The sequence below is a fragment of the Hypomesus transpacificus genome, unplaced genomic scaffold (assembly GCF_021917145.1).
Source record: "Hypomesus transpacificus isolate Combined female unplaced genomic scaffold, fHypTra1 scaffold_204, whole genome shotgun sequence".
NCBI classification, from domain to species: Eukaryota; Metazoa; Chordata; class Actinopteri; order Osmeriformes; family Osmeridae; genus Hypomesus; species Hypomesus transpacificus.
The window spans coordinates 205,817-276,135 of NW_025813745.1; the positions used below are offsets into that span (position 1 = coordinate 205,817).

Here is a 70,319-nt window from a genome sequence, read left to right on the forward strand (position 1 = left end):
CATCTTCTGGTGTAGCCCTTGTACTTTTGTTCATGAAGTCTTCTGCGAACAGTAGATAGTGATACCTTCACTCCTGCCATCTGGAGGTTGTTGCTGATCTCACTAACAGTTGTTTTAGGGTCTTTCTTTACAGCTCTCACAATGTTTCTGTCATCAACTGCTGATGTTTTCCTTGGTCTACCTGTTCGACGTCTGTTACTTAGTACACCAGTAGTTTCTTCTTCTTCAGGACATTCCAAATGGTTGTACTGGCTATGGCCAATGTTTCTGCAATGGCTCTGATTGATTTTCCATCTTCTCTAAGACTCACAATTGCTTGTTTTTCACCCAAAGACAGCGCTCCGGTTTTCATGTTGTTTTCACCTCTGAATACAGTCTGCATAGACAAAACCTATCTTACCCAATCTGAACCTGAGTGTAGACATTCAGTGGTATTTATTGATTGAATAATGTATGTAATAGGACACACCTGGGCAACAAAACACACCTGTCAGTCATATGTTCCAATACTTTTGCTCACGTGACAAATGGGTGGGTTCGAACAAAAAGGTGATATTTTCTAATTTGTGCATCAGATCCTGATGTAAATACCTGGAAATAAAAGCTGAAACGTTGATCTCTGGTTTCACATTCATCGTTTGATGTCAAGCCCAAATGTTTTCAGTCTACAGCAAAAATAAAGGAATTGGCCTCACTGTTCCAATACTTTTGGAGGGCACTGTATTTACAACAGCACATCAACCTAGATAAATATTCTTCTCAGACAAATGGAGGTCATGTCTCACGGCATTTCAATCCTGAGACAGAGATAAAAGAGAAAAAATAGAAAAAAGTTGTTTATTTAAACAAGTTCACACTATACTAACACCCAAAACGGTGTGCCGGTCCACAGCACCATGTTGAAGTGTGGAAGATATATGTTGTCGGTTTTCTCTGTACTACCCTCAGCAAGGTGTTTATCTCATTCCAATTTGCGTGCGTGAATATCCGCTGTTGTGTCTGGTGCTTGTGCATTTGCGTGTGTGCGTGCGCATGAGTGCGTGTGTGTGTACTCCCTCGGCTGTTAGATATTTCCCTTCTCTGGTTTTGCAAGCCCTTTAAACCCGGCGTAGATGCGGTGAATAGTCTTGGTAATAACCATTGTGCTGCCTAATGTCAGAACGGGAGGGGCTCCTGCCTCCGAGTACGAGCGGTAAGAAGAGAGGAGGACGCTGGAGCGCTGGTCAACTCCGGCTTCTGTGCAGACGACCCTTTCCCATGGTGGAAGGACAAAGCCGGGCTGATCTGACCGAGAGAGGGGCTGTGTTTGGGTAAAGCCCTGCCACGGGAGCCAGATAAACATTCACAAAGACCCTCAACTTAATTAGTGAGGGAACCATGAGCCACAGGACTCTCTCCAAAACACCTGCCCCTAGCCTCGGACGCTAGCTAACCAGGCAGACACACACACACACACACACCCATACAACCATACACACCTACACCCATACACACATACACACCTACACCCATACACACAAACACGACTGATCAAGTAGAGCAGTGGGAACAGGACACACTTGTGCCTTCTCACAGGTATCACATCCAAGACACACTGCGCATGTACAGTATACAATGGGAAACAGGTGAGCTGTGTGTGTATGTGTGTGTGTGTGTGTGTGGATGAGAGAGAGCTCGGTTGCAAGTATGTGGTTTTACGTGGAAGATTGGTTCACATTTTCAAGACTTAAACACACGATTCACTGCACAGCATCGTGCTATCGAACCACTGTTCAAGTGTTCTTGTCATCCAGTTATGTAACTCATGGATCTGGAGTGGGTCCTAAGAACAGCTTGTATTTGAAACAAGCACATTTTGGAAGCAAGTGTGTCTTGACCATTTGGAACAAAACAAGTGTAAATGCATACCAAACACAGCCCTAGTCAGAGTACCCAACAATGGCTCCAATGTCACCTGAACCTGTAATCATACTGAGACAGACAGTCGGATTATGTTGTCTCCATTATTCAGAGCTGATGCATTGGCCTGGCTCGGTCTGGTCATGAATAACCTCCAGCAGTAGCCTGGTAGACTGATGAATATCAACAGAACCTTACCTTCCAGCCCTAAACCATCTGTTTACAACACGGCCTGACGCATGGCTAGCTGCACAAACTCATTCAATGTTAGCAATGAGGGTAATTTCATCAACATATTCAACAATGAGCCTCTCCTTCCAAAGGTTAGTTTGGATACCCAGAGAAGCTCCGTGCTCTCCCAGCACCAAGAGATTCTATTGCTTTCTATTGAGGTAAATGTCAAAGCCATGGGTTACACCAGCAAAACTCAGATAGCATCTTTGTTTGGCTGATTCATTTTGGTGGTCTCTACAGCAGTTAAGATGACATTTACTTGTGTCTCATCTGGTTTGGCTGAGTCTCTTTCTCTTATTGTCCGGCATAGGTGAGTAGTGTGGTGAACTTGGAAAGAGCTTTATGACAGAACCTGACCATTGGACTGCTAACCACAGAGCCTCATTCTACATGACTCACAGCAAGACTCCCCCTATAGATGTCTGTAGTCTCTGCAACCAAGGCTGAAGGTAAATATCACATGTTCTGCTCACCCTGAACACAGTGTCAAAGGAACTCTATTCTACCTCTCACTGAGTCTGCAGACAAGAGAAATCCTGTATGTCAGTGGACAATGGTTAACAGACCAAGAGCACCAGTTGAATGTAACATTATAATGTCCATCATGTGACCTGGTCAATTATCCTTTCAAGTTAAACTCCCATCTGGTGAATAACACGTGATGGCGGCTATAGAATCATGTCGCACACCTCATCCCTACTTGAGCATCCAGACACAAGAATCTCGACTACTGTGTGCAAGATAGTAGATACCAGAGCAGTAGCACTCAAATGTAAAAAACGATCAAAGTATGACCTACCACTGCAGAGACGTAAATCCTTTCCTGGTCGCTTTTCTTGTGTGACCATGGTATAAAACCATCCATCACTCGGCGAGAATCGAACGTTTGAGCAGGCTCTACATACTGTCAGGCTGTCCCCTCAGAAACATACATACATACATTATTTCACTCGCTTAATATATTTATTTCACTCTGTGCCGAATGTTTAAATAATTTTATTTCCCAATCCATATACAACTGGTGAAGAGCTATTGAGTCCATTCTCTCTTTCCATAGTAATCACAGACAGAAGACTTATCTGTGTATACCAATGGGATCCTTTCAACTGATATATATATAGATATATGTTGATATATCATTTTCAATTTTTATTGTTTGAAACAAAATTACATGTTTGATTGATTTTTTTTTCTTACAGCAATATTGAGGATGAAAGCAAAAAGGAATGTAAGAAGGAGAGTTTTCGATTAGATTTACGTTGTGCTGGTATGGTGGTTCTTCCAATATACTTTCACTTCATTCAGTCTTGTCATCTGTGTCAAAACAGTTTCCACATCAGCAGCGAAAAGTGTGCTGTTACTAGGCAACAGGCACAACAGGAGCAGCTGTATATTTACCCTTGTGACCTCAGCCTTTATGAGTTGCACTTATTTTATACTATACAGTCAGTAGAATTACACCCAACAGAACCTGAGAAAACACAATGAAAAATTATTCATGGTGCATATTGTTTGGGATACCCTAATATTGATACAAGTAGCTGGATCGTATCTCTGACAGAATGCTAAGTAAGCAGGTACATTCAGTAGACGTTTTCTATAAAACATTGGGATATTCTCACACACCGAGGGCAACATTTTTGGGTAAAGGTTTTTAAAAAAAAGGTTACCTTCGAGACCTAGTCAAGCTTTGTGGCAGGGGTGATTCTAGAATCTGTCCACTAGGAGGCTATAAAGGCAGGTTCCATTACGGTTCATGACACGGCTGTAAAATCTCAGAAAACATCATATCATCAGAGATTATCCAGCTCTTCACATTGTCTGTTCCAATAATGTTTTACCACAGCAACTTTCTAATTAACTCTGGCTTTTTTGGTGGCAACCATAACTTTTGTGCCTGTACGTGTCAAGGGTGTTTGAAGGTGCCCAACCGAGGGCCACAAAAAACAGCAAGGAGCACTATGAATGACAGCACAGGGCCCAGAGAGGGACCAGGGTTGAAAATCACCAGGGATGCCAGGCCATATCTGTCTTTGTACAGGCAGGGATGGGTATGGAGATGACAGAGCGAGGGTCTGGCTAGCTGCTGGATGGATGACAGGCCAGTGGTGGCTGAATAGTGCTAACGGCTGGGTGGGTGTGTGTGTGAGGGGGTGGGTGGGTGGGGACGGGGATGGGGACGGGGGGTAGACCGGGGGGGCTGAGAGCCTTTGTGGGCTGAGGCGGCTCTCTCTCAGGACCCAGAGGTCTGGCAGATCAAACAGGCAGCCACACTGATGAAAGACCCAGTCGCTAAGCTACGGGGCCCAGGACATATGGGGGTGATGTGATGTGGGGCACGGAAGGATACAAGGAGCGGCACAAGATGATTGGGTGGGGTTGGGGGGGGGTTAAAGATAGACTTCTGCACACAGAGCAACCAGGTGTCTCAGTCAGAACAACTACACTGGTAAATCAGAGAGAGAGAAAGGGAGAGAGAGTATCCAAGAAATAGAGAGATAAAGAGAAAAAGAGCCAGAGAGAGAGAGAGAGAGAGAGAGAGAGAGAGAGAGAGAGAGAGAGAGAGAGAGAGAGAGATAGAGAGAGAAAGGGGGGGGGGGAGAAATGGTAACACACTGGGAGACAGAGACAGAGCCCAAACAATGCATTTGAAAGTAGGGAGAGGAGAGATTTAAAAGTGAGGCAGGGTGCAGAAGGAAAGGTCGTGGGAGGAGGGGGGCAGAAGCACCGTACTCGCATTCATGAAGGAGAGGAGTAACAGGAAAGAGGGACATGCGGAGGAGGCTGGGAGAGAGGAAGAGGCAGTGGGTGGGAAGCCTCTGTCGACAGCAGGAGGGTGGAGGAGGATTGGAGGCCGACAGAAAGGTTCCCTGAGGTGTCGGAGGTGCGTAATCTGCTGTCCGTCAAGATGAGATGACAGACGACACATCACTGTCTCGGCCTCCGTCTCTGAGGTGGGTGACGACATCCGTGTAACCTGGGGGAGTCTTACTGACAGTGACAAGAACCATGGCGCCCTGCCACAGTCAATCCCCCATCCCTCATTCACGTTATCCCACTTTCCTTTACTCAAGCTGGGTTTGTCCTGTGTTTAGCCCCACCATAGATCTACAGCTGGTTTTGGCACAGGTTTGTGAACTTGGAGCCATACATGGATGGCACACACATCACATACTCAAAGGGCTCAGGCACAGATTGCAGGAGCATGTAGAAAGCCAATGAGATGTGTAGAGAGAGAGATAAACGGTGAAACAAATCCTGGAAGCACCACAGGAAACCCACGGCTTTAGAAAGAAAAAGTCCATCCATTCCCCATTGTCCTTATCCCCGTCGCTTCTCTCCAACCCTAAAGCAATCTCACACCATCTGCTCTGAACCATTTGCAGTGCTCTGGAGAGACACGGGAGATTGTTTAGGGGTGTGATCCCAGGGTGGAAAACTCCTCTGCTTCTCTGCTCGTCGAGGCTTTTCCTTGGGTGTGCTTGCAGGTGGCAGCCACCGTGAGGTACTGTACACTGGCTGTCATGGAACTCCTTGGACGCTTACAGGTACCCGTGTCAGAACAGGTCCACACAAATGCAATTAATCGGCTTCTATTCTTGCTACTATGATAGCAGTTTTTGACACCTTCTTTCAAGAGGTTTGTTACTGGTGGTCTCTGCCCAGTCACCCATACTTTACCTTACCTCCATGATGAGGGGAGGAGCCCAAGGCAGAAGACCCCAGTACACCCATGAAGCCCATGCTTTCCCCTCCAACATGCAGCGTATTTAACCAGTCCAATTTAGTTTTAACCCTGTCTGAAGCTACAGCTGTTGGATGTCATAGTTTTGCTAGCCTAAAGCTAACACACGCCATGAGACACTGAGCAAAAAAAGAGAGGGGTTTCTTGGTTACTTACTCTATTAAATTGCCATGATTCTTCACACTTAGAGTGAGTGTGTGTCCATGTGTATGTTAGACCATATCTGCATGACCTTGGGGACTCTTGATGTATTGCTGATCTTTCTATATACACAATTTGTAGGTCGCTTTGGATAAAAACGTTTGCCACATGAATACAATTTTACAAATGTCTCCGGTGGAGCCATAATTGCTGCCTGCAACTGCAACCCTGGTCCTGTAAACACAAACAATGTGCTCCTTTTGTATGTATGTCTGTGTGTCTGTGTTTATATGTAGACAACCCTGTATTTCTACAATAGAAACACGTTTTGTTCACCAACAGTATACACAGCAGTGCTGTAACATGAGTTATAACCCAGAAGCACATCCTCTGTAAACTACACTGCATATTTCAAATTTGGTGATGCATGAAAGGATAAACATCAACTATTGAAGAAAGCTGTGGAAGGAAGACTGTCCCTTATGACATGAAACAGGGTTTTGTACAAGCTACAGAATACAGACTTTCAGTTGAGGTCGTGTATTATCCATTAGGGGACCTCTGTGATTATTGTTTTGTCCATCAAGCCTTTGAAAGAATGACGCCGAATTTTCCAGGTAAGTGAGTATGAATCGCTGATGACTACCGGATGAAGCCACATTGAAGAAAATGAGAATTTGTTCAGAATGTGAACAAAGCTGCCGTCACACACGGGCTAATGAGGAAGCTAAAGAGGTGTCTGTGCAGTTAAAATCATCGTTCGAGATGGTGTGAGGGTAGAGAGAGGAGGAGAGGACTGAAGACAGGGGGAGAGGGTGGATGAAGCTCAGTGTAATGGGGGGTGGATGAGACTAAACGTTATGGGTCAGAGGAAGCCAGATCAATTGGACAAAGGAGAACAAACAGGATGTGGGGTGAGTGGAGAGCCCGGAAGATGGCGGAGGGAGAGGAGGGGAAGGATGGGGAGGGTGATGGGGGAGAGGGCAGGGAGTGGAAACGGCTTCTGTCGTGGGTCATGTCGGAGTATGTGCTTCTACCTGTGAGTCTGCGTCATGTGACCATCTCACACTGTGAGAGGAGACCATGCAGAGACAGTTAATGAGAGAAGGGGAGGAAGAAAAAAAAATATATATTGATTTATTGTCATGTGCACAGCACAACTCAGGGTCATTCTTGACCATTACATTCTTGTGACATGGGGAGTAACAGCTATGTAGTGGCATGAAAAGGAAATAAATAATATAATATAAATTATATACAAAACACAAGTAGCAAAAGGTATCACAAAATAATTATACAGCATCACAAACAGTATAATGGCAGCAGTGTTACAGAAAAAGTGCCGGCGAGTCTGTACATTGAGTTACTAAGAATGTGGAGAGGTCTCTTTACCATGGACCGTTTGATCAGTCTGATGTCTTTTAGAGGGTGCACTGACTGTATAAATCAAGTCAGTCTGATAGCACATGGAGCCATGACGTGGTCTTTCCAAAGTAGGAATCATGCATGGCTGCTTTTAGATGAGATATTATGAGGGGGGGGGGGGGTGTCAGTGTGTTTGTAAGTCCTGCCCTGACTGCCTGTTGATTACACATGATTCAGATATTGACCCGGCAGCCCCCTAAAACACACACACACACAATTTCACGTCCACTTTAACACTCACAGTGGCATGCCAAAGTCAATTGCATTGATCAAACTGTGTTTTCAAGCCCCTTCTTTAGTTGAATAGTTTTCTGAAAATGAAATGTTTTACTTTAAAACGTTAAGCGTGGCCATACATCCCGTGGAGCCCTCCAATGCGTGTGCAATTAGATGAACAATAAAATCGGTGTGTGTGTGTGTGCGTGCATTTCTGTTTGTGTGAGTATGCGTGTGTGTACGAGTCTGTGTTTATCTGTAGGTGTATATCAGAGACCTAAGCCAGCAGTGTGTGTTTTTTGTGTAACACGTCGTGAGCCAACAGCGGATCTCGGGGATTTGACAAGAAATCAATGGTGCTTCTTGCTTTCACACCATTATATGACCCCATCTCTGTCACATTACTAAGAGTCCAGAACAAAGGTCCACCATCTTCTTTTCATTTCTTTAGCTCTGTATCAGTCATCATTTCTCTAAATCCCTCTCCCTCACTCCCTTTTTCTGCCAATGCAAGCTGTACAATAGAGGAGAGATGTAGCCATCTTGCCAGTGGGGGACAGGGATGGGTGGAGAGTGGAGAGTGGAGAAGAGAAGGTGGGGGGGGGGGGGGGTAGAGAGTGGAGAAGGTAAGAGTGGAAGGTATTACAATAGGTTGGGGGCAGAGCTGGCCAGAGGTGGTACACAAAGTGTTTACGATGTTGTCTAAATATGGGCTACCTGCCAGCGTAGTTGAGGGATCAGGGCTGGACAAGGAAGGCAGATGGACTCAACCATAAAAAGGAGTTCTTCCTGGTCTACACTGGGGAGGTTGACTGTGCAGCACTAACTGTGTTTTACCGGTCTCTTATATGGGCATGGCAAAGGATTATGACGATGGTGAGATACCTGTCCTCACTGGTGTGGCATGAGCCCCTCTTTTCACCAGCCGATATTGAGGATGAGGCTACTTCAGTCCATGAGTCTGTGTGCGGTCAGGTATTACATCAGGGATCACTGTTAGTGTGTAAGCCCTCTTGTTGGTCAGAGGATTGGGCATCTAACTCTTACCCGACCAAATGCTGGCTCCCCCTGTATGACCTGTCCACAGAGAAGCTTACAGCTGATCTATAGAGGAGTATTATTCATGGGGCCATTGCTGCGAAAGGACATGTGGCACACCTTGTTCTTACTGTGGTGAGAGAATGTCTGCTCTGTAATCAAGATGAGACTCTCAGGCTTCTTTATAGCCAGTGTCCTATAGCTTACAAAGCCTTTTTAGGTGCTGCAGGCTTGGTGCATGAGGCTTCGGTAGGATATTTCATTGCTGCTCTTCATTGGATGTAAATCTTTTTTAATTTTGTTTTTTTTTGCCTGAGATCCTGCATCACTATGAAGACGTTTTATTTTTTATTTTTTTATGTCCAGGGTGCAACTTGTGGGTACATGTCAGTTTTGACTGTCCAATTAAGACTTTTAACCCTTGTTTTAAAAATGAACCGCCACTGTGTTTAAAAGCATCTTTGCTGATGCCATGGGTGCACGTTTCATGTTGAAATAAAAACAAGTGGTGTCCACTGATGAAATGCTGTCTTCCTGCACAGTGAACAGGGAAAGCCCAGACATTCACAACGTTTCTGATGAATGGCAGCTTGTTTCTTTGTTCAAAATAGAGTTGGGGTAAAATAAAACAGATCTTATTTATTCATTTATTTAATTATTTGTTTTAGGGGTTTAGTGAAAGCGGGTCATTTGTGACCCTTATGACAAGGGGAGCATATAGAATGTTAAGACTACACAAGGCTTACAATTATTTAACTATTTCTCTACCCCCCTACCCACCAACTCTCTGTGTCTGTCTATGTATGCTGTGCAATGAAGGAGAGAAGAGAGAGAGAAACAAGCGTTTTGTTCCTGATATGAATTTCAAGAGGGGGTTTTAAGAATACATTCCCAGCCATTTCTGAGAACACCAATCCAAAATGCATGCCTGGTGAATTGTCGCCCTCATGATCCAGCTGGCTGAGACAGTTGGACAGCTGTGTGGGCTGGGTTTTCAGAACCACACGGTCTGCTTCCAACCACCCCAAGAGTTGAACAAAACCCACAGGCTATTATTTCACAAAACTATCAGAATCACTCACTCATTATGTCTGTTGAAAACCTCCACAGCTGCTGCTGCTGATTGGGCCGTTCAGGGTAATAGTGGAAATAATGGTGCCAGACCGTGGTTGCAGAGTGAGATGTGCTCCCATTTGAATTGGTACCTCCTCTCCCAGTCTCATATTTAGGAACCTATCAGAAGTGAACGCATCCATCATGGATCATACAGAACATGGTGATTACAGAGCCAAGAGTGCTCTATTTGAAGATGTCCTTGCCCTACAGCACTATCATGGTGGCTTTTAAATGGAGGGGCTGATCAAACCATAACTGTCAGCTTTCAGTCCATAGTAGCCAAATAAGTTCAGAGGTTATTATTACTATTTCATTTTCGACTGTGAGTTGAAAGTCTTCTGCATCTGAGGTGAACACAACGTCAAGGACACACCTCACCGGTCTTAGCACGATAGCATTCATTCACATGGCGACTGACTCGTACCTAACATTAATTACTGGCAGTGTGCTCAGCAAAGAAAATAAAATAAATCCACAGCCTATTGTCAGACCTTTAACTAGAGGACACTCCGGTCATCCAAAATGAGGCTTAGTGGTGGGATCTGTGTCAAAGGTCACACAGACACTTCCTCATTACAACCAATGACTGGTAAACACACAGTCACTGGCCCGTTTTAATTGCAATTATTTTCATTTTTAACACAAGAGAATGTTCATCTGAGACTCTCGGCTCGTTTCAGTGTCCGCCATCATTGCTGGTTGCAAATTGCTGGTTTGAGACAACTGTTTAATAAATTTTCCAGCTCAGTCTTCAGCTCAGTTCAGCTCTGTATATTGATCCACGGCTGATGCAATAGTTATTAAATTAGATTGCCTGGAGATACCTCTTCCTCAGGAAACAGTATTGACTGTAAGATAAATAACAGGATCAGACATGTCACGACAGACACACATCAGACTTACCCAACATGTACACACTAACCTTGACCATTGCCATCAAGTACCATTGTGTGTGGAGTGGGAGGGTAACATTGTGTACCTGAGTGTGTGTTCAGAGCCAGAGGTGTATCCTTTGCAGGCTACAGTGTAAGTGCATGTCTGTGTGTTATTGCGGTTATTCCCCAAAGCATGTGTGACTCTGATGTACTACATCTTTGAAATATGTCTTTTGATGGAAAAGATAGTTCGCTTTTGTTTCCCCTTTTGGATGGAAGATATCATAAGCTTCTTGCCACTACTAGCCTGTCTAGTCTGTTACTGTAATGGGAAGTAGGGTGGCCTGTAGCAATGTGGTTTAGTCCTCTGTAGCATTAAATAGCTATCCTGTTTCCTGGGTTCAAATAATGTAACCAGTGCAGTACCTCAAAATACATGAGTGTATGTCCAAATCAGTTAGCACTTACACAGAAGCAAAAAGTATGAAAGTGATTGGTGAAAGGTGTGTGTGTGTGTTTGTGTGTGGATGATAAAAGGACTGTGACTTCAGAGACAGGAAAACCTACAGGTTTGTGTTGTCAACATGCAGATTCCAGTGATTAGCTACACATGCACGTACACTCACCAACACTCAGCTCGGAGTAGCAGTGATAGGAAATATGAACCACTCTCTATTGGTGGCCAGGCCAGAAGCAGTCTGGATCTAAACTTTGAGTACTCAAAAAAAACAGTGAATCAAATGTGGCAGGTATCATAAATATTTCACAGACTGAATTTTAGACCAAAAAACACACTTACTGCTTGGAAAGCAATGTACCGGTAGATATGTGTGCTTTTTCATACTGTCTGTATGAACACGAACAAGGGGACGTGACTGGCAGGGTTGCCAAACCTCCAGAGGCTTTCAGATAGGAAACAGAACACCCACACACTCCAATGAACAAGCGGAACCCAGCGGCTCCGAGTTAGACATTCATCTCATTGTAGATTCAAGACAAACTTTCGCATCGTTTGTTAACTGCATGCTAACCATCCTATCTTCCCGAATGTTGGAGTCAAAGGAGAGACGAGGTTTTTTTCAAGCACTTTCACAATTCTCATCAGATGCTGTGTATGACCTACTTAGCTTTTTCCACACACCCTTTTCTTTAACTGAACTATTAGTCGGGAGATAAAGAACTTAGGTTTGCAAGGACAAAAAAGTACTTAAATTTACTTTGATTCATCTCCAATTGTCACTTATTGAGTGCTGAGAATGGATCCATATTGCTTATTTTTTACTCATGCACGTTGATGTAATAATGACTATAATCCCTCCATTTCTAGGGTCACCTGCTCATCCTGGTGCTCCTATCGTCACTATTTTTCCCATTTCAGGACACCTTACTTCATCACTTCTCGGTACATTAGGCCCACTACCTAGGACGTGGTATTTTGGTTTGTTGTACTTGAGATCGTCATGTAGCACTGTCTTGTAACACAGACTGCACCTGTGGAGTTTCACAATGCTGCAGCTAAGATCTGATGTTGTCGCTGTCTTCTCAGCAGTTTTATGGAATACGGTAGTTGAGATGATGTTCTTGTTGCACTGTCTTGTCAAATACAGACTGCTTCTTGACACTAACCACAACTGGAACTGTGCACCAGTCCTTGATTATCCGAGGCACTTGATGTATGCATTATTTGTACATTGCTTTGGACGGTGTCTTCTAAATAAATATGCAAATGGTGTCTCATGACACCCACTGTGAGGTCACTGTTCCAGGACAGAGGAATTAGGACAGAGTTCTGCTCGCTCTCTCCTCTGTCTCTTCTAAAACTACAATGTCTTCCTATCTGAACAATGCCCTACAAAACCAGTGAAGTGGGCCAATTTAAACACGTCCCTCTAAAGCCGCATGCACTCTGCTCCTTTTAATCCACTCTAGCACTGACCATCCCAGAGAACAACAAGTGATTCCTTCTACTGATATTCCAGTCCATACTCATGTGAGTCCACTCATCAGCTTATATGTCCCAGCAGATGGGGACATGGCAAATATGGATTGATGGTAAAGCATTAGCGTTTAGCTTATGTGGGTATAGCTAAAACATTTTGGTTCGAACAAAACTGACATGTAATATTGATATATTGTCGATTTATAACGGGGGTGCATTGCACAGTTAACAGACATGGGCTCCCATGAGAGATGACAGACAAATAAGCAAAATATACGGGCGCGCATGTGTGTGAACTGTGCAACGCGCACCCGGTTGCGCGTTGAATCTTTACAGATTAAACGTGCTGGCGACCGTCAGAGGAGAGAGCATCCGTGTAGGGATAGGTTTTATCTGCCACCTGCGCGTTGGTGAATTGAAGGAAGGACATAGGCGCGAGGATGTGAGAATCCAAAAGAGCAACTGGGCTGACCATCTTATTGCTACTTCAGATAGGTAGGTCTGCGTTTTTTGAACCTTCTGAATAGATCACTCTTCGAATAAGTACTTAAGGAAAATCTACTTCAATTGTACCAAATGATACCACGCAATTTTCAAATGTTTTAAAAGCCAAAATCAAATAAATAAAAAAAATCAATTGGGAAGCCATAATTACACTACTTTCTTCCTGCCCCATTCCTTTCGTTTTCATTTCCATCTCTTTTCCATGTGCATGAGCCTCACCTCCAGCTGATTAATTCACATACGCATACATACTGTACCTATAGGTTTATGTGCAACAGGATATCAAAATAGAAAGGAATGCACAGCTGATTCAGACTTGATTTGTACAGATGATGCTAGTTTTTAGAGCTACCGGTTGCTTTGTAAGTATAAGTATCTGCATGAAGTGAGTCAGAAGAGGTTTCTCACAGCACTTCCATCCAAGGCTGCCCATGGCATAGATGCAAGTAGTAATGATGATTCACCACATGGTTGAATATGGCGGCATGACAGAATCACTCTAGAGAAAGAACTAAATTCATATTTGCATTTCTAATTCCTGTATTAATTTTGTTTGTACAGTACTTCTCCGATCCCATAACCCTCGGACAACGTTCATTTCATGAAATGTAAATTTCATCGGTGGGCAAACCAGAGGATATTCTGGGTGTTGACATTGCAAATGTTGCACAGGCGTTCTGTGAACTGTAATGAAGTGGTAGGAATGAAGATACATTTGAAAGAATGTTGATGAACAAATAAGATGGAGGGATTGTGGATGAGCGGTTAGAGAGGAATAGAGGTAGTGTAGGTGAATCTTAAACAAATACCAGCACTATTGGGCAGATACTAACTTATGCACATTCATGCTGTACAGATCATGACCTCTTACCCATGGGTTGAGTGTGTTGTGTTGACTAGTCTCCATGGCATGCTATCATGATGGAGGAGATGGAAATGCTAGTGGAAAACAGACTTGCTCGCTATGAAAAGCAGTGAAGATACCAGGCATACACTTATGTTGGCCTGTCTACAGGATTATTAGCATCCAGTCTGCATTTCTCACCTGCCTACATTATCTCGACCTGTGAGAAATATATCAATGCTGAAGTCTTGAGGGATGACAACGAGAGTTTTCCAATGTACTAGGGGTCAACCTGGAGCGGTTTCCTTGAAGTATTTGTAGTTTCTCTTTCTGTTCTCTGCTGCTTGTGACATGCTTTAGATGTCTGTTTTCTGTTTTGTTGCCTGTGAGATGCCCAGATATCAGCCATCGGAAACTGTCTGTTGTGAAAAAATAAGCTACATTTCACATCAGACAAAAATAGATATCATTTTCAAATATCATCTGCTACCAACAATTAAATCATGATAATGCTAACGATAAAGAACCGTTTGCTGCTTTGATCCCCCCACTTCCACCCTTTGTCTTGGGCTTGAAATGATAGTTCATGGAAACGTTCCTAATAACAAATAGCTCATTCTTGCCAGCATGACTTGTTTTGGATCATTTGTTCTTCTCTGCTTGGAAGCCATTTGAGTTTTCGTTTTTTACCAGTGGGTATTACAGATTTGTCTGCATCCGAGCACAGTTGTATTAAGGTCACGGTGCTGTAATCACCACTTCTTTTTAACCATGTGTGGGTATGTGACAGATGCAGACGCACGCACACACTCACACACACACACCAACACACACAATTAGCCCTCTACGTCACATCCCCCAGGTCCCATCCAGTACCCAAAGCTCTTTTAGCTCAGTACGTTCGAAGCTTTAGAGTTTAAACCTGTCAGCCCAGACCTTGGGAGAGCCATTAATCATCCAGTTCTAATAGAGAACACACATGAACCATCCTCTCATATCCTAAAGGCAAACTGAGATGGGATCTGTTAAAGGGCCATGTTGCCAGAATTCGATGGTTGCAAACTTAAGTGTACATTTTCAAGTATGGTATAGGAATGCATGAAACCAGAGGCAAAATAAGCTTTGCAAGTTACTTATTTGCCCTCTCTATTTTTTCATCTTTAAAATAAATAAATGAACCCATCTCTGTCTTTCCCTCTTTCCCTATCTCGATTTGACTCTTTATTTCTCATTGTCCCCCCTCTCTCTATCTTCCCTCCTCGCAATCAAAGATCAAACACAAGACACTTGTTTGGGTGTCTTTGATCATCAGTACCAATGCTCCATGACTTCTGTCACCACACAGCGTATTTGTATCCAGTACTGCTGGGCCAAAGCTGCCTATCATCTTCAAGAGTGCAAGTGTCAACTTTAATGGTTTTGTAGGACTGCCTCCTACACATCCATTCAAGTTTTTTATTTGGCTGATCACGCTGTACGAAGAGGTCTGATGACCGATCCTACTCCCAAAGGAGCTGAAACGCTCTCCAGTATCACCCAGTATCAGCCCTCCATGTACCGCTGTGAATGTTATTATCTCTTTCATCCACTCCATGTCTCTCCTGCTCTCCCTCCTGGACTAGGAATATCTAGCACATTGAATTGACATTTGAAAAAATGTCACACAAGCAACTCCTTCTCAGATTTGAACTCATCAGAAATGTTATGCCGAGCCTTTTCACCATCTGCCAGTGTCCTCTAGTTTGGGGAGTGAAAGAGCTCTTTCTACTGCGACAGCAGCTGCTCCTGGAGCCATCCGAGGGTCCTCTGGCTGAGTGGTTGTGACGCATGCAGGTTTCCCCTATATGCGTTTGTGGTGTTTTCTCCCTCCTGTAGTTTCCCCAGGTGTCCCTTATGTTCCTGATGGCGCTCGTTGGTGTTTCCGCGCCTTGCCTGACTGCGGAGGGATCAATCAGCGGACACCCATCCTAATTGTGTCACAAATCCCTGGTTTAAGAACCCAGTCAGTTCGTTCTCTAGGAGAGGACTCTTTGGTTTCCCCCCACGCACAACCACATAGACACACTTGACATTTGTTTTTGCAGACAGACACTTCATTCATGCATACCTCACTTAGTTCAGCATACCTCTCATTTTGTCATACCTGTTTCATGTGAGTATGTATTGCTGTGGGGTTTTGTTTGGTGTTGTCTAGTCGGTTGTTTTCTGTTAACTGTTCGTCCCTGTTAAACCTGTGTGTTTTGTTTATCCCTGTGTCCCTGGATTTTTTTTTTTTAGCAAGTTGCCCTTGGGCATACACAACCCGTAGGTAAAACTAAAAAAACTTTAGAACTGAGCGGACCACACACTGTCAGCCTAGTGGAACTTGAGGCAGGCGAGTTCAGTTTCGGGGAGTTTGGATTATATTGTTTAATTTTCTTGCGTCCAGCTGTCCAGCCCAGCCCCTCTTCCCTAACCCTTTTAATGTGTGTTCATATTAAACGTTCATGTTTGACGGTAGCTTCGGCTGTCTGTGTCGATTGTTCTCACTGTGCCTTACACTGCACTCATTTGCATGAGATTTATGTTACGGGTCTCTGTACCATCTACCCTAGACTGCTAGAGCCACAGGGTTGGTAACAGTGGTACAGGTTCTAGGGGCAGTGGGGTTCTCTCTCCTGTCCTTGAAACATTGACGCCACCCCCACAATGACAGACCCACACACAGTACATGTGGCCCTTAAGAAACGGTGGCATCTCACTCGTGTTCTTTGGCTTTCCGATGAAAGCATTTCTCACCCTAGGCTTATCTGAATCTGCATCCTGGACACAATGTTGTTTCTGCTCACAGTTTGAGTGTGGACCAGGACAAATCATATTGAAGTGGCTATTGACTAATGAACGGGAACATAACTCTAAAGGGCTCACTTCAGCAACCTGCTGGGCAAAGGAAGTGGGCATCAGGTGTGTACTCAATCCTTAATGAATGTATCGGTCTGTTTATACTCACATCAATACTAAGCCGTGTGTATGTGTGGGACAGAGATAAAAAAACTAAAACAACGTCATCTCTTCACACATCTGTTCTCCAGTCCAGCGTGAAATAGAGCTCTATAGTTAGTCTGGGGAAGGACAGTATTGACATTTTAGGTGAGTTATGGAGATGACAAAAGATCCCTGCCTTAAGTGAGATGGGTGCTTTTCAGTGTGTGTGTGTGTGTGTGTACCAGACTGTAATGGTTCTTTTGATGTCTGGAGGGTTGTGTGTGATGCGTGGCGAATTTCGAAAGTGCCAACGAAAGTCTTATTGTAAACTGAACTCAAATTTGTATCCGGTAAGGTAAAAAAAAAAAAACCCCATAGAGTTTTTTTTGTTCCAGTGGTACCTCTCTGGTCTCTGGCAGGCTTACCTCAGGTGGTCCCCAGATGTGGAGTCGGTTTAGCCGAGAGGCAGTTTATCTAAGGGGATTATGTCTTCTGTAGAAAGGCAGGTATTCTCATGGGATGATAGATGGGAAGCGAGAGAGATTGATTGTCCAAAGGCTGATGCAGTTTTATAAAACGTACAAAAAGTGAAGAAATAACCCTGTTGGCTCTTACTGTGTGTGTGTTTGAATAAACCGGTATTTTCTTACAGTTTGTGCCTGTGGAAAAATGGTTTCTGGTGAGAACTTGAGTGATTGTGTTGTGTTTCATGGGGACATTGGTGACGTTTGATCGGTGGCGTCTCCTTATCTGATCCACCAAGAGGTGGAACTCAATGTGCTCTGTCATTAGCCTGTCCTCCTCATCACCCTCATTCTCATTTCAGAGGTGGTGGACTCTGTCTTATTGGATCATGCCTCTCTTCGGAGTGCTGACGCACTAAAGCCTGCCAATCAAGCAGCACTTCAACTGAATCCAGTCTTACAGTACACTTTAAATTATACTCTCTGGGTGAAGTGCTGCATTACATAAACGTGGCTTATTAAATTACGCATTTACATTCCCACACACTACTATCTATTATTCTATTATTATTTCAGGTGCTTAAGGTGGTCTATTATTTCAGGTGCTTAAGGAGGTTTGACATAGATTGATGCCAGAGGGATATCTTGGAGTGCCCTGATTAAGAGGTGGGCAGTCCCCCCGAGGATGTCCAAGTAGATCGATTATTGGCCTTTGGCCCTCAGCAGTTAACTGTGGTTGGAAAACAAAGTCTCAGACAAAGACGTGGGAATATGAGTCAGTAGAGGGGCAGAGGACAGGAGATACTTCCTGGATTCAGCGTGAGTCTGAATGCAACAGCAACAAAACAGTCAGTTGAGGCTAATTTCTCAGTGTGTTTAATGTTGCTTGATTATGGAGAATAGTGCATTTGCTTAATTTTATTATTCATTCTGCATGAATAAAAACCTTTCATTACCTTTGTCTTAAGTATAGGCATGCAATCCTGATCCAAGGTATGGAACAAGCATATGATATATTTGCAGTCATTAGATACAGTATATTCAAGGATCGATGATTTGCACAGTATACCGTATTGTTCTTTGTCAATATGTGTGTTTTTGGCATATCCGTCTTTAGAAAGGACAGCAATGGTTGCAGCCAGGAGAGGAAACCCAACTCAAAGTTGTGATCTATAACGCTTTATTTAAAAAAAAAAAATTGACCAGTTTAAGAAAACACAGCGTTATAGATCCCTAACTTTGAGATGGGGTTTGCTTTGATATCTGTGATTTTTACTTTTCATTTAATTTAAAAAACTAAGTTTAGCTGTTTGTCTGCCTCATCCCACTCAACAACATAGTTTCTATGACAACCACTGCTGCTTGAGAATGCAGAGGAAGGCTGGCAATGTGTGAATATGTGAGAGACAGTCAAACCTTGACATCTATCTTTTTATCAAATTAGATTTAATGAAGTCAAGTCAACATGATTCAGCCCGCTTTCTTCAAGCTCAAGTTCAAATTTTTTACAAATGCTCTCGAAAGTACAACAACTTGTGAGAATATGATAGTTTTCTGAGTAAGGGGTAAAAGTCCGTAAAGAAAGAAAGAGAAGAGGAAATAGACCAGTACAAGACATGGACAATATCCATCGCTCATCTACCCTTTTAAACACAGGGATGCTTCTGCTTACAGTAGTCATTCTTTCAGATGAACGTGATATGTATGTTTTCAATTTATTTCGATCCTTCCTCTCCCATCTGTACTGGCCCCTTTCTCACATTCTTACCTGCACAAAATCTAATTTTCTCACGTCATGTCTCCCATATTCTCTGTCTCAATCTCTACCTCTACCTCTCTCTCTCTCGCTTCCAGCCCCCTCTCTCTTTTTTTCTCCAGGTGTGACATAATGCTAGACCCCGGGAGCAACAGAGAGTGGGCAACCAGGAGGACTCTTTGACACAGTGATAACATTACTGGAGAACAGAAAAGCAACAGAGAGTATACAGGTAATGGATGAGACTTTGTCACATTGGGAGGAATTCATTTCGGTTGTATTTCAAGTACTAAAATGTTTCAGCTTTTCAAAGGGTCTGCCTTCAGATATTTATTTTGTAAAAAAAATCTGCTTTCTTTGTGGTACCTTACAGACAACGATCCATAGCAATAATCTGTATCATTGATTGGGGTGAGGTGTTTGGCTAGAGCATAATTGTGATAATGACAGTTGATGAAGATAATAATGTGGGTGATTGTTTCCAGGGCCGATGCAATGTAATTATGCCTCTGTTTAAAGCATGTGTGAACGGTTTTGAAATGACCATGGTCGAGGCATTGTCACATTCGGGGCAATGATAATAGGATAAGGATTTCCATTTCTCCTTCGCTATTGCAACACATTTCCTCCCATCTTCCCTAGCCCTTCACTGAACAGGATGGACCTTTCCAACTGCACCGGAGGGGTCTTCATACCGGGGGAGTCAGGTGGGGAGGGTGTGGAGGACACTAAACTACACCCCAGCAAAATCCTTCTCACCCTCACCCTATCGGTTGTGGCTGTCTTGACGACAGCCATCAACTGTCTAGTGATCACAGCCATCATTGTAACCAGGAAGCTACACCACCCTGCCAACTACCTGATCTGCTCACTGGCTGTGACCGACCTGCTGGTGGCCGTCCTGGTCATGCCATTCGGCATCGTCTACCTTCAGATGGAGAGCTGGGTGATGGGCCAGCTGGTGTGCAACCTCTGGCTGAGCGTGGACATCACCTGCTGCACCTGCTCCATTCTCCACCTGGCCGCCATCGCCCTCGACCGCTACCAAGCCATCACCGACGCCGTGGCGTACGCCCACAAGCGCACGGGCCTCCGAGCCGGCCTGACGGTGGCCGTGGTGTGGTTCCTGTCCGTCCTGATCTCCCTCCCCGCTCTCCTGTGGCGGCACCACATGGAGGACAAGGACAAGGACCAGTGCCTGATCACTCACCACCACATTGCCTTCACCCTCTACTCCACCTTCGGCGCCTTCTACATCCCCCTGCTGCTCATCCTGATCCTCTACTATAAGATCTACCGCGCCGCTCAGACGCTGTACCTGCGCAGGGAGGCCAGCCGCGCCAGCCGCCACTCCTGCCCGGCCAACGGGAGCACGATCCCCTCCTGCCCCCCCGAGGAGGACCCCCAGAGCCCTGACACCCTCTGCCTCGCCGAGAAGTCCTTCTCCGACCCGTCCGTGGAGGGCGACCGCACGCGCGTCGCCGTGAAGAGTCCCCGGAGCGAGTTGCGCCGGGAGCGCTCGCTCGGGCGCCAGCGGATCTCTGGCTCGCGGGAGCGGAGGGCGGCGTCCACGCTCGGGTTGATCCTCGGGGCGTTTGTCATCTGCTGGCTGCCGTTCTTTCTCAAGGAGGTCATTGTCAACACGTGTGACAGCTGCGGCACGTCTGTTGAGATGGCAGACTTCCTGACTTGGCTGGGCTATCTCAACTCTCTCATTAACCCGCTCATCTACACCATCTTTAACGAGGACTTCAAAAAGGCCTTTCAGAGACTGGTCAGGTGCAGACATTGCCTCTGACAGGGACAGATTATAACTCATCCACATACTGTGCACGCATACATAAACACACACAGGCACAGGTTTGACCTAAGGACAGAGCAAATCACTTGAATGTAATGAAAGAGACAGTCTATGAGAAGGGTATTGACACTGACGAGACATGTCCCACTAAAGAATCCTTTAAATCTTGTAAACAGCATTCTGTAATGGCTTCGGAGTAAAGCTAAATCCGAAGATCTATACTCAGCTATATATAGACTATTCAGAGATCTCCGGGATGGCTGGAACTGTATCGACAGGGGAGAGGGCATAGGGACGATGATACTAGAATAGGCTGGTGACATGGTTTGGGGTGAAGTGCCGAGAGAGAGGGTAGGGTGATGGTGAAGGGACTCTGGACTTCAGCCATCAGCCTCCTCTCAAGGTCTCAAAATAGCTGATCATGATGTTGTCTGTCCTAGCAATCTCTCTGGTCTAGTTTATGCTGTAGGTTATGCGTATTTACGTGTAAAAATACCACATCCAAATTATTTTACAAACTGTGATAGAATTATGACGCCCAGCTTTGTAAATCAGCAAACAGATAAAGAACCTATAAAGCAATCACTATTGTTTCTTGATGTGGTACATTCATAGATTTTGTGGTAAAATACTGAATTTGTATACCCTGTCAATAAATGTAGAATGTAATTATTTTAGTAACAAATGGGTTTGTGTCATTACCATGTGGTCTGCATACTTTGTATAATGATCACCATCTTTTATTTATTTTATGAATAAAATATATATATTATATATACATAATATATAATTTTCTAGAATCTTCTGTTGTTTCAGAAATTACATTATAGTCACATTTGATTCCTCTGGGTCAATACAGTCCTCTAGAATGTATCCCCACCCACAGCACAAGCTGCATATGGTTAATAAATGTTACACCAGAAACCTTGTTGGAGAAATACTCATTTTAGGACTCCCACTCACACACTTAGCATAGCATTTGGCACTTACGTAAGGTTATATGATTCTGGGCAGTCCTTATTTCCTTTAGCGAGGTGAAGTTAGTTTCATATTCGACATTCGACATTCGTCTCACATTCGGAAGACGCTACTTTGCAGCGCCGAGTTAGGGACAGGGTGAAAATTACCCATACAATTTTGAAAAATGATGACATTTATAATATTTGTATGACTATAAAATAAAACCTCAAACAAACAGCAGAGCATTCCAACAATGTCTGGCCTACTTCCAAACCCTTTACTTTTTCAATAAAACATTTTAAAAAATGATAGAAAATCGCTAATCTCTGAAAATAGCATGAAATAATTGATAATCTCAATAACTTTTTCAAACTTGGGTCACAAAAACTCGAATATACACCATATTATTCTAATAGTGTCTGGCCTACTTCCACACCCTTTACTTTTTCAATAATGTTTTTAAAAAAATGATAGAAAATCGCTAATCTCTGAAAATAGCATGAAATCCTTACTAATCTCAATATATTTTCCAAACTTGGGTCAAAAAATCTCAAATACACACCAGATTATTCTAATAGTGTCTGGCATACTTCCACACCCTTTACTTTTTCAATTATGTGTTTTAAAAATGATAGAAAATCGCTAAACTCTGAAAATAGCATGAAATCCCTCTGAAATTTTATAGAAGACGAGTAATCATGTCATACAGGAAGACAGGATCACAATCCACCACAACGGATCAATTGACAGTCTCAGCTGTCAAGTCTTAGGTAAAACACTTTATATATAAGGAATATTTTGAATCCAGTCGATACTGACCTGACTGAGAGAGAGAGAGAGAGAGAGAGAGAGAGAGAGAGAGAGAGAGAGAGAGAGAGAGAGAGAGAGAGAGAAGAGAGACAGACAGACAGACAGACAGACAGAGAGCGCGAATTAGAGAGAGAGGTATGTGTAAGATTACTCTGATGTAACCCCTTGACACACCCCATCACTTTGAGTGTCTGCCTGTCAGAAAAATTGAAGATGTATCTTTTTTTATTCTGTATAAAATGATACTGTGTTCAGCATTCCTTGTGTGGAAAGAGAGGCCTACTCCCAAACCTGGAATAGATGGAGACGCAAACTCTGGTGACCATTTGCTTGACACCTATATGGTCAACTAGGGTTGATGACGCAAACACTCACACACACGCGCGCAAGGTCTATGCAAGGGAGCCAATGAAAGAAGAGTTATGAAGAAATTGGGATTTCCTATGTGCTTACATTATTCACTTATCAATAGAACTAGTCATTGGATACTAGTTAGTAAGTTCTCATGTAAACTTGCTATTAATAAGAGTAGATTGTGTCTATGTGTCAGGATTAATAGATGTTCGGGGTCAGGAGAAAGTACTGGCTAAACGTTCCTTGTCATGACTACAATTAGAGCTCCATATGAACTCTCTAGTCTGAGAGTTGTCATGGTGTTGGGAGCAGTGAATCTCTTTCTCTGAGACTGTCGTAACGTCAATACTGTCTGACTGTCACAATCTATGTTTACATTCTTGTGCCCTATAAAAGATGGTCCTCCGGCTTTCAGAGCTGAGAGAGACATGATTGAGACCTAAGCCTGGTGTTGTGTTGTCATTTATTGTCAGAGATCTGGTTCTTTGTTTGGCAAAACTCATTGCCACAACTTGTGCCACTGTGTTTAAATGCACGCTTCAGATAAAAAAGAAACAGGCAATGAAAATAAGCAAAGGCTGTAATCATAATATATATGGGGTTCCATAAAAGTTATTGATTGAGATTAGTGAAGATTTCATGCTATTTTCAGAGATTAGCGATTTATTTTCTATCATTTTTTTAAATGTTTTATTGAAAAAGTAAAGGGTGTGGAAGTAGGCCAGACACTATTAGAATAATCTGGTGTGTATTTGAGATTTTTTGACCCAAATTTGGAAAATATATTGAGATTAGCAAGGATTTCATGCTATTTTCAGAGATTAGCGATTTTCTATCATTTTTTTAAAAACATTATTGAAAAAGTAAAGGGTGTGGAAGTAGGCCAGACACTATTCGAATAATATGGTGTATATTCGAGATTTTTTGACCCAAGTTTGAAAAAGTTATTGAGATTATCAATGATTTCATGCTATTTTCAGAGATTAGCGATTTTCTATCATTTTTTTAAATGTTTTATTGAAAAAGTAAAGGGTGTGGAAGTAGGCCAGACACTATTAGAATAATCTGGTGTATATTCGAGATTTTTTGACCCAAGTTTGAAAAAGTTATTGAGATTATCAATGATTTCATGCTATTTTCAGAGATTAGCGATTTTCTATCATTTTTTTTAATGTTTTATTGAAAAAGTAAAGGGTGTGGAAGTAGGCCAGACACTATTAGAATAATCTGGTGTGTATTTGAGATTTTTTGACCCAAGTTTGGAAAAGATATTGAGATTAGCAAGGATTTCATGCTATTTTCAGAGATTAGCGATTTTCTATCATTTTTTTTTAAACATTATTGAAAAAGTAAAGGGTGTGGAAGTAGGCCAGACACTATTAGAATAATATGGTGTATATTCGAGATTTTTTGACCCAAGTTTGAAAAAGTTATTGAGATTATCAATGATTTCATGCTATTTTCAGAGATTTGCGATTTTCTATCATTTTTTTAAATGTTTTATTGAAAAAGTAAAGGGTGTGGAAGTAGGCCAGACATTATTAGAATAATCTGGTGTGTATTTGAGATTTTTTGACCCAAGTTTGGAAAAGATATTGAGATTAGCAAGGATTTCATGCTATTTTCAGAGATTAGCGATTTTCTATCATTTTTTTAAAAACATTATTGAAAAAGTAAAGGGTGTGGAAGTAGGCCAGACACTATTAGAATAATATGGTGTATATTCGAGATTTTTTGAAACAAGTCTGAAAAAGTTATTGAGATTATCAATGATTTCATGCTATTTTCAGAGATTAGCGATTTTCTATCATTTTTTAAAATGTTTTATTGAAAAAGTAAAGGGTTTGGAAGTAGGCCAGACATTGTTGGAATGCTCTGCTGTTTGTTTGAGGTTTTATAGTCATACAAATATTATAAATGTCATCATTTTTCAAAATTGTATGGGTAATTTTCACCCGGTCCCTAACTCGGCGCTGCAAAGTAGCGTCTTCCGAATGTGAGACGAATGTCGAATGTCGAATATGAAACTAACTTCACCTCGGTATTTCCTTTCACTATAGGAAAGCAATCACTGATTTAATTGGTCATTACATATTCGGAACCATATGCATAAGTTCCTGCATTATTTTACATGATAGAACGGTTGGTATCTTGGATACAGGCTACACAGCCTGCAAACTCCTCCTGACTAACGTACATTTTTCATCTTTTTTTTTACTCAGGTAAAATTTTCATAATTGTAATAGCTACAGAGACGAGAGGCCTTTTTATTCATGCACACGTTATACACTAACCTATATACCTACTCTAAATACATAATTTATCGCATATGTGTATTAATGTGAATTTCCAAACAAATATTTAACTAACCTTCCTACAATCAGTATGAAAAGTGCTTGACAGTTAGCTATCAATGCCCATGATTCACACCCCCCTGCACAAAAGTGGGTGTAGCGCAGTTACAGTGTCTCTGTTTGGCATCATAAAGTGTGATGGCGCCACCCTGCGGGTGATGACAGGTTTACATAAGTTACTTCCAAAGCGTCTGATAAACTTATTACAGGGCACGAAAGATGGGGTGAGGGGGGGTCAGGGTACCACACCGAATCCGAGGTGAAAATGTGTAACTCGTGACACCTAGAAGCTACACTTATATTGTCACTCTTTGCATGGAACTAAGCAGAACATGTACATTTGTACGACTTCCAAATTACCAGTTGTCTGCAAACAACCCGCCCGCCGGCAGCAATCTTTCAGAGAATCTCGAGGTGTCGGGCCTGCGCCATGCTAGCCTACATTTCTCCAGGAGAAAACTGACAAGAAGCCAGATGATCTGATATTGTGTCCTCCGACTCGTAATCTACTCACCTAGCTGGTGCGAGTGGACTGGATCTGGAAACACATTTAACCCACTTTACAAAAATGTTGCATGCATAACACTGTTCTTGACAACCTTCTTTTGATGTTGCTGCATTGACATTGAATTACAAAACAATGTAGGTTTTTCATTTTCAATTGAGCGGCTATAAAAAAAAGTTTGCACACCAAGACCTAGCACTGCGATGAAGTCACTTGATGGCTGGCCAAAAGTCCTCTTCTCAGAGCGAGTGCCACATTCTATTGGGCAATGTTTCTGCCTTTGTTGATGTGTTTACTTGTGTAACGACCTTCTTACTGTATGTTTGTTGTCAACGAGTAGTGTGTGGGTGGGGGGAAGACACAATTGTTCTTCAACAAGTATTTTTCAATGGCTCTGATTTCTCAATTATCGAGTAACAAATGGCACCGAGTGGAACCGACGTAACTGCTATAGCCAATCGAAAAACAGGAAACTAGCGTTCGGTTTGTTCCTTAGAATGCGTCAGGTGAACTATCCAGTATGGCGGACAGAGAAAGTGACTTGGGAATAGAGGCGCTAGAAATCGATCTGGATGCTTTATTTGACCGTTATTGTAAAAATGAACCTACACTGCTAAGCAATGAATATTGCTCCGATTTTTGTAAGGTAGGTTACATATCAGGCAACCACCGTATACGCTTCACATAGACAACCGTTAGCACTGTTTATGCTCGCTAGCTACTATAGTAACGTGACGCTAGCTAGTTCGCCAGTCAGAATACACAACATTGACATTAGGCTAACTAATTGCTAGCTTTCATAGTGTGAACTTTGCCAGCCTTCTGTCAACACATCTACCACTAAAAGTCCTTAACTCCACTAGATGCTAAAATATTATCATTATTTAATTTTTTACTAGTAGCCACGGTGCCCATTAGCTTACTATTTACTAACGCCTACACGCACGGATATAAAGGAGCTAGTGTTGCGAGCTAACTAGCTAAACATTATTGCATGCTATCTTGATAGACCAATGCATCTAGCTAGAAAAAGTTATTTAATGAATTTTCGGATTTGGGAACTCAAATGTAAACCAACCACGAGTGAACAACAACTCTTTGCCAATGTTTAATACAGTATGTACGTATTTCCTTGAAGTTGGCTTACCATAATGTTTTTAATGACTCTTCTTTCTAAGTTTATAACTCTGTACCGGTCTCTAAACAGTTAGTGGAGGAGCACACACGGCAATGGCAGGTACCTCTGCCTCAGCTGAAGCTGCTTCGAATAGCCCTCTGCCATTTTACCAAAGCCACCTCTGCCTTTCCCGAGGACTGTCAGCACATTCGCTATGCTCTCAGCAGTTTGGCATTGTAAGTACATCACCCTGAGACATGTCCTATGTGCCTGAACTTATTCTTAGCAACGGTGAGAGTACACATGATGCTGTAAGGATGGACCTAATGAGAGTTATTGTGGATGAGCATTTATGCCTAGCTTGGACTCAGTGTGTCTCATGTGGCTGAACGTATGCAGGAGCTTTTTTGAGCTGATGCTGTTCTTCAGTAAGGAGGAGTTTCAAGAACATCCCTTAAAGGACATACTGGATTCTCTGCAGGTAAGAAATAACAGACACTGCACTTCTTCTCCATCTTATAGGTGTCTAATACCAAACATTCTGATAATTAATTGAGGAACGAGTTGTTCATGGGATGTATTTCACATCTTTTACTCCAGGACTGTCATTCGAAACTGCTGAGACACAAGAATGTGTACCTACAGCAAGTCAGGCAGATCATTAACAATGGCGGCCCTTGGGAAGGCCCTGTGCTGCAGGCCATCCTAAGGGAGACTGCATGGCCACAGACAGAAGGTATATACATCTATCTATCATATATATATATATGTACGTGCATATAGTACATGTCTGAGTAGTATTAGCATTTCTGTGGAACTTCCTTTTCTGGAGAAAAAAAATGATTGACTCATGTCTATATTGGTTTCCTTTCTCTGCAGTGGAGAAGTATTTGAGCTCTGAGGTGCCAGTGTTTTTTGAGCTGCGCGTGCGGTACCTGCAGGCTTGTGAGCATGTACAGGAGGCCCTGGCCCTGGCTAAGAGCTGCCTGGAACACCCTGCCACAGGCAGACACCTGTACTTCCACCAGGCCTACCTCACCTGCCTTTACAAGGCATCCTTACACGAACACCTGCAGAAACGGGTACGAGCACGGGAGACGCGTCAGGGAAAGACGGGAGCGAGAGAGGCAGAGGGAGAGGAGGAGAGAGAGAGGCTTGTGCACGCTGGGAAGCGACAGTGTGGAGAAGAGCAATGTGAAAGCGAAAAGCCTGTATCTCCACTGTCTCTCTGCTTCTCTTCAGGTGGCTGAGATGGATGGGCGGGATGCTGTCGAGATGATCTGCAATACGGAGAGCGTCGAGAAAGATGAGCTGCTCCTGTATCTGTGCAAAGCGTTCCTCACCCAGCAGCTGCAGAACGGAGACATGTATTACATCTGGTCAGTTAGACTTTGCAGTCACACAGTAACTGTAGCTCAAAGTACATTGAGTTGGTCCATTGAAAACGGCCTACATAATTGTATAGTGTTGTGTTGAGAGCCCTAGTTGTGTCAGTTTGCCCTGTGTGTTATTGTCCTGCCTAGGTTACTGGCTATATACTGCTTTCAGGCCTGTCACTACCTAGCTCTTTTGATCCATGCTGTATTGGCACTGGCTAGTTAGGTTTTTCTTGGGGTGCTAAATGTAGTTCTGTGTTTTGGTAGTTGTGCTTTGTGCTGTCGTTCCCGAGGGGTGACGGGTCATTCTCCTCCCTCACAGGGACCTGGTGTTTATTTGGAGTAGGCTGCACCTCAGGGCACATCCTTCCAAACAGGGCTTCCTGGCTGAATGCAGGCAACTTATGGCCTCTGTCAGCAATGTACGCGCCATCTTCCTCTTTATCAAAGTGGTCACGGAAGAGGTCTGTACACAGTAGCCTTTTGGTATTAAAATGTAAAAAAAATAAAATAATAATTGCGGGGCAAGCCTTTGTTTTATATAAGACCTTGCTGCCAGGCATACCGTTTCATATTAACGCCGTTTGTGCTCTGTCAGATGGGGACTGAGGGCGTTCAGTTCTGCGTGGAACTGTGTGCCCGAGCCATGCAGCGCGACCCCCAGTCGGACCCCCAGACACGCTCCCTCGTGTGCAAGACCATCGCCTTCCTGCTGCGCGGGGACCTGGAGGTGTGTCGGGCCTGCGCCCTGCTGGTCCTTCACCTGGAGCACAGCTTGGAGGCCTACAGGACCGTGTGGCTGCTCTACACCCACCCGGACCAGGAGCAGCACCCACACCAGAGCCCCATCAAGACCAACATCCGCTTCCTCGTACTGCAGGTCAGAAACTCTGAGTGGAAGAAAGCAGGGTCCCACAGTCCCAGGTTAAGCGTAGACCGCATCGACTGAACAGGTAGTAGTATAGGCAGCCCAGTACGCTGGCTCCAAGTATATTAGGGTATGTGTAAAATAACCTAAAATCTCTCCGACCAGTATACCTTTTTGTGTTTTGTAGAAAGACTATTGACCTTTCTCCCATTCCCTCCCCAGTTGCTAAAAGAAGGCTTATGCTTTGACCCTGAGTTCTGGAACCTTCTTACCCTGAGGACCCACTGTTTGGAGCTGATGAGCGACAAAGCAGGGAAGGCCGCTCTCAGCGAGATGCCGGAGGAAGAGCAGGTGGAGGAGGAGTGGTGGACACCCAGTGACCTGAGCGCACCCCAGGCCTGCGGGCCACAACCAGGTGCTGCCCGTCCGCATCCTGAAGCAGGCCCAGCGTCCGATGCCTCTGCTGGGAGGGAGGAGGAGGTGGAGGAGGGCGAGGCCTCTCCTGAGCCCACCCCCGACAGCCCAGTCAAGAGGAGGTGGTGGAGCAGGCGGAGGAGGAGGAGAGGGAGGAGGCGACACGGCTCCGATGACGCCGACTCAGGAGACGACCCGGAATTCAAATACGCGATCCAACCCACCTACACAGACGGCAGGTCCAAATACTCCCTCAGGCGTCATCCCGCCTCGGCTCAGGAAGGCGGCCTCAAACAGCCCGCCAACCGGCAGAGGGAGTACTTGGCGAGGCGGGTCAAGAACACCATTCTGAAGAGGCGGGGTAGGAAGCCCAGGTGGCTCCTGGAGATGATCAGGCTCCAGGCAGAGAACATTGCCCCAGAGGGCATTAGGGAGAAGGGGCGGGGAAGGGGGCGGTGGGGTAAGAGGAATGCCTTCAGGACTTCCACATTGGAGCTCTCCTACCCTGAGAATGAAATGACGGTGGAGGAGAGGATTGGTACAGGCCACAGCATCAGGCCAGAGGGAGGACTTGACCCGTCGGAGAAAGAAAACGAGATGATGGGTACTGAGAACAGTATTGAACTGTGTAGGATGGAGGGCCATGGTGAGATGGTAGATGTTAACTGTCTACAGGGTAATGCTCCTGGAGCACTGAAAACAGACACAGACTCGAGGTCAGTGGAGGCGGGGCATTGTTCTCCTGGTGGTTCTTCAGACCCGGAGCTTGATGGTCCATTGTTGACGCTTGAGGAGGATCCACTGCAACTCTTCCACAGCTACTCTAAACTTCACAAAGAGGACGAGGAGAATGAACTACAGCCCCCAGAATCCCCCCAGTTGGAAGCAGATGACGACAGCACTGAGCAGAAGCTGCCATTGGAAGAAGACCCTCAGGTTAGTCCGATAGAAAGGTCACGCGTCCGGATGCAACCGCTCGTCATCTGTGACGGTGCATTGGTGTCCATGGAAACCTTTGGGGGGAATGTTCACTGTCACTATCATTTGCCCCCATTAAATCTTCCCTCCTCTCCTTCCTCCTCCAGGGCGAAGGCATGAAGCCCTGGAAGGCCCGTGCCCTCCGTGCCCGACGCTATGCCCACCTGCAGCACCACTGTGTCTACTGCCACAAGGACTTCAAAGGTGGGAACGTGGTGCGCCACAGTATCGCCCACCTGAAGAGGAGAAGGGTGTGCTGCATCTTCTGCGGCTCCTGCTTCAAGAAGTACAACCTGGCCAAGGAGCATGTCCTCCGACACATCGACGAACTGCTCAACAACCCCCCCAGCGGGCAAAAAACGGACGGCACCGAACCCCAAACCGCGACGTCCCCCGCGGTCAATGGGTCCACGGCACCGCCAGAGGGTGAGCACCAGGTCCGGAAATCCAAGCCAAAGTCTGAGGTCGGTAAGCAGGCCCGGATTATCCAGAACCTCAGAGTTCTGCTCAAGAAGGCCAGGAACCTGAACAGGACGCCAGAGGAGACCAACCACACCGGGCAGGAGCTGATGGGCTTCAAGGACGAGCAGGTGTTCGTCAAAGACAACCTGGTGATTCTGAAGGTCGAGACGGGACAGGAAGGAGGAGAGGTGAAGGAAGGAGAGGCGGGAGAGAACGGCCTCGGGACCGAGTACCCGCTGTGTCCGGCCGAGGACTGTGACAAGATCTTCATGAGGATTGGTCCGTCTCTGCTCAGACACGCCCTCAGGTTCCACACGGGAGACGTGGCCGTGCTGGAGCGGACATTCCTGTGGTCCAAGGGCAGGTGTATCTTCTGCCAAAGGTAGGAACGCTTCTCTGTATGTTACTACACTTATATTTATGTATCAGTACAGACTTTCACCTCTGCATGTTATCAGAGTCTATTATACTCTTGGGCTACGTAGATGCTTTTTGGGCCTCGGTTTTCTCAGGCTCCCCAACAATACTTCTTGACTTCACCATTGGGTTGTGTAGATATTCACACTTGCCCCAGCACGTAGTTTCCCTTTGTCAACCACATATTTCCCAATGATTTCACTTCCTTGTCTCCACTCCAGGCACATGCTGAATGTCCAACACTACATTGACCACATGAAGCTCCACGACGCCCCCCTGAGGCAGATGTGTGTCCACCTGAAATGCAGCCGGCGCTTTAAGACCCCCCAGGAGCTGAAGGAGCACCTGGAGACCCACAGGCCCCTGCAGCCTCAGTGTCTCTTCCCCGGCTGTGAGCTGATCTTCACCACCATCCCCGGCCTCCAGGACCACGAGTGGAGGCACTATACCCAGCCCCAAGGCAAGGAAGGCCCAGGGCAAGTCAACCCCAGCCAGGTCAATCCCGAGGCCCCGTGGAAACACAGGGTGAAGATCCTGGAGCTGTGGCAGCAGGAAGGGAAGGGCCAGAGAGAGAAGGCCCAGGTCCCGGGCTCTGTGGCCAGGCATGGGACTGGGACTACCGAGAGGGTGCCAGGCCAGACACCCGAGTCGAACCCTAATGGTGAAGCGTCAAACACAGCCACTGGTCTTCCCAGAGACCCCGGCCTGAGGCCCGTCAACGGACACGAGGCGGGGCACACCCACCAGGCTCCGGAAGGAGAGCGTCCTGCCTCTTACGCCACCCCGACAGCACCCGCCTCGAAGCCCAAGAACTCGACAGAACCATCCCATCCTGGTGCTCCGGACGACGTGGACATAAAGGATGTGGAGGAGCCGGTCACTCTCCCCGAGGTCCTGAGGACACTGGAAGACCCGGTCATCCAGGCCCACAAGCCTGCCAAACCCGAGGACCCCGTCTATGCACCTTTCGTCAAAGCCCCGTTCATCCGCCCGCCACCCTCCACGTACCTGGACGAGTCGGCGCTCAGCATGCGCAAGCGCAGCAAGGCCTCCGAGGTCCCTTCCAGTCCTCAGTCCAGCAGTAAGAGCCAGCCGGTGGTCGTGGCGGTCCCGCAGAGGCAGCGCTGCTCCAAGTGTCTGTCGTCCTTCAGTGGGCCAGTGGAGCTGGAGAAACACCAGGCTCTCAACACCTGCTCCTCCCTCTTCAACTTTGACTCTGACGACGACAGTGAGTGTCACTCATTCCAGGGTCAGCGTCAGAGAGAGGCGTCGGTTTAGTGTGCTTGTTATGCCATAACAGATCCAAACTCCACTTGTCTCCGCAGGTTGAAGGTGACGGGTGAACTCAGGGACCTCTGTCGAGGCTGCGTAACGATTGTGAACTTCGAGATTGTTAACCTCTTCTTCCTTCCGACACCTGGCCTGTGAGACTGAACGAGCTGTTATGGACCCTAAGATCATCCCCTCTTGAGAGGTGAAAAGGCCCACTGTGTGGTACAGATGACAGTCTGACCTTTATCTCAGAGAGACGTCAACTTGTTGTCCATTTTGACCCCCTTTGTCTTCAAGGACTTGACAGATGTAATCAGTCCATCACGGAAGCTCTGCAGAGCATGCAAATTCACATCTAAATTGGAAATGGGCAGGAAGTGGAAGTGGTAGAGCTAGAATGGGGTGAGTGTGAATTACCTAGCAATAAATATTTATGATATAACAAAAAAGGCATGTTTCCCAAACACACACTATTGACACATGGACATTGGTCTCTTGTAACGTCCTCATTAGATAGGTTATTTTGGTAGTTTAACCAGAACGCCACCTACTGGTGCTCAGCCTTACTACAATCCTTTCCTTAAATGAAACGCTCTCTTTGCCTCATTCTGCCGTTACACCATTGTGCTCTTCCGGAACACATTCTACAAACCACATACTCTAGATATGCTACACTAGTCATATCCTTCCTAAGTCTGCGATATACACTGTATATACATTTGGACTCTTTGATTCTATGATAACCATCATCGATTCACTACGTCGTATGTTTCATTTCCTCAATGAGAGATGAAGTAAAATGCACTGTATAAAAAATAAAATAAAAACAGTATTTCTAGACTGCTTGAAATAATGATTTACTCAGTTTGCTGTAAAAAAAAATATATCATGTAACTAACCTGTTACAATTTTCGGTTGTGACTGCTTTCTATTTTTTACTGACTTTTTGTAAGGAGTAGGAGTTACCTACTTGTGAATGTGTCTATGCATTTGATTACAAATGTTTTATACAAATGATTTTTGACACTACATAACAGGTGTACTTGTAAAGTATGTGCAAGGTTCTGTATGATTTGGATGTATATGTTGGATATTTGGTACAAGGATTAATACATGAGGACATTTAAAATAATGTGTATATGTGTATTTACTTGATTTGTACTGAAAGGTGTCATTTATTTTTCTTAAAGAAAAGACCTGGCTTGTTTAAATAAACACTTGTTTTTGAATCAATGAAATTGTCTGTTTAATTTTGTCCAGAATCAATTAATCAATTGTTTCACAGCAAATGGCTCAAGATGGCAGCTATGGTCAGGTGCACTGCTATGAACTATCTTTTAAGGTAAAGAAATATGAAAACACTGTTTGACATGGTGTCGAACTGAAAAGCCAACACAAATACTGCAGACCACTTGGCTGTAATAATCATTTTATTAATGTGCATAATTATCTTTATAAAAGTATTGCTTTGAAGTCAGGTTGTTGTCAAATCCAGGCAAGAGGCAAGAGCATGATAAAAGTCTCAACAGTATAACAGATTTGCATCACATTGGTTTCCTGACAGTGAGGTGAGGTAAGGTTGGAAGAGTCCATTAGTCAAACTATCAGCTCTGAACACCTCGAAATAAGACCAGTTCATATTGCAGCTGAACTACGTTCAAAGAGCAGTTGGACCCCAGTGGAAAAGCTACACCAAGTGCCAACTTGTAAGAAATGTGGGGCCAGATAGGAACATGGCAGGGTTTTGGTGAGATAAGCTCTCATGCAGGATCAGGGTTAGAAGGCACTGGCTCGAGGACTGGGGGAGAGGGATGTGTCCTAGCTACCAGTCAGGATCAGAAACATAGCCCATGCATCAAAAGCATTCCTGTTCATGCATTTGAGTGAGTGAAAGAGACAAGGTTAATGACTAACCCAGAAGGGTTATAGTAGGTCTGACATGATGTTAACATTTGTGTAAAAGACTTGAGGGAAAGATACCGGACACAAAAAAAAAAATCTTACGTGAAAGGAGGCTGTATCTGGTACAGTGGACTGTGCTGTGACGACGCTATACCATTTAAAGAAACATTTCGCTCATATAAGAAGCCCAGTTTGAGGCCATTGCATCATGGGACAGTTGACCTGAGACACCCAGTTGCATTGTGCTGTAGCTGGAAAGGGGATAACCACTCTGTTGGCAAACCGTTGAGAAATGAGCTCCGTATGAATATTGCTACATGCAGGGCGCTGTAGGAAACATGATATCACAAAGCTGGGTTCAGCAGCTTTTCGATTCAGAACCACAAAGTCCAGGAAAAGCAACACAAAAGGATCCATAAGCTGTACTGTAGATACATACGACATTTCTTTCCGTACTTCCAACATGGTCCTTTAAAGATACATTTGAAGATAATCCAAGATAATAGACAAGTTTAAAGGTGCCTTTCTTGCAATAATTGCATGCAAAGGGTTTAATTCAAGTACAGTGTCAATAAAGATTCAAAGTCAAAAACATTATCAAACTATAATAAATAGCTTTGCTAAAAAGCAGAAGTTGTACTTTCAGGGCTTGAAATGAGAGAAACAGTTAGAAAGGTATTTCCTTGTACACACTGCATACGAGCCCTGGCTCCACCTCTCCATACTACAACCGGTCATAAGAGAACAATATGTTAGTATGGCCTCAAGAAAACCAGAGCTGTTCTTCTGTACAGAAGAGAGAGAAGAACGGTGGAAGTTCTTGGTTTGGTTGGTTTCTCTCAGTGGGAGCTGTTAGTGCTCCAGTCATATGGCAGGTAGCTGAGCCGGACCTTCCCACCAGTGACAACACTCTGCAGGCTGGACTTCTTAGGAGACTCACTCATGTGCTCCAGGACCCAGTTCAGTAGCTGATAGAGGATGGTATGTTACACAGGTCATATAAGAAGCCAAACACAACATTCACATGTAAGACCGTAATCATTCTGAAAGGTACCTTCTCGTCCGTGCCTCCAAAGTCAGCCTTGTACCACTTGAAGATCTGGCTGAGTCGCACCTCTCCTTTCCCAGAATCCACCACACAGGCGTCATCGTTCTCCAGGAAGGCTTCGGCCGCCGTGCGCAGCTGACTGTCGATGTCCTAACGGGATTGTTCAGGGGGGATCGAGGATTTCATTGGAGAACAAACAGGTCCTTGGACCACAGCTGCCAGGACGAGGGCATGGCATGAAGGGATGCGGCCAGTGTCCTACCTGGGGAGTGTAGGTCTTGATAGGTGGGCAGCCCTTCGCTCCACAGTTCAGGGCAAAGTGGATGAGGGGTTCGGCGTCTGGGAGAGCCACCTGGTCAACAATAAAGAATCACGTGGACATGTAGAAGTCTTCCTCAGGTCTAGATCTGATGGGTTTCATTCTTTGATTTTTGTTATTGTCAGCAGCGATGTATTTAATGTAACTGAGTAGCTAGTTCAGCAGTGTGCCGTTGATCTTCAGGCGTTGCGGGGAAAAAAGCCTTACCTGCAAACGAGGATCAGTCTTGGAAAAAGGCCTGAGGAGCTGTGCGACGCCCTTTCTGTTCCCCCTCAACACTCCGTTCTCAATGTCCTGCAGGGTAAACACCTCTCCTCCAATCAGGTAGCTCACATAGTTGAAGAACTACAGCGGGAAGAAGAAAGACAGAAAACGATGAGCCTCCACGTCTAGATTACCAGTACAGGAAAACATTTCCAGAAGAAATCTCTGGATCTGAGTATAGATATTGAATCATACCATGAGCTGTACTTAACTTTATAGTTCTCAACTAAAAGGTCCCCCTTCTGTTACATTCTAGCACTCACGGCTGTACAGCTGTTTTATTCTAGTTCTCTTTAGGTAATCCAAGATAGTCACTTCCAAACAAACTCACCCTGTATCTTTGCCACATGTTGGTGGGGGCGCCTATTCGAAGGTGTCCGTGGATGACCAGGGCGTTGTAAGTGTTGATAAAGAAGGCAAGCTTCTCCTCCCTGCTCAGAGACAGCAGCTCCACCCTCTGAAGCTGCACAGCTAGATCGCAGTAGCGCTCAAACACCGGGCTGAGAGACATGGCCTTGTAGTCCACACACTGCAACGACGAACAGGGAACAAACATGCACTGATCAATACAGCTCACACACACACACACACACACACACACACACACACAGTAGAACAGTGCACGATACCACAGGGTCAGGCCATAACCCTAATTAACAGGAGGGAGGACGTTACCTTTCCGTCGGCAGACAGGTGTTCAGAGAACAGCTTCAGAATCATTTCCCTAAGGATGGTTGACAGCTCCGCAGCTACAGTGAGAGAGGAGACAGGTTTGTGGTTATATATATGATTTTACATTTCTTTTTTGTTTTTTAACACCAACAGTAGACAGCCACTTAACAAACGAGGCAAAGTCAAACACGTAACAAATGAGGCATGCAGAGAAAGGGACAAACAATACACAGATGTCAACACAAAATAAAAGCGCACGGACGCACACAGGCACGGCTTCTTCCGCAGCTAAACTAGTTAGAGCGGTGGGCAGCATGTGATACACAGACAAGAGTCACTCTGTAGCAGAGCCACTTGGCCACCAGAGGCCCAACTGCACACTAAATCTATTTCAACATAGACTCAGTCGTTAGTATCGTAGTACCTACTAACTAGTATCTTAGTCTAAACCCGCCACATAGCAAGCGAACAAAACCTAGGCAGATGCTTTCGGAAAGAACCGGAAAGAACCAGGAGTCCCATGGGGCCCAGGGAGAAGACGTCCCTCTCTGGTCCCACTCTCACCTACCCTGGAGTGGCTTGCAGGTGGCTGTCTGTCCTGTGTTGAGGGCTGAGTGGGGGTCATGCTCCATTAGCCTGTACAGTGAATCGCTCCCTGCAAACTGCCCCTTTCCACACCCAGACACAGCGACCATGTACTTCTTCTCCAGCAGGCCTTGACCAGTCTCATGGGCCTCAGCCGTGGCTAGCGGGTAGTTAAGGGATGGTTGTGGTCCAGGCAGAATCATATCATTACAATTGGAGTGCAACTGAGGTACCCGATTTGTTAGGATCGATGGTTTTCATTGTTAAGATTTATCTGTTATTCTTTGGGTAGAGATTTTGTCATGTAAGTTACAAACTGTACTGTGTGTGTTTGTATTGTAGAGGAGACTTACCCATGCCCTTCTCCTTCTGTAGCCAGCCAATCAGCTGAGCTCCAGAGAAACTGTTTTTGTACAAGCTCAGCCCCTTCCTCTGACTGCCAATAACATCACTCCGCTTGAGCTCCACTACCATGTTAGCTAATGGGTCCTTCTCACACTCAAATTCTGCAGAGAAGGACACACACACGCACACACGCTCACACAACCTGAAGTACTGCAGCTGAACTATAATTACATCTGGGACCAAGTGATCAAGCTCAACTTCTTCCTGGCCAGCAACTCTTAAGAGCAAAAGAAGCCCAAATGGTTAATGAAACATACTACATATCAATAATACTATGTCTATAGCCTATGGAATAAAATGTGTCTTTTCATTTCAGTCTCAATGAACTTGTAGACAGACTTGAGCATTGTATGGGTGTGGGCAGTATGCAGGAAGGCTATGAAGCAGATACATAATTAACTAGGGCACTAGGGCCAAGTGAAAGGTTCAACAGCACGCACGGACACGGAACACACACTCAGCCTGACTGTTTCCCTATGCAAATGACGACATCCCACACATTCAAACCAATCCCCTTCTTATGAAAGGTGACTGTTATCACTGACAAACAGCAACATGTCCAAATGCGTCCATGTCAAGCCTACTCTTTAAAAACAGGATCTTCTTTAATCTGGTTATGGTAGGTAGAACGCTAACATGGGAAGAAGGGTGATCGATGTCTTTAAACGCAAAACAAAAAAAGATCATTAATGGGATGAATGACGGGCCACACCAAAGATAATTTCTACTTGGCTAAGATTACAACTAATTTACAATTACATTACATTTAGTCATTTAGCAGACGCTCTTATCCAGAGCGACTTACAGTACAGGGACATTCCCCCCGAGGCAAGTAGGATGAAGTGCCTTGCCCAAGGACACAACATGTGGCACGGCGGGGAATCGATCCGGCAACCTTCTGATTACTAGCCCGACTCCCTCACCGCTCAGCCATTTGACTCCCAAACTAATGATTACTTTATTACTTGTATACTGTTTGGAATGCTCTGAATATAACAGACAAGGTTTGAACTATACTCTGCTATATTAGCTCATGAGAACATGGAACGTCAGGGCCATTTCTAGGAGCCCTATCTGAAGCCTGAACAAAAGCGATCTAGCATGCGGCGTCCTCTTTCTGTGCTTGCAAAGGCTATGTTGATTGTCATCCCCCTGACGAACGTGAGAGTAAAACCCCCCATATTGTGATCCTATTGAACTGCCCTTCATTCCTGTATCCATTGTCCAGTCCTCTGAGATGCTCAACTCAAATCGATCAGAACACTGACAATGCTGCAGGGCTTCAGACGTTTTCAATACGGCATTACAAATAAGAATAAACCTAGGTCACTGTCTGGGATCCACTGACCTTCATCAGCTCCTACAGGTTCTTCTGAAACGTCTGAGTGGTTCTCGGGAATGGGCGGGGCATCTGCTGGAACAGGCTCTTCCTTCACTAAACGCACCAGCCGTGCCAACTCCTCTGGTGCCTAAGAACATAGCAATCCATTATGATATCACAACATTTCAGAGGCTTTTAGTACACAGTCAATACTAGCAATATTGACAAACCCACTGACTACTATTACGACTTGAATTTGATAAATGTGGTGTTTGGGAAACCGAATGACAGCTGGGATGAGAGGAATGATGATGAAGTCTTTTCTCACTAGTTTCTGCAGTTGGTCATTCCCTCCGACGTGGACGCTGTTGAAGAAGATCTGAGGTACAGTGCTTCGTCCAGTCAGCTCTTTCACTTTGACCCTCAGCTCTGGGTGTCTCCCCATGTCCACATCCCACACAGGCACACCCAGTCGGCCCAGGCTGGCCTTGGCCTGCACACAGTGGGGACAGCCTGTGATGGAGTAGACCGTCACTCGTCCAGGGGCGCTGGCCACAGTCTCCGCCATCTAAATCAAGAGACGCAAGAGAAAAGTGACATATGAGAATGGGAGAAGGAAAAAGGCAGTGGCTGCGTAGTTCTAGATCGAGGAGTGTTTGATATTACTTCCTGAATGTGTCAGTTATGTGCTAAGGTCATGTGTAGTAAGTTCAAGTAATGAAACCTTAAAGTGTTGCAATAAGTCGATTTTGTTATCCCCATAGCCTACTCCTGGTTCTCGTACGTTCCAACCTTAACTTATTTGTGGTATTCTACAAGGCATGCTGGATAATTTACACTTTAAATTGATGTATCAATTATCCACCTCAGTATGGCCTGCGGTGAGGTTTAGACACATTACTAGTATTCTATGAACACTGTTGAGGCACATAATAATGTATGTAATTTAACGAGCTCGGTTCAGCATTGTGCAAACGCTAGATAGCCTAGATGAGCGTTGACCAATTATTCCAATTTGATGGGAGACTTGACGACTGTAGTCTGAACAGTATCTGTAAAGTTCATAGACCAACAGCTTTGCTGTTCTACTGTATCATGGTATAAAACATCCAGATAGTCAGAAAACACATGCACGGAATGCTCTGCTACAATGATACGTGGTTATTAACTAGCTATAGCTAGCATCTTACCTCGGGAAGACAGGCAAACGATATTACAGATCTCAGAAAAGGTGCTTAATGCTGAGCAACGTCCAGTACTGTCGTCTACATAATGGCGCAACCATAGGCAATAAAGCTAGCAAGTTAGCTATAAAGTTAACTCGCTAGCTGGCTCTTGACCTGTCCTGCTTGGACTGGAGCACTATCTGTGTAGCAGGGTCCACTCTGCCTAAGCATATCATCCTGCTGTTTGTTTAGCTCGGTAGAGGAAAATGGAACGGTCGACACAAACTTTGTTTCCGTTCGGATGATTGTTTGGTGGGACTCACACGAGAAGACTCGAATATGTATTTGTTAGCTAAAGCGTAGAGCAGCGCTGCTGAGGGTGTTTACTATTTAAATCTCTATGTAGTAAGTTTAAAGATGCAAGGTTTGACCAATATAGAGCGTAACGGCTGTAAAACAATGTTGGGTCTTCTGTCAAAAGGAGACATCTTGTCCCTTACTGACACAGTCACCAATAAGATGATTGCTGCGGAGAGTGTCACAGGTGAGGTACACTAGTGCTGCTGTTTTACTGCTAATACAGCTAGAGGCTAGCTAGCTTCTAGTACAGTACAGTTAGAAACTAGCTAGCTACAGTAGAGCTAGATATGATTGAAATATGATTTTATTTGTCGGGAAACTCTTGCTTACTGTAATAGAGAACTACTGTAGCTAGGTAGCAAGAGGTTCATGCATTGCTAATAATGACATACGTCAATCACAGAGGCTGTGGAGGCGATTCTTTCATACTCAAATTGTGCAGAGGAACTGTTGAAACGAAAGAAAGTACACCGTGACGTCATATTCAAGTATCTGGCAAAGGAAGGCGTCGTCATACCCTCAAACAGCGAGAAACACCAGTTGATCAAGAAAACATTAGAGTTCTGGTCAAACGCTACAGTAAAAACTGAAAAGGTAAGACGTGACTGTCGATTTGTGTCAGTCGTTCTGGCCCATGGGCTTTACATAACATGCAGGGGTTAGCTCAAATGTAACGGTCCACCTAGATATATTTATGGCACAAATGTTCTTGCTTTCAGGTCGTCTTTAGTCAGAGCCCAGACACTGAAGCAGAGCAAAGGGTCTCAGTGACAGCTGATGTTGCGGGGGAAGCTGTCTTTGAACCGTTAGCCTTGGCACGACAGTTCTGCCAATGGTTCTACCAGCTCTTGAACAGCCAGAACCCCTCTCTGGGCCAGCCACCTCAAGACTGGGGTCCACAACACTTCTGGGAGGATGTGAGGCTGTGCCTTCTCACCAGGTAAGATTCCAGTCTGGTTTTATTAGACCTACCATATGGACATATTTTCTGTATATTGTTCATGCAGATTTATCTGCATTATATTGTATTTGAAGTTGTACATCTCTCTCAGCATCAATGGGCAGCAGACGGAGGAGTTCCATGGTTCTGAGCTGGCCAGTCTGCGCCTGTTAGCCTTGACCAGGGATGAGAAGCTCCTCCTGAGCCCCAACCTGGAGCCCCATGGCCTCAGGGCTCTGTCCTCCCCCCATGGCCTGGTGTTGGTGGCTGTGGCTGGGACTATCCACAGAGACAGAGCCTGCTTGGGAATCTATGAGCAAGTCTTTGGCCTCATCCGCTCCCCTCTGGACAAAAACCAATGGAAGATCAAGTTTGTGAAGTTGAAGATCCGAGGACAGGACTCTCTGAGCGGGGCTGAGGAGCTCCTGTCTCCTGCTCTGACTTGTGACTCCAGTGAGCTTCAGCTCCTCTGTAGCTGATGAGTGGGGGCTGATCCTGGGGAGAACTGGGTTTAGATGCTGTGGAAACTTCTAGAATGTAAATAATGCTCATAGTATATTATGGAAATTACTGTTGTTGTTCTCACTGAAGAGAAAAACAACACAAAGAGAAGTGAAGATTCATTAAGTTTCAAATGTGTTGTCATCATCAAGGCTGTGGATAACTAAGTTATACTCTTTCCAAAGACAATATTTGCAGAACATGACCTTAAGTTACTTAAATTGCCACTGTTGGTGATGGTATGTGCCTTAAAGTATATTACAAAACAGTATGTGACCTGAAGTCACTTAATGCTTTAGTGGTAAGAAATTAAATTCATTGTAAATATGCACAATACTTAAAGCTGCAATAACACTGCTGATAACATTACAAAATAAATTCAAATATGAGAAACAGCACTCCCAATTCTTGTCTGAACTTACATGCTTTCAGCTTGAGTTGGATTGACAGTGGTTTTCCAAAATAATAAAAGGAGGAAAGCCAGCCTCGCATTACACGACGAGAGAGCGGGGATTTTCCAAAACATGCAGATTGACATTCCACAAGCACTGAGCGGTCTATCGCTAATTATTTCTCAGAGAGGGTCCCATTTGCTTACACAACATGTTTATACCGGACTAAACCTTTTTTTACTGAAAAAAACTTACATATTGTACATTTACCGCCACAGTAAATTCCGTGTCTGTGAAAACGTACATGGCAATAAAAACATTCTGATTCTGATTTAAATTGCAAACAAGTACATGCTTTTGATTCATTGCTGCCATCTGCTGGTGAAATACATTGTCGGATGTCAAAAGTGGTTGACTGACTTTCCGTTTCATTTCTTATACTTCAAAGGAAAACGAAAGCTATTTCCGATTTCAATAGCAAATCATTTGGAATATCAGAGTGCTTCACATTTACAAGAGCAGAGTGCTGCACATTTTCTTCTTACTTGACACTTCAACCAACTTTTTCAAGGATGACTGGAAGTTTGACTTTTGATGAGAGATACAGATGCAGAAATATTCTAATGATGTTGCCAAGAGACAACATACTATCGCTTCATCACACTGTTACTAAGAAAAATAAAGGCTGGATTGGTACCACAGGTAAGAGTTCATTTAATCTTTTATACTTTAGTGCATTTGAAAGCACAACACCATAATACAAAATAAATGACCACATTTATATTTATTACCACCTTAAACCAGAATAAAAATTGGAAGATTATGTCTGAATAACTAGAATAGTTATGTCAGTGCCATTCTTTCACCATTTTAAAAGGCAAGAGCTTTGTAATAGAATTTATCTGGATTAACTTCAGTGACCTATGCTCTTTTGTAAAGCTCTCTCTTGGAAGTCGCTTTGGATAAAAGCGTCTGCTAAATGCATAAATGTAAATGTAACTGTTGTTTAGAATGACCAGATGCTGTGAGTCTATATAAGACATGTTCTGTGTTAGAATCCTTATCACTCTGCTGAATGACATTTGTAATTACGTGTCTTCCTGTAGATCACAGAGTGCTCTGTTGAGTACTTTCATATTGAACAAAGAATTTGTATTAATCCGGCAATACTGACATTTCGAGTATACAGAGTCTTCCGAATTCTTCCCCGACAACTTTCTTATCAGGGACTGTGTCTTTTTGTATCAGAAGCAATTGATGACATTATTTCACATTCCAAAAATGCTGAGGAGCTCTTGAAACGAAAGAAAGTCCAACGTGACGTCCTTTTCACTTACCTTCAAAATGATCATATTGGTTTGCCCAAAGCCACTGACAAACAACAGTTAGTGAATCTGGCTCTGGGAAACAGGTCTATGAATCTGTACAGTCCACCACCTATGGTAAAGTTGGCACCCACCCACACTTCTGATACATTTTAATACATATTTTATGATTGGGAAGGGGTTATTACTAACTTGATTCACGTATCTTCTTTCCTCAGAAGTTTTCTACTCTCAGTAGTTTACTGACAAGCCCAGTTTTGCCTACATTATTTACCCCAATTTCCACACCACCATCCAACCCTGCACCTTCCTACCAGGTAGCCTACCCATGTCACCAGCATAATGCGCTTCTTTTTTCAGTTTGTTTTCTGTTACGTTATCCCTTCTAATCATAATTAAATGAATTACTGTTCAACTCCTGCAGTGTATTTATAGGAGATATACACTTGAGTATTACTGTAACTTTAGCAAGCCTAAAATGAAAAGTTCATAGTTATGATTAGAAATATGCAAATGTAAAAAAAAAGCTGTAACCCATACCCACAATACAAATGAGCTACCGGATGGACAGTTAACTTATCGTTAATAGATCATTGTGACTGTGATATTGTAAAGATGTAAAATGTTGCCTCTCATTTTTGTAGTGACAAGTTACGTATCAGTGAAATGTAATTCTATGATTGGGAGGGGGGGTTTGATCGCTAACTTGATACATGTATCTTCTATCCTCAGAATTATTATACTGGCAGTAGTTTACTGACAAGCCCAGTTTTACCTACAGCAATCACCCCCATTTCCACACCACCATACAACCCTGCACCTTCCTACCAGGTAGCCTACCCATGTCACCAGCATCATGCGCTTCTTCTTTTTCAGTTTGTTTTCTGTTACCTTATCCCTTCTAATCATAATTAAATGAATTATTATTCAACTCCTGTAGTGTGTTTACAGGAGATGTGTACTTGAGTATTACTGTAACCTTAGCAAGCCTAAAATGAAAAAAATTATAGTTATGATTAGAAATATGCAAATGTGAAAAAAAGGTTTAACAGTGACTCACAAGACAAATGAGCTACCGTATGGACGGTTAACTCATCGTTATAGATCATTGTGACTGTGATATTGTAAAGATGTAGAATGTTGCCTCTCATTTTTGTAGTGACAAGTTACATATCAGTGAAATGTAATCATATTTCTAGGCATCTGTCAAACCAGAGAGTGCACTCGTGTTTGAACAAAGCTCCCAGTTGTCGAAGGTGAATGATGACAGTTCTGGAACTGACCTCTCAGTCATGGCCCAAGAATTCTGCAAGTGGTTCTACGAGCTTCTGAATGACTTAAACCCCTTTCTGGGTCAAACGGCTCAAGACTTGTATCCCTTGCACTTCTGGGAGGATGTAAAGCTACGTATCGTTTCCAAAACTGGAAGTGAAGAGTATGATGGAGCTGAGCTAGTCAGTCTGCGCCTGTTAGCCTTGGCCAGGGATGAGAGACTCCTCCTGAGCCCCAACCTGGAGCCCCATGGCCTCAGGGCTCTGTCCTCCCCCCATGGCCTGGTGTTGGTGGCTGTGGCTGGGACTATCCACAGAGACAGAACCTGCCTTGGAATCTATGAGCAAGTCTTTGGTCTCATCCGTTCCCCTCTGGACAACAACCAATGGAAGATCAAGTTCACTGAAGTCAGAATGCAAAAGAAGGATGACATGAGTGTAGGAGATGAGCTGGCTCCTCCCCCGTTAACTTGGGACCCCAGTGAACTAGAGAGGCTATGTGGCTCTCCTTGATCTACATGAAGGCTGATCTTCGTCAGGGATAAACATACTGGTATAATGCTCTGTTATCCTCTATATATTTATTATTATTTATAGCAACAGTAGAAAAGAACACTAGAACAGCTGATCATATTCTGGACATCTGCTATGTGTATTAATTCTATTGTATTTAGTTTATTATATGTTTACTGTGCATCTTCCCACCACAGTAAATCAATAGTTTGTTTACACTTACTTGGTGATTAAACTCAATTCTGATTCTAATTCCTGTTTTTTAACTTCCTCGATTTGTAATGTCATTGTCGGGGACAAGAAACGTAGTATGCTCAAAACCTTTACTTTTAAACATTTATTTCCTGTTTTAAAAATAATTGAACACTACATCGTCAAATGTGGTGTCATGTTTGTACGTAATGGTCAGATATTTGGATGCGTTATGATATTATTAATATTTTAAGAAAATCAAGCTCAAATGGAGTTACAAGGTTTTTGACGAGTGAATATCTCAATATTTGTTTAGTCTGTCATTGATTATAATGGCTGCATCTGAGGCAGTATGTGCTTTGCATGAAGTTATCATCACATTACAAAGGCATTAAAACCATGGTTCTGAGCTGGCCAGTCTGCGCCTGTTAGCCTTGACCAGGGATGAGAAGCTCCTCCTGAGCCCCAACCTGGAGCCCCATGGCCTCAGGGCTCTGTCCTCCCCCCATGGCCTGGTGTTGGTGGCTGTGGCTGGGACTATCCACAGAGACAGAGCCTGCTTGGGAATCTATGAGCAAGTCTTTGGTCTCAATTATTGTAGTTGTTCTCACTGAAGAGAAAAAACACACAAAGAGAAGTCAAGTTTCATTCAGTTTAAAATTTGAAATGTGTTCTCATTATTAAGGCTGTGGATAACTAAGTTACACTCTTTCCAAAGAAAATATTTGCAGAACATGACCTTAAGTTACCTTGCCAAATTGCCACTGTTGGTGACGGTATATGCCTTAAAGTATATTACAAAACAGTATGTGGACTGAAGTCACTTAATGCTTTAGTGGTAAGAAATTAAATTCATTGTAAATATGCACAATACTTTAAGCTGAAATAACACTGCTGATAGCATTACAAAATATATCCAAATATGAAAAACAGCACTCCCAATTACGTGCTTTCTTTCAGCTTAAGTTGGATTGACAGTGATTTTCCAAAATGATCAAAGGAGGAGAGCCAGCCTCGCATTATTGGCTTAAAAGTAGCAGGATGTTCCAAAACATGTAGTTTGACATTCCACAACAGCACTGAGCTGTCTATCGCTAAATATTTCTCAGAGGACCCCATTAGCTTATACACAATGTTTATAGCGGACAAAACCTTTATTTTTTTACTGAAAAAAGCTTACGTATTGTACATTTACCGCCACAGTAAATTCCGTGTCTGTGAAAACCTGCATGGCAATAAAAACACATTCTGATTCGGATTTAAATTTCAAACAAGTACATGCTTTTGGATTCATTGCTGCCATCTGCTGGTGAAATACATTGTCTGATGTCAAAAGTACGTTGACTGAATAACTTTCAGTTCCATTTCTTATACTTCAGAGTAAAACAAAAGCTACAGTTTCCAAGCTTATTTCAATAGCAAATCAATTGGAATATCAGAGTGCTTCACATTTACAAGATCAGAGTGCTGCGATTTTTTGTCTTGACACTTTAACCAACTTTTTTTTCAAGGATGCCTGGAAGTTTGTCTTTTGAGGATAGATACGGATGCAGAGAGATTCTACAGATGCTGCCAACATCTGTCAACATACTATCGTTACATCACACTGTTACTAATGAAGAGAAAAGCTGGATTGGTACCACACGTAAGAGCTCATATAATCTTTTATACTTAAAACACAACACCATAGTACTAAATAAAAACGTATTTTTATTCAAAAAGTAAGAAAGAAAAGAAAGAAAGAAAATAAGGACTTGTGTAACTAAAAACAAGTTAATTGAGGAATACCTGGAATACTGATTTTTTTTATAATTTGTTTACGAAGATGTAAAATGTTAACTCCGTCGGGTCACTTTGGACCCATGAAAGGGTTTGAAAGGCTGCATCTGAGACAGTATGTACTTTGCATTAAGTTATAATCATATTACAAAGGAATTAACATATTTTCTCCCTGTCTGTCTCTCCAATTGTACTGCAGTGCTTAGAGGGCTTTCCATGTTCCAGGGCATCCCATCATTCTTTTCCTTTTCTGCACACACTTTTTCCAATTACTTTAATTCTTGATCTTCCTTGCTCTTTGTCATCCTCAGCCCTATCACATTATCACAAAAACATTAGTCTGTGTCTGTATTTATCCACTGTGATTACTGTTGTGAAATGTCCCCATCTATCCTCTCAACCCTCATTAACACTTATACATGGTAATCCATTTCTGTACAACTCATCAATCGTTACCTGCGTGCACTTCAAGTTCATCTCTCCACTCTCCAGAGCTGTAGATATCCTCTCATCTCTCCACTTTCCAGAGCTGTAGATATCCTCTCTCCAGAGCTGTAGATATCCTCTCTCTCAGAGCTGGGATCACCTGTCCCACCTCCTGGTTCTTCCTCTCAGTCACTCTCCATCTGTGCTGTTACTGTCAGGATCTGCATCTGTAATTGGCCTTAGCCTGTTTGCCTTTCATTTGACAACTTTAAAATGTTTGTGTATTGTCTGTGATTGTGTTTTTTTTTTTTATCTTAATGTGTGTGTTTTAATTAATCGCTTTTGTAAAGCACTTGGGCTAAGAGCTGTCAAATATGCTTAGTAAAAAAATATGACTGACTGATTGACATTAACCAGTGTACACATTTCCTCCAGGGACAAATACATTGCTACTGTAAATAAAAGAAAGAGGGTCATAGTAGTTTAGTTCGCCTCAACAAGTTACAGCAGTATTATGTTGACTGTATATACTTGTGTGTCGGTGGTTGAGATAATCTAGCAATGATTTGAGCAACATTGTGATGTAAAACATAACATTAATAATCCATGAGTTATTACCAACGGGTTGACCATTTTACTGAAATGATTCAGATTTTGACCTTGCACACTATCTGTTTCTTTAATGAAATGTTTTGGGATCTGGCCCTCCATCTTTTTTATTTGAGTGTGTCAGATTTGACTCATTATCTTCTTTTATTTAATTGGTCCATATATGTCCCTCTGTCTGTTCCTCGAAAGAGAGTAGGGTAGCTCCAGTATGGTGGGGCCTGCAATGCTCCAGTGACTTTGTGGTTTTGGTGGGAAATGTTACATGTGGGAAATTATTCTTGGCACCCTCTTCAAAGATCCTGGAATAGTTCATATCTCTGTGTCTATGGCAGGCTCTTTGTGCTTTACTAGGCCATAGTTGTGGTGGAGGAAACCACCCAGGCCATTGATCTGGGCCTGTTGAACTTACAGAAAGAATAATAACAAGCTTCTTGCCGTCTTCTTTATGGCACTTGGCTTTCCTCTGTTTAATAAGCGGTTTGGCCACGGCTGCCGCTCTGACGCACGGCTTCAGAAATATACTGCTGATCACTGTGACTTTGGAACTTTTTTTTTTCTTTTCACTCTCTAATAGGGACGTGTGTTTCTCATAAAGGATTTGGATAGCGGAATCTTTAATAAGCTTTTGTGGGGTGAAGTGCACGTAGTAACAATTTTCATTGCCAAGTAGATTTGCTTCAGGATTTCAGTTGGACATTATGGTTTAAAAAACATCTATTTTTTTGTGTAGTTTAGGGAATTTAGTTGTATGTGCCTCGTGAGAGGACTTGCTCAACGTCTGTGTGATAGAGAGTGATAGGGAGTCAGATGGCCGAGCGGTTAGGGAATTGGACTATTAATCAGATGGTTGCTGGTTCGATTTCTGGCCGTGCGAATTGATGTTGTGTCCTGGCTTAGGGTTAAGCACTTCACCCTACTTGCCTTGGGGGAATGTCCCTGTACTTACTGTAAGTCACTCTGGATACGAGCGTCTTCTAAATGTAGAGACATCTTTGCAACATGGTTCATTTCTATCAAATATGATTTTACAGAGCAATTAATGTTTACATGTATTTAATAAAACGTTACATGTCTGTTTTGAACTGGGAAACACTTTTATGACAGTTTCATATATGGCTTGAGTGAGTCATACACTGGATGATAACACTCTTAACATGTGAAGAAATGTGTCATATAACCTATTGTTTTATGACCCTCAAACAAGTTTTAGACATTCTGGGTGAAATGACCACTTAGAACAGAAGGTGGCATACTTGTCTCATTCAGTAAACTCAAGGTTTTGAACCCTGGCCAAATCAAAAGCTTTTAAAGCGATTATGTGAGGAAAGCCGTCAATTTCCTAGTACAGCCTGAGCTAGTTTATGTTACCAGGCAGTTTCTTGTGGCCTTGGTCGTGAACAGAACCGTAAATTTGAGAGTTTACTGTGAATTGTCCTCCATTAAATTAATAGGACTCTGAAGAAGGCACGTTAAACTATTGCCTTTCAAAGGTATGAGAGCCACATTTCCCAAAGTTATTGAAGTGCCAGTAATTTATTGACACACGTGAAGGCAACAGCGCCAGCTTAGGTGATACTCTAAGAGACAGACAATAAAAACCGAATTTATGCTTCAACAGAAGAAATCAATCAGCAGACAATATTATTTTCACAGCTGAGTGACAAATTACATTAGGAAGAGAGCTCAATCAAAGTTCCTGTTGATGCCTTTCTTCAATTTTATTTGATTTAGGAGCAATTCAATCTGAACATAATCTTAAATACAAGCAAGCACTAGGTTCATGATATAAGACCATTGTTTGGGATTGTTCTTGTGTTTCTAAACATGACAGGAAGAAAGTTAGGGCCAACAACTGAATCTCGTTAGACTAGACTGGCATAATGAAGTTAACGTTTCTCCCTAAGTCTGGCATGTGCATTTATTTTCGTCTGACTTCATTGTTCCGTTTCAGCACAAATTGATTTGGACAGTTGAAACACCGATCACAGTTCCAGCCAACGTTCTATTTTCAGGACCAGTGTAGCTTTACCCACGCGTAATTATCTGTAGTAAACATTGGAAACGTGAGACCACAGAGCAACACGCGGCATCCAAGGAAACAAACGAAGGGGTCGTGACCCTTGACGCTGTAGTTTAGCGTCAGTTTAAGAAACAACAACCAGAGCCCTTTCTCCAAGAAGATAAACAGTGTGTTTGTGCAAGGGAGGAGAAACATCTGCGTACTGGAACACACATCTCAGTACGCAAGGCCATGTATACATAACACAGAGGAAGATTGTCTGGATGTTCTGGAGCACCATCTTTATATAGCTTAACATTGCGGCAAACGGCAGCAGCGAAACGACTATCTCTCCACAAACGCTTCCCCTCCTGTCCATCCTCTGCTCCATCCCTCCATCATTCCCTCCCTCCATCATTCCCTTCCTCCATCATTCCCTCCCTCCATCATTCCCTCCCTCCATCATTCCCTCCCTCCATCATTCCATCCCTCCATCATTCCATCCCTCCATCATTCCATCCCTCCATCATTCCCTCCCTCCATCATTCCCTCCCTCCATCATTCCCTCCCTCCATCATTCCCTCCCTCCATCATTCCCTCCCTCCAGTCAGGGGCCATAGCCCCTCCCTTTGCCATCAGAAAGAGATGATCACGTTATCAGAGGGTTGCCAGGAGGTTGTCAGCTCTCATTGGGCCCTCTGTCCGAGCGGCCGGTTGGCGGATACATGGTGTTGCCAAGCTCCCAGCGCCCATCCTCCAGGACATCTGCTGTGGAGGGCTCCAGCCCAAGAAGCATCTTAATCCCCATCTCAGGCCCGCTGCTTGCCTGCTTGTATTAATTGCCCTTGCCTCGCTCGCTGTTTGCTTCTGATTACACTCATTAATTTAAATTCCCCCGGAAACCTACCACCATACACACACACACACACATGCTCTCCATGACAGTGGCTGACCATTTGTATACCATTAGCAGCTGTTCATGTCAGCCGTGTCCACTTCCTGCTTCTGTGTCTGCCTGCCTGTTTGCCTGTCTGCTTGCCTGTCTGTATGTCAGCTTTCTAGCCTGTCTGTCAGTCTGTCTGTCTGTCTGTCTGTTAACCTGTCTGTCTGTCTTCTTGCCTGTTTGTGTATGTGGCCATGTGTACATGCATGTGAACATGCACATGCTCTCCCACAGCAGCCCAGCAATTACTGCATAAGCCCACCTGACCTGTGGAGCTGTTAAACGCACTCTTCACACCCAGCTGTGTGGCCTCTACCTCTCACCCTGTCACCTTGCAACCGCGGGCTTTCTGGGAACTCTGTAGTCGCCTCGAGTGATTCATTCTGCAGCTGTACCCTAACAGGCCTCTAGAGGGCGACTGCACAGAGGTCACCCCACCGCTGCTCTCTGCTGAGGAACAGGCCCAAATAAAAACCCCTGAAGCCTGACAACTTCCTCAACTAAAACCCACGTAACCCAATTACAAAAGACTGCCTGGATGGAGAAATGAAAACGTTCCGGACTAAATTTCCCAAGAGAACTGTATTCGTTTATTAAATATTTTTTTCTCTTTCAGATTCTCAAGGATTGCTTCAGCATTTCACTATTGAGTGACTCAACAAGCCAGAACTATGCCGTAAGGGTAAAATGGAAGTGCTGTCTGTGATGCACCTAGACCTCTTCTACAGAAGCCACGGAATCTATCATTTTATAGGTCATGCTTGAACAGGCACACATTGCTATCTTTCTAAAGGACAGTCAGATAATAAGCTCAGATAGTCTCAGCCCTGTTGGTGCTAAAAGCCTTCATTACCCAGGAGGCTGCGGGGCTTCAGGGCTTGCCGGGGGATGCTGGGGGATGTAGGCACAGAGAGAAAAGAGGGTGTAGTATTCTCGCAGAAGGTCATCTCGATTGATGAACAGCCTGTGGCTGAGCTTAGTTAGTAGGATCCCGTTGCTCTCCTGCTGTGTATTTGTTTTGGGAGACCAGGCTGCCCACGGTCCCTGGAAAACAGCAGCCAGCCAGGGGAAAGGAAACTGAAAGCCCTGCTCAGACAGGACCTGGGGCTCCCAGTATTCTGGATGAGACTTCTCTCTTCACTATCCCACAATTCAATTCATATTGAATAACGTTGAGCGATGGGAGGACGGAAGGGAAATATGAGGAAGCCATTTCAGCCTATTGAGACCCACCCAGCCCCCAGTGGCTCCTCTCCTCCCTCCCCTGTGCGTCCCTGACTGAGGCTGATAGGCCTCCCTTCTGCTGACAGCCTGGAATATTCTCATTCATCCTCATCTGGAGGGCCCCTCGGCACTCCCCTCGTTCATTTCCCCCGACGAGCCCCTGAAACGTCACCGTCGCCCCGTCTCCCCAAGTCATGAAGAGGGGGGGGGGGATGCAGCGGTCTCAGAAGAGCTTCACTCAATGCAATATGTCTTCACACCGGCACGGTGAGCAGAGCAGAGAAGAGGAGACCAGAGCCGAGAGAAACAAAGCTGAGTTGTGCGTAGCCCAGATGTGTCAGCAGATCTGTGTCTGTGTGTCACCCCCCCCTCCCACCCCCCCCACCCCCCTCCCCCCACACACACACACCTCACACACACACACCTCAGAGACCCAGAGGTACTCAGACCTCCCTCCCCTAGATCCATCAGTTACCAGTGCTCTCTTGACGGAGCGGGTGATGAGCCGGTCTGTTAGAGAGTTAGTCCAGTGCTGTTGCAGAGACGTACCGTATCTATGATGATCAGACACTAGTTGAGTTCCAGTTCCGGAGGGACAGAGGCAGAGGGGTCCCTGTGGAGTGTGTATTCTGTATGTGTGGCGTAAGACCTTCTGGCCGAAACAGCAATGCTGACAGCACACTTTTAGCTACCTAGTGGAAGAGCCCGCAGATGACTTAAATGATATCTCTTCAAAAAAAATGCAGGCCATGAATTATTCATCATCTTTGTGCCACATTACAAGTGCAGGCTTTTGACACATGATTCTCTCTCTTTCATTAACATGCAAGGAGCCGTGCCTCCATTATAGCCTAATAAAAGCATTCAGCACCATCCTAAAGCGATTGAAACAGAGACAAATATGTCTGCGCTGTACGTTGAATGTGCTGTAATGTTTTTTTTATTTTTTATCATGCTTGCTGGCCTCACACTACCCAAGAAGTTGTTGTTCACTGCAGTCAAGTCATACAGTAATTGCCTGAGCTTGTAAGCAATAATCAGTCATTCGAACCAAGCACAGCACATGATGGACCGTACTCTGGGTTAGAAAGCGTGTGTGCTGTAGCTTGGGTGCAACCCAGGAACGAAGAGGGAAATTCTCCACCATCGTTGTGGCCAGTAGGACAAACAGAATCCCGCCCGCTTACACAGCTCTGCGTTCCTGACTAAGAGTGTCAGAGTACGGCCAGCAGACAGAGATGGACTGTGGCTTTTTGGGAAGCAGCATGGGACTAAGCCTTTGGCTCAGAGGGAGGGGAGAGATACAACAGAGAGAGAGAGAGAGGGAGAGAGAGAGAGAGAGAGAGAGAGAGAGAGAGAGAGAGAGAGAGAGAGAGAGAGAGAGAGAGAGAGAGAGAGAGAGAGAGAGAGAGAGAGGAATGCCCTCTCCCCATTCACTACCCAGCAGCAAACCCCCTTTCCTCCCAAATGACAGGAAATTGCAACTTTGCCTCTATTGCCACAAATGAAGTGTGTATTCTGGAGATCATAACAAGCAGGCACATACTGCCTACCCTTCCCCAGGCTGTGAGATAATGTCCTGATGTAATCAGGAGGAAAAATAAAAGAAGATTTCATTTCAGACTAACTCAACGGTAATGACGGCCTTAATGATTATGATTATAATGATGGTATTATTAACAATTAGATTCAATACCTTCAATTTTGTCAATGTGTCCGTTAAGATCTGCAGCCTTGAGATAATAGATAGTGTTTCTTGGCTCTTAGGCAAATTGTGCCAATTGCATTAATGCACAATTTGAAGTGGAGTAACAAAACTGAAGTTTTTCCAAAATGAAGTTCATCCATCTTCATTTACCTCTTGTCCATTACTGTGTGTGCACCAGCAATCAAAATAGCTTGGGGTGTTTGGTTAACTCACTGAACTGGCCTAATCACAGAAAACTGTCTGAAATGACGTACATCAATCAGTCACACACTTTGAGTGGAAGATCAGTTCCTTCTTTCCCACTGCCTCAACCTCTCTGTCTATTCCACTTTTGTCAATATTTTTTCTGTCTATCTGTCTCTTTATCTCTTTGTGGGTACTAAATGGAATGTGGAGCACATTTTATTGCCAAAGAGAAGAATTTAATAACGACTTTTGTGGAATGACATTTCACTGCTGTCAGACTTTTCCAAAAATCTTTGTTATTGATGTGGGTGAATGAAAAGATTTAAAAAACTTCACAGGCAACAAGGTGAGTTTTGCCAGCAGCATCTGACTGAAAGACTCTCTCGAGGCATGGGACGTTCTGATTTGGCGGCTGTATTACAGCATTAACCCAGGCCCAGAGATGAGCCCATTATTTGTAGTGTCTTTAAATCAGCCGAAGATATAAAGTCAACTGTCCTTCCATGAATCATAAATCAGTGGACATTAACAAAGTGAGAGCCGTTCTAAACATCTTCTACTGCGCAGCAATCTGAGCCAAGTCTTCAAGGACATGATTGACATTATACAGCTCCCTCAATTTAATGCTATTGATGCCATTTCATTTTGAACTACCCAGTGTTCGTTTAATGAAGGCGTCTGCTAGCCTCATGTTTCTTAAGTGCCTTTAAAGAGAGCGAGGAGGAGAAGGGGAAACGGGGAGAGAGAGAAGGTCAGGATGGAGGGATACACATTTCATTACCAATAACAAACTGCCAAGTATGATCATTAAAAAGGACACCAACCGGCCCAATAAGCTACAACCTCAAGTCTGTTTGAAAAAGACTTGAAGTCTGAAGTCCAGACTTCAGCAGATAGCTAACGTTCTGTGCCTCAGTCCGGGCATCCCAGCATTTCACACCTCTATGAGGATGGTGTCTGTGATGTGTCTGTAAAGAGTTTGCTAGTTATCTGTCTGTTTGTCTGTCCGTCCGTCCGTCATGGGTTCCTTACCCTACCTGTGATTGGACACTATGGGGCTAACTCCACATCCTCACCTGTGATTGGACACTATGGGGCAAACTCCACATCCTCTTCCTGATCAGCCAGAAAGCCACAGCCAGAGCCATGTTTTATTAATCCTCCTGTTTCCTAAAACTAGGCCAGGTCCATACCAGCCTCTCCACTCTGCCAGTAGATTGTATTAACGTCTTTTTGTGTTTCGCTACAAAGCCTCCGAAATTGGGTCTTTGCGCTGAGAGAGATTGAAAAGTGGAAAAATGACTTTCTTCCCTTTGGTTTGCCTTTGGGACCTGGCACCACAGACCAAGCCATGGGCACATACTGGAAAATGTTTTGAATGTGCTCGTCTGAATATAATTCTGCACACATTAAGTGCTGGCCTATGCTTGAGAGATGACAATATGCCTTTCGATTTTCCAGCCCCAGTAATGAGCACATGTGTGTGGAAGGAGCTTGGCAGCCTTGTAGCGACCTACAGTGAATGGCCTCCCTCGCTCACATGATCCTCCTGTATCCCTCGATCCCAGCGTTGTCCTTTGTAAATGCAACCATCGGGCCATGCTTTGTCTAGACACTCGACCACACAAGGCGCTGTTGGTTTTCATCAAGGTGCATGCCATCTGTGTGCTTGGATGTGGGTGTGTAAGTGTGTGTGTGGGTGTGTGTACACAAGTACTTAAAAGAAGGGAAAGGAGACTCATGTGGCAGACATGTGAACCTTGTGTCAGGGAAAGGCTCAGAAAGGCCCCATGGATAAATTGAGTCTGTTTCCAAACTGGCAGACAATGTCACAAGGGCCTGAATGGTGTTTTAATTAAAGCCCCTAATGGCACAGTCTGTACTTTGAAATGACTCATCATCATGCATAATCACTGAGAGGTAGTTACCACTGGCAGGATTGCAACCATCTGCTCCTTAAGAACACATACTGATCATTCCTTTTGTAACGTTTGCAGTCTGAATAATTGTGTGGTATTCTAACAGACCCCTGGCCCTTTGCTTTAAACCAACGGTTGTATGTTTATAAATCGAACATCTGTATTGAAGTGTTGCAATGGGTGTCTCAGAGGGGCAGTTTGCACTGACTGATGGTTAGGCAGTGGGGGAGACCACAGCACACAGTCATACTCCTGGAAACGCTGTTATTTTTTTATTACAAGTTGTGACACCAGAGTCACTAAACAGTTATACATTTGACATTGCAGTTGCAGTGCTACTTTAACATTGGCCAGAATTTTCTTCAAACTGTTCTGTTTGTTGAATCATTGGGAGGTTAAACCAGATTTAGACTGAGGGGACTGTCTCCCCAATCTCTGCCAGGGCGGCCCCTCTCGCACGACTGCCAGAGGCCCCCTCTGGTCCAGTTGACAGGATTCTCCAGGGGGTTCCCTGATGATAGAAAGAGCCATTAGAAGGTGTCAGAGCTGTGGCAGCATGTGGCAGATCAGAGATCATCTTCAGCCTGGCTCCGCTTGCGGCCCGGATCAAAGGGCGGAGGAGAGGGAGATGGAGTCCAAAGAAGACACCACAAAGAAGATTCTTCCCCTTATGCACATTGTCTTGTGTGTGTGTTTGTGTGTGTGTGGGCTATGTTGGAGAGCATCCAGTAGACACGTGCCTCACTACCCTGACACACGGAGCAGAAATACACACACACACACACACACACAAATAGACAGTCTGTCGGCAGCAGCAGTCAGACCCTGACAGCTCACTCTGACTGGTTAATTGAGGTGATAGATACTCTTGACATTCATCTAAGCACCACTGAGCAGATTACCACAACGCCGCTCGCTCCTCTGCAATTCCCTATATTAGAGGAGGTCACTTTCGGAGGTCTTTTTCATATGCCTATGCAATTAATAACTCCTTAATTCTGGCCCATATCTCGGCTTGCTTAAAGTTTTCTTTCATGATGCGATAAGCCTCTCTCTCCCTCTGCTGTTTGCTGCAAATTAAACTAATCTCCTTCAAGTTCACCCCCAAGGCCTGAACTTTCTCCTCTGTTCTTTCTCCCGCTCTCTTCTCCTGGAGGCTGAAGAGAAACAGGGGGTGACATGAATAAAAAGGTTACAGTATCCAGAACTTCACAAGGGCCCCCTCTGGGGATAGTGAATCGTTTATGCTACATTTACCTGAGATCTTCACTGGCTCATCCTCTTCTTTAGGCCCTACATGGAGGGACGGCTTTGCAGCCCTGGTAATAATCAATTTGTGAGTTGTTCCTCAGGCTTGGAGCCAAGTGGAGGTTTCAATTAAGACTGTTGTGACTTTTCGGCCAACATACAGACTGGGAGGTTGTTTGTTTCCAGTGGACGCCTGTCCCAGGAGTTGAATCGCTCGCTTTTCTCATGCCAACTTGATTGGATAAAAATGCGATCAGCGTCCATCCCCTCTTACAGCCATAGTGCTATGCTTGGAATCACGATGCTGTACACAGTCTTGTACTACTACATTCAGTACCACTCCAGAACAGTGTCACTGGCTGTTTTCTTTTGCGTGAGGTGGCACTCTAGGGTCACACACTGTAATAATCTCATCTCCTCAGCCTCCTCCCTAACTCTGCTGCTGTGGGAGATTGCCATCAAGAGATGGGAGGTCCATATTCGACAACTGCGTTCAGTACACGGTAGCGGTTCACTGGAGTTGAATCATGCCCTGGAGAGGGAAGGGAACTGGAGTTTGTAATCTCCTGGGAGGAGGAGGAAAGGGATAATTCACTTATCACAATCTGGGCACAGGACGTGGTTGGCTGATACGGATCTGAGGGGGCTGATGGGATCCGGAGTTCTCCGGCGGTTGTTAGAGAACGGGGAACTATGGGGAGTAAACAGACTGGGTCTGGAACAACACATGCTTCTGTCTTCTCCTCAGACTGGTTCATTATTCAGAGTTTTTCCTTTACTGTTTTTAATTGGTGTGGACGTTTAAACTTCACAGTCACTGTTTGTTTTGCAGTCTCCTCGAACTTGTTCGGTGCTGATTCATAATCCTGTCTGTGAGAAGCTGTGAGTAACTATTCATTCAGCTATATCTCAGACAGTACATGCTCGTGGATGTTGTTTATCTGGAAAACATGTGTTTTCACACTGAGTTGGCATCCCTCACCATGCAGTTTGTGCCCTCGTTCTGATGAAACTGTCTTTGACCATCCACTGACTCTGCAACCTGCCATTATTCTTTCATGTACATGTATCTCTCTTCCTTGCCCCCTCTCTCTCTGCTTTTATCTATCTATCTGTCTATTATCTATCTATCTATATATCTATCTATCTATATCTACTATACATATATCCATACACACGCATGTATCCATATCTCTCTCTCTCTCTCTCTCTCTCTCTCTCTCTCTCTCTCTCTCTCTCTCTCTCTCTCTTATATATATATATATATATATATATACAGTGCCCTCCAAAAGTATTGGAACAGTGAGGCGAATTCCTTTATTTTTGCTGTAGACTGAAAACATTTGGGCTTGACATCAAATAATGAACGTGAGACCAGAGATCAACGTTTCAGCTTTTATTTCCAGGTATTTACATCAGGATCTGATGCACAACTAAGAAAATATCACATTTTGTTTGAATCCACCCATTTGTCATGTGATCAAAAGTATTGGAACAGATATACTTAAAACATATTTAAGTGAATAAGACTTAATATTTAGTTGCAAATCGTTTGCTTTCAATAACTGCAGCAAGTCTGTGACCCATTGACGTCACCAAACTTTTGCATTCTTCCTTTTTGATGCTTTCCCAGGCTTTCACTGCAGCCTCTTTCAGTTGTTGTTTGTTTTGTGGGGTTCCTCCCTTCAGTCTCCTCTTAAGCAGGTAAAATGCATGCTCTATAGGGTTTAAGTCTGGAGATTGACTTGGCCAGTCTAATACCTTCCATTTCTTGCCCCTGATGAACTCCTTTGTTGTTTTGGCAGTGTGTTTTGGGTCGTTATCTTGCTGCATGATGAAGGCTCTGCCAATCAGTTTGGTTGCATCTTTCCTTAAATTGGCAGACAAAATGTTTCTGTAGACTTCCGAGTTCATTTTGCTGCTGCCATCATGTGTTACATCCTCAATGAAGATTAATGAGCCCGTCCCAGAAGAAGCCATGCAAGCCCAAGCCATGACATTACCTCCACCGTGTTTCACAGATGAGCTTGTGTGTTTGGGATCATGAGCAGTTCCTTTCTTTCTCCAAACTTTAGCCTTTCCATCACTTTGGTAAAAGTTAATCTTTGTCTCATCAGTCCATAAAACTTTGTCCCAGAATTTTTGAGGTTCATCTCTGTACTTTTTGGCAAATTCCAGCCTGGCCTTCCTATTCTTCTTGCTAATGAGTGGTTTGCATCTTCTGGTGTAGCCCTTGTACTTTTGTTCATGAAGTCTTCTGCGAACAGTAGATAGTGATACCTTCACTCCTGCCATCTGAAGGTTGTTGCTGATCTCACTAACAGTTGTTTTAGGGTCTTTCTTTACAGCTCTCACAATGTTTCTGTCATCAACTGCTGATGTTTTCCTTGGTCTACCTGTTCGACGTCTGTTACTTAGTACACCAGTAGTTTTCTTCTTCTTCAGGACATTCCAAATGGTTGTACTGGCTATGGCCAATGTTTCTGCAATGGCTCTGATTGATTTTCCATCTTCTCTAAGACTCACAATTGCTTGTTTTTCACCCAAAGACAGCGCTCTGGTTTTCATGTTGTTTTCACCTCTGAATACAGTCTGCATAGACAAAACCTATCTTACCCAATCTGAACCTGAGTGTAGACATTCAGTGGTATTTATTGATTGAATAATGTATGTAATAGGACACACCTGGGCAACAAAACACACCTGTCAGTTTCATGTTCCAATACTTTTGCTCACGTGACAAATGGGTGGGTTCGAACAAAAAGGTGATATTTTCTAATTTGTGCATCAGATCCTGATGTAAATACCTGGAAATAAAAGCTGAAACGTTGATCTCTGGTTTCACATTCATCGTTTGATGTCAAGCCCAAATGTTTTCAGTCTACAGCAAAAATAAAGGAATTGGCCTCACTGTTCCAATACTTTTGGAGGGCACTGTATATATATATATATATATATATTGTAACCTCCATTCATCGGCAATCTCCAATCAGCTCCTACAGTTTAAATCATCTTCTATTGTGTGTGTTTCCTGGGGGGGTGAAAAAATGGCGCTAAAATCTTGCAGAACTGTAATTATAAAACGCACCTCTGCCTCCCTTCACACCAATGACGCACAACCGACTCTGAGCAGACACACACACACACACACGCACATTCATTTTTCTTCTTACTTCATCTCCACAACCCATACTTGTCAGCCCTCTCATTAAGCTGTCATGCTGTTTCACTCAGAGATCCACTCCCCATCATTGGCTGTTACAGTAAAGTACTACTCTGAGCAGAATGCAAGCGAGGGTTAAAGCAGACATACTTCATGCACCATAATTTAGCATATCTGTAATGAAGTTGCCATTGAAAGACAATGAGAGAACGGAGAGGAAGTCTATAGCAACGTTTATTTTCTGTCGACTGTCGACCGACAGTGTGTTTCCTTAACAGTGATTTAAATTGAAGGAGGGCAGAGTGGGTCATCTTGCTACATGTGGGATCTCCACATAACTGATCAACCAATAGTAGCCAAGCACAGGACGGGCAGCCAAACAGCCATGCAGGCAGCCAGGAAGGCAGCCAGGCAGGAAGGGAAGCATGCTGGCAGAATGGCCGACGGATCACCTGATCCAGACATTTAGCCGACCACACAGCCGGCAGGTAGACAGTTAAGTGAGTGGGCAGTGAGGCAGGTGAAAAGTCACAGATCAAGCACACAGGCACTGAGCAGTTCAGATGGGCACAGGCTAGAAGGCACAGATGGCCATCCCAGAATATACACTGGTAGACAGACAAGTAGGGAGACACCCAGGAAGACTAGTAGCAATGTAATCAGCAGCAATGTAGTCAGGCAGAGAAACAGGCTGGCAAGACAAGCAAGTGAAAAGCCAGGCTAAGGCATGCTGTGCTCTGGACTTCCCTCCCCCTCTGTCTCGCTCAGCCCTGCCTGCCCGCGGCTCCTGCCTGCCTGTCTGCACTTAGCTCAGAGCTCCCAGCCTCCCTGGGCTCTCTCCATCGGCAGCATCCCTCCTGTCTGTTTGGGTGTTTTGGTGGTTCCATGATCGCTACCAGTTCCCAGCAGCCAAAACATGAATTTGTCATAGCACATAGCCCCATGAAAACTAATCGAAACAAATCAGCCATGACCACTTAGGTGGAGGAGTGTGGGGGGTGGGAGGCTGGGGTAGGTACCGTTGGTGAGTGGGAGAGGCAGAGGGAGGGGAAAGTGCGGGTGAAGGGGGGGGGGGGGGGGGGGGGGGTGGGGTGGGGGGGTTACAGTGTAATTAGCTGTAGTTGCAGCGGGGCTCACCTGCAGGTCTGCAGCCCAGATTTGGGCCCCGCTGGCTTGCTAAGTAAGTATTTGCACGCAAACTAGTGATATTTGATCCACCCCAGTGTCAAGTGCTTCCATAACTTTAAAAATTGAAGAGGAGGAGACTCTCTCGTGGCTCTCAGCTGGCAGTTTGATTCAGATTTTATTATCTGCACTGGTTCTATAATAAGCAGGAACTGTCCTGTTGGATTAGGTACGCTCCATGGACCTCCCGCTCACCCCTCCTCACCCCCCCCTCCCTCCCTCACTTAGCCAGAGGAAATGGAGGTTCCCGCCGCCAGCGACCCCCCCCCTCACTCTATTTTGCCCTCTCTCTCTCTTTCTCTCCCTCTCTCTTTCTCTCCCTCTGTCACACTCTTTTTTTCACTTAGCCTCTCTCACTATTTCCTGGTGTAGGGCAAGCAGGGAAAGCCAGACAGACTTAACCCATTTATGTCTCTCTCTCTCTCTCTCTCTCTCTCTCTCTCTCTCTCTCTCTCTCTCTCTCTCTCCCTCTCTCTCTCTCTCTCTCTCTCTCTCTCTCTCTCTCTCCCTCCCCTCCCTCTCCCTCTCCCTCTCCCTCTCCCTCTCCCTCTCCCTCTCCCTCTCCCTCTCCCTCTCCCTCTCCCTCTCCCTCTCCCTCTCCCTCTCTTTCTCTCAGTCCCCAAGCCTCTCTACCTCCGTCTGTCTCCCGCCCCTCACCCTCTCACAGGTTGACTCTCCCTCTCTCAGTGGATGGGCCGAGGCATTTCATTGGTTCAGAGTGTGTGAGAGCAGCAGCAGCAGCAGCAGCAGCAGCAGCAGCAGCAGCAGCAGCAGCAGACAGGCACACCTGCTAGGTGCTGTGTCATTCCCCGGGGGAGCGAGCCTTGAGGTAACCTGGCAACCTGGAGACGATCACACAACAAACACAGTGGACACCAACACCTGCCCTAGCCGCACAGTCCAGACACACAACAGCACTGGGATCTTGACATGTTATGTTATGGTATGTTTTAGTTTCTCAGATGCAGTAGTAAGAGACAGTATCTGATATCGCCTCTATCGCTGTCTCTTCCCTGTTGCTACTAAATTCTAGGTCAGCTGGACTGTGATTGGCTGCACAGCTATGATTGAGCTCCCCTAGGGAGAGACTGTCTCCAACCTTGCGGGCCAGTGTGTGTTCGCATGTATTCATGTGTGTGTGTGTGTGTGTGAATTCATACAGTACAGCATGATGATGTAAGTGTATCTGCTGTAGCCAGCTTGTGTGCGTGCGTACTCAGTCTGCAAGAAACTAAGTGTGCGTACATAGCTACCAGGATGCTATATTTACAGCCAGTCGCCTGGCAAAAAAGCATCTCCCGCTGTGGGAAGTGGACTGAGACAAACACCATTATCATAAACCTGTAGTATCCAGGGACAGAGTACACATACACAACCTGTACAAAACGAATTTATACTTATAATAATGTAAATGTAGTTATACTATTTCGTTTTATACTGTTCTAAGACATCTAGATATATCCATATTGTTTTGCTTGGAAATGGTACATCCAGTACTTTCTTGCTCTTGTAATGGTTGCAGTTGCTGCCTCGTGTCGGTAGTGTCGGGCCAGCATTTTGAATTGGGAGGCTTTTAGAGAGGCCTGATGAAACAGAGTTTCTCCCGCAGAAAGGGGAAGTAGCCCAAGGCCATCTGTCGGTCTGCTGATCTATGTGATATACAGTACAGCAAGCATGGTATCTATGGGCAACATACTCCCAGACAGCCATCATCTGAGCACAACACCAGCTAAAATAAGACAAAATGTCGTTATATAAACCGGAATATGTAAATGTATCCAGTATTGTTTTCCATAAGTTATTTGTCACCAGAAAATTGACCAGGGTTGTGTTTGCAGTAAATAGGACAATGATTCAGAATGCATTGCAGTGCACCATTTTTTCAGGTTATGTAACAGAGGCCTGTTTCGCTAATACCATCAAAGCTCTGAGAGCGATTCTAATTGGTGGGTTTTATTTTTTGCGTTCCTGTAGCTGTGTTTTCTGCTGTTCAGCAATGTACCACAGAGACATAAAGCCCTCTGATAAGAGGACGATTCGCCACAGCACTGAGTATGACCCTGCATCAGCCTGCATGAAGGAGTGGGCAGAACTATGCCGAACCCCGCAGCATAGCACTTCACACCCACAACCAAAAGCTCACACAAACATCGTGCACACACACACCACACACACACGCGCCAAACACACACACACCAAGCCACCAAGCACAAGCCCCATACACACAGTCACACACCGTCGCAGAACATTGCTCCACACAGACCGTACAGAACGTATCTAAGACCCGGACTAGCTGTGCTGTTTGGTTGGTGTCTCTCGATTGAGAGGGGGCGTGGAACCAGCTTGCCGCGGTTTTATAAGACGCTCTGAGTCACTTCGACAGATTATTTTATCAGACTATGTGTTTGTGAGTGTGGCTTTGGGATTGGAGAAGGGAGGAGGGGGTTGCTGCTCAACGTTACATCACGCTCTCCCTTTTCATCACACTTCTCCTGGGTTTTTCTCTATTGGTGTGACAAATGCAGCTGTTTTCTGACGACCGTGCTGTCGAACTGCTATCAGCAGGATGCACAGATGAATCTGATAGGCCGAGCTGTTCCCCACGCTGACTCCCCTGACATGCAGGAAGGTGTATCAAGTCAACCAATAGTCTTGTGAGGCAAACGGTCACGAGGGTGGGCATTTTGTTTGTGTTGAGGTTACGTGCTATATGTGGAGGGTTGAACGTTTGGAGGCCTGTACTCCATGACTATCTGTGCTGAAATGTTTTAGAGAAGGTCTGAATGAAGTGGAGCTTGGCAGGCAGGCAGGTACTGTAGACAGGTCGACAGATGGGCAGGTCGACAGATAGGCAGGCAGGCAAGCAGGCACAGCAGTCTTCACCAGCATGCTTTTGAGTACTAACTCCCTCCAACTTTGCTGCATTATTAAATAAACCATAAATTATTCAACACCTTTCGTATCAAACAAATATTTTGCAACTTGCACCCACTGTATATACATGCAGGTGAAATTACTTCCCTATTGAAAGATAGCCTGATAGAAACATAGATGTATATTTTGTATGTGTATAATGTATATCCTGAGGTGCTGGGGCTGTGGAGGCAAGCACAGACTCCCCAGGGAGGGCGCTCTAGAGCTCTGCATACCCAAGACCCTCTCACAAATGCCGTTTCCCTAGCCTATACAGCATATACCAGAGCATCACATCATTTTAATGACACCCCTTCATCACTTCCTACTGAAAGCTGTTGCCGGATAAACGGGTCTGGTCTGGATCATTATGGTCTGAATGAGGTCCGCCTCAGCGCAGCAAGGTTTCTCTCGGTGACGATGGCGTCACCGACAACCATGGGTCGCGTGGTCATGTTAGTCATGCCTTCCTGCACAGTTTAAGGAGGTCTCTGGGAAGCCTGGTAGATGGATGCACGCGCATTCTTCCTTTCGCCCTGACTGTCTCTCACACGCGTTTGAACACAGACAAACACAAATGAAGACAGAAGCTATGTGCACTTAAAATAATTCTCTCTGCATCATGTGAAGAATACATCCACTTACAATAGAACACATCCACCTACATGTATAGAGTGTGTCCTTATTGGCATGTCTTGTCCAGAGTCTGCACATGGGAGACATGCATTGATTCACATTTTGAACAAATTCCTTAAAAAAAAGAATATTGGACAAAACGTAACAACTGAGAATGAAAAGGAAACAACTAAAATTGTGTTTAAAAAAACGTCTAAAATGATTTAAATGTTTCATTTAACTTAATTTTCCACAATGACCTTCAACCAGTCTGGAACACTATCTAATATGCTTCCTATTGTCCTCTTGTGTTGTATGCGTAGTGAGCTAACCCTCACAGCTAGCCCTCACCCTATTTAGCTCCCTGCTATTCCACACATGCAATAAAGTTTGTTGCCTCATGTGGGGGATCTCTCCTTTCTTTTGATGCCTGCCGTAGCCTTTTTTGGTTCCATAATTCATACATTTACCGTACTTGCTTCTGCGTGCTTTGGACTCGTGCATTTTTAAAGGGCGGGCATTGAGGGATTTTCTGTCCTGGTCTCCTCCTTTGTTCTGATCACGCAAGGTGCTGCCATCCCATATACGGGAACACTGGAGCACAGAGACATGCCTCAGCCTCATGCCACACACACGGACACACACACACAGACACACACACATACACACTTATTGTGCACATACATGCACATGCACACATACAATCAGCTCAAACTCTGCCATTGGGACAGTGTCTCGTGTCTTTGCATAAGCGTTCAGCAAACACACATACACACACACACACATACACAGGTTGGAGTGATACGACAGTCTCAGTAGGAGCAGTAAAGATGCGACTTCCTGTCACGCTGGTGCATTAGGAAGGTTGTCTGTTCCCTCTGCTCCTCCTCTGTGGGTATTCACAGCCAAGCAAAGATGTCACAGCTTGGTTTTCAGGCCTCTTTCTGGGGGTGTCAAACTTAGCCTATTGATCAAACTAAGTAATCAGATTGACACAACATACATTTACTTATTTCATAGACCATCTGTAATTTGGGACATTTTGTGAGAATTTCTTTAATATATTTATTTTCTATTTTATAAATGTTTCAAATTATAGATTTTTGGATAAATATACAATGTATTTGATTTAATTTGATTTCAGAAATACATACTTAATAACAATGATAATAATAATAAAAATATGTACTGTATACTGTATATATTTTTTCATGAGCCTTTCTTGCACTCAAAGTGCTACAGTACAGTAAAAATCACATTAATAAAACATAATATACAATAACAATAAGAGCAGTTATACTTGTTTGTTTATTCATTTTAAAATACATTGTTCATCACAATTAATGTTCAAATTTGATAGTTATTCAATGACTGCATCAGTAAAATGATATAAATTCAACTCTTTAATCTATACTACTCTATTTTACTGCGCCTCATAAATTGTTGAATATTTGAGGGGATTGAGGTAATTGGCAGAATGTTCTGGGGTTTGTGCCAAAAGAAGAGATTAAAATGACAAATATGTTTGGAGTAAAGGGGAATGGCTAGATATCTACAACCCACAGCAACAGGTCCATCACAAATTTGATGTCTACCAGAAACAATCTTGTTCAAAACTGATCTGTGAAAATAGCTTTTGCTGAACATTTGAGTTGCTAAACATTTTCAACTGTTTGTCCATTAATTGTGTCTTTGCTTTCATAACTTTGAGAATGCCCTCAACGTGTAGAATTCCCTCAAATACCTTTGCTTTCAATGAAAACACATTAACTTAACATTTAAGATCTTTTCCCTGTTTTTGTTTGTCTGAACAATAAAGTCCTTGAGCATTGTCCAACCAATCTGAACAACCTGAAGCAACCTGTACAGAAATAATTGAACAAAATGCAGCACTTTGCCATTATAGAACATACTAACCCCTGCTTGTTGCTATTATTGCAGCAAAAAAAACAACGCTCTACGAAATATGTATGCATGTTGAACCCTCCAGAAATTTTTTTTTTTATTGATTTAAAATAATGTCTAACATGAAACTGAATTTTAAATAAATTGTAAAACTGAAAAATATATTATTCTGGAAAATGAAAGATTGGCAGGACTTAAGTAAGTAAGTAAGTAAGTAAGTAAGTAAGTAAGTAAGTAAGTAAGTAAGTAAGTAAGTAAGTAAAGTAAGTACTACATACAGACAGCATTATATATAAATATAAAGCAATACATGTGCACATACAGTATATGCACAACACAGCAGTCTGAGACCACTAGTTAGATATTTGTATTTGTTAGAATGTCATAAAAAAATATGATTACAAATGATTATATAATCTTAACAATTTGGATAAAAAGATGAATCTTTGAAAATTATTTCAGAATTTCCGAATATTTTAGTATTTGGTATAGCCCTTTTTTTCTTTAATGACAGCATGCATGGACTACACAAGTTTGTGCAAAACCCGATGACCCATACTATCCCAGCATGAGTTGAAAAGATTCCAGCGAGCTACATGTGATGTCACAGAATGCTTGGCTTTCTCAGAATGTGTCAATTCCCCCATTAAATGTTCAATGCAGTCTCAGACTTTTGATCCCTATTGATATACAGTACACACAACATACATATAACCATACATGATAAATATGTGTGGTTGTGATGATCTAAAAAGATTTGTTAGTCTAAGTCCCCTGCAGTTATAAAAAACAACCCTTGAATGGTTTACCAACCTGCCCTCCCCATCTCTCTCTCTCTCTCTCTTTCTCTCTCTCTCTCTCTCTCTCTCTCTCTCTCTCTCTCTCTCTCCCTCTCTCCCTCTCTCTCTCTCTCTCTCTCTCTCAATCTCTTTATCCTACATCATTCTCTTAGGCCACATAGCCTCCATTCTCCCTTCATGTGCTGTCATTTAGATTCTCTACTAACATGTGAATTTAGGTCAGGCCACCGTTTCCTCTCCAGATTCTGCCTCTCTGTCGCAGGCTTCCCATGAACCGGAGGAGGGGGGCTTTTCACACCGTTTAATCTGATTGGGACACGGAAAGTGGTGATAACAGCAACAAGGCTAATATACCGAGTGTTTGCTAGCAGGGGAGGAACCGCAGCCAGAAAAAAATTGAGAGTAGGAGGAAAGGAGGCAAGAGGAGATGACAGGAGTAAGAAGAGGGGATTACATTGAAGGAGTACGGGGAGAGGGGACGAGAGGAGCGATGCAAAGAGGTGCGAAGAAAGGAGCGAGGAAAGGAGGAGGGAAGAGAAGGAGGAGAAGACAAGAGAGGAGTTTAGAAGGGATGAAAACACACAAGAAGAGAGAGGAGGGAGGCCGGGGTGTGTCTGAGAATGCCACTCACGTCTCGACACACTGCTTCAACTGCTGGCACCTTGCATACCAACAGACAGGCCATATGGCTTCATTACGAGAAATTCAAGCACACACACACACACACACATACACACTCACACATGCACACACACACTAGGTGTGTGACTGATTGAATGAAGGCAGTGTGGCATAGTATAAAATGGCAGGTTGAGTTTTACCTCTGGGCTTAGAGAAAAGTTGGCCCAATTACTGGGGATTCTCAGAACATGAGGGTTGTCCATTATCCATGCACACCATTCTGGCTGTCCACACTCAACCATGCACTGTAATGTGAAATATACTTTCTACTTTCTATATATATTTCTGTGAAACAATCTTTATACTGTGGGCATTATTCTGAAATTCCAAATCTGTTTGGCTGATAGCTATGTCACAAGTCTATGTCCACCTTATTTCACATGCCTGCCTTCAGTTTGTTTCTTCTTCCTTTGTGTTGGAACTTCTGGTCAGCTATTTGGCTAGCTAGCTAATGGGGAGAACAAACCTGTTACAGGAATTTTCCCAAATAGGACTTCATAGGTATTCCTTGAGAAATTATGGAATTGCATCACACATGCAACCAAATGCATGTGTATTAAATACCCTCTCGTACTTTATTGCGACAATCAATAATCTTTCCAGTTATTGTTATGATTCCTGTTATGTTCCTTTTATGTTGTCAAGAATTACAGCAAAGCATTGTCAAATGTGAATGAACACGGGTCTCCCTTTTTCTTTCTCCTTCTTTCCCTCTCTCTCCATCTCTGGTGTGGGGTATCCTGTGTCGGAGAGAGAGGGTGGAGCTTGAGGTTCTTATTTACTGCAGTAGAGGCGAAAGGGCGGCAGGGGGCTGGCTGAGCTGCTGTGGCTGTCTCCATGGGAGCCACTTTACACCCATTACAGTCATTAGTGTCATGGCCCAGGTCTGGATGAAGGAGGACTTGACAACCCCAGGGTCGGGTTAGGACCAGGGCCCACGGCAGGGGCCATTTTTCGGGGACTGAGGGCTAGGACCAGGGTCTTTGGTTAGG

The 70,319-nt window shown here is 44.2% G+C and overlaps 5 protein-coding genes across 11 annotated transcripts; 4 read left to right on the forward strand and 1 right to left on the reverse strand.

The window, feature by feature from the left end:
- The first annotated feature begins 13,037 nt into the window (after window positions 1-13,037).
- On the forward strand, window positions 13,038-21,092 carry htr1fa (5-hydroxytryptamine (serotonin) receptor 1Fa). The gene is made up of 3 exons (XM_047013828.1): window positions 13,038-13,123; window positions 19,259-19,392; window positions 19,803-21,092. The coding sequence occupies exon 3, from the start codon at window positions 19,819-19,821 to the stop codon at window positions 20,956-20,958; it is 1,140 nt and encodes a 379-aa protein (XP_046869784.1). The 5' UTR covers window positions 13,038-13,123; window positions 19,259-19,392; window positions 19,803-19,818; the 3' UTR covers window positions 20,959-21,092.
- Window positions 21,093-26,257: 5,165 nt separating this feature from the next.
- On the forward strand, window positions 26,258-34,081 carry LOC124462214 (zinc finger protein 654-like). Its single transcript, XM_047013829.1, has 12 exons — window positions 26,258-26,590; window positions 27,152-27,297; window positions 27,461-27,542; window positions 27,662-27,797; window positions 27,941-28,143; window positions 28,304-28,440; window positions 28,760-28,901; window positions 29,036-29,317; window positions 29,528-30,655; window positions 30,805-31,541; window positions 31,798-32,804; window positions 32,902-34,081. The coding sequence occupies exons 1-12, from the start codon at window positions 26,465-26,467 to the stop codon at window positions 32,904-32,906; spliced, it is 4,131 nt and encodes a 1,376-aa protein (XP_046869785.1). The 5' UTR covers window positions 26,258-26,464; the 3' UTR covers window positions 32,907-34,081.
- A 184-nt stretch (window positions 34,082-34,265) lies between these two features.
- Window positions 34,266-40,792, reverse strand: zgc:152951 (uncharacterized protein LOC569013 homolog). Of its 2 annotated transcripts, XM_047013812.1 has the most exons (11): window positions 40,555-40,791; window positions 39,693-39,932; window positions 39,392-39,512; window positions 37,992-38,144; window positions 37,622-37,798; window positions 37,057-37,130; window positions 36,713-36,910; window positions 36,325-36,462; window positions 36,061-36,150; window positions 35,805-35,948; window positions 34,266-35,718 (listed from the first exon to the last, which is right to left on the reverse strand). In XM_047013812.1, the coding sequence occupies exons 2-11, from the start codon at window positions 39,930-39,932 to the stop codon at window positions 35,590-35,592; spliced, it is 1,464 nt and encodes a 487-aa protein (XP_046869768.1). In that variant the 5' UTR covers window positions 40,555-40,791; the 3' UTR covers window positions 34,266-35,589. The 2 variants fall into 2 exon arrangements, with proteins under 2 accessions (XP_046869768.1, XP_046869769.1); XM_047013813.1 differs by lacking the exons at window positions 37,622-37,798; window positions 37,992-38,144 and having other exon boundaries at window positions 40,555-40,792.
- A 32-nt stretch (window positions 40,793-40,824) lies between these two features.
- Window positions 40,825-47,510, forward strand: cunh3orf38 (chromosome unknown C3orf38 homolog). 2 transcript variants are annotated; one of them, XM_047013820.1, is made up of 5 exons: window positions 40,825-41,074; window positions 41,294-41,484; window positions 41,610-41,830; window positions 41,943-41,974; window positions 46,427-47,510. In XM_047013820.1, the coding sequence occupies exons 1-5, from the start codon at window positions 40,948-40,950 to the stop codon at window positions 46,636-46,638; spliced, it is 783 nt and encodes a 260-aa protein (XP_046869776.1). In that variant the 5' UTR covers window positions 40,825-40,947; the 3' UTR covers window positions 46,639-47,510. The 2 variants fall into 2 exon arrangements, with proteins under 2 accessions (XP_046869776.1, XP_046869775.1); XM_047013819.1 differs by lacking the exon at window positions 46,427-47,510 and having other exon boundaries at window positions 40,828-41,074; window positions 41,943-42,715.
- On the forward strand, window positions 43,177-49,899 carry LOC124462207 (uncharacterized protein C3orf38 homolog). Of its 5 annotated transcripts, XR_006955421.1 has the most exons (7): window positions 43,177-43,425; window positions 43,972-44,165; window positions 44,267-44,365; window positions 44,781-44,879; window positions 45,248-45,872; window positions 47,536-47,669; window positions 48,003-49,899. XR_006955421.1 is itself a non-coding variant. In XM_047013815.1 (6 exons), exons 1-5 carry the CDS (start codon window positions 43,296-43,298, stop codon window positions 45,830-45,832), a joined length of 1,107 nt encoding a protein of 368 aa, XP_046869771.1. In that variant the 5' UTR covers window positions 43,177-43,295; the 3' UTR covers window positions 45,833-45,872; window positions 47,536-49,899. The 5 variants fall into 5 exon arrangements, 4 of the variants coding, with proteins under 4 accessions (XP_046869771.1, XP_046869773.1, XP_046869770.1 ...); XM_047013815.1 differs by having other exon boundaries at window positions 47,536-49,899; XM_047013817.1 differs by lacking the exons at window positions 47,536-47,669; window positions 48,003-49,899 and having other exon boundaries at window positions 43,830-44,165; window positions 45,248-46,420.
- Window positions 49,900-70,319: the final 20,420 nt, after the last annotated feature.

Coding starts and splice junctions, on each gene's coding strand:
- htr1fa (XM_047013828.1), top strand. CDS start 19,819: ATGGACCTTTCCAACTGCACCGGAGGGGTCTTCATACCGGGGGAGTCA.
- LOC124462214 (XM_047013829.1), top strand. CDS start 26,465: ATGGCGGACAGAGAAAGTGACTTGGGAATAGAGGCGCTAGAAATCGAT. Junction 27,298..27,460: donor GCTCTCAGCAGTTTGGCATT/GTAAGTACATCA, acceptor GAACGTATGCAG/GAGCTTTTTTGAGCTGATGC. Junction 27,543..27,661: donor ACATACTGGATTCTCTGCAG/GTAAGAAATAAC, acceptor CTTTTACTCCAG/GACTGTCATTCGAAACTGCT.
- zgc:152951 (XM_047013812.1), bottom strand. CDS start 39,932: ATGGCGGAGACTGTGGCCAGCGCCCCTGGACGAGTGACGGTCTACTCC. Junction 39,513..39,692: donor ATGACCAACTGCAGAAACTA/GTGAGAAAAGAC, acceptor CTATGTTCTTAG/GCACCAGAGGAGTTGGCACG. Junction 37,799..37,991: donor ACAGAAGGAGAAGGGCATGG/GTAAGTCTCCTC, acceptor ACTACCCGCTAG/CCACGGCTGAGGCCCATGAG.
- cunh3orf38 (XM_047013819.1), top strand. CDS start 40,948: ATGCAAGGTTTGACCAATATAGAGCGTAACGGCTGTAAAACAATGTTG. Junction 41,075..41,293: donor TGCTGCGGAGAGTGTCACAG/GTGAGGTACACT, acceptor CGTCAATCACAG/AGGCTGTGGAGGCGATTCTT. Junction 41,831..41,942: donor AGGCTGTGCCTTCTCACCAG/GTAAGATTCCAG, acceptor CATCTCTCTCAG/CATCAATGGGCAGCAGACGG.
- LOC124462207 (XM_047013815.1), top strand. CDS start 43,296: ATGACTGGAAGTTTGACTTTTGATGAGAGATACAGATGCAGAAATATT. Junction 44,366..44,780: donor ACCCTGCACCTTCCTACCAG/GTAGCCTACCCA, acceptor TTCTATCCTCAG/AATTATTATACTGGCAGTAG. Junction 44,880..45,247: donor ACCCTGCACCTTCCTACCAG/GTAGCCTACCCA, acceptor TCATATTTCTAG/GCATCTGTCAAACCAGAGAG.